This window comes from Copidosoma floridanum, unplaced genomic scaffold, assembly GCF_036245765.1.
Source record: "Copidosoma floridanum isolate Cflo_tuat_1 unplaced genomic scaffold, Cflo_Japanese_pri ptg000002l, whole genome shotgun sequence".
NCBI lineage: Eukaryota > Metazoa > Arthropoda > Insecta > Hymenoptera > Encyrtidae > Copidosoma > Copidosoma floridanum.
In genome coordinates, this window is record NW_028321879.1 from 3,248,723 (window position 1) to 3,320,811 (window position 72,089).

The 72,089-nt window shown below is 38.3% G+C and overlaps 1 protein-coding gene across 1 annotated transcript; it reads left to right on the plus strand.

Annotated features, from left to right (window-relative positions):
- Positions 1–39,600: 39,600 nt before the first annotated feature.
- LOC149375959 (uncharacterized) lies at positions 39,601–44,825 on the plus strand. Its single transcript, XM_089595169.1, has 3 exons — positions 39,601–40,624; positions 41,260–42,058; positions 42,107–44,825. The coding sequence occupies exons 1-3, from the start codon at positions 39,601–39,603 to the stop codon at positions 44,823–44,825; spliced, it is 4,542 nt and encodes a 1,513-aa protein (XP_089451295.1).
- The last annotated feature ends 27,264 nt before the right edge of the window (positions 44,826–72,089 follow it).

Genomic DNA, 72,089 nt, shown 5'->3' on the forward strand with positions numbered 1-72,089 from the left:
TTGGGCTCGAAAGTAATTTATATAACCCCCACTGCAATAAAAGCCATCCACCCTAGCAGGCGTCTTTGAAGAAGGTATTAACTAAATTTAAAATTAACAAATAAATTAAAATTTATTAATTTATTTATGTATAGAAAAGTTGCATCGGAAAAATATTGTTCCTAAGTTTTGAAAAATTTTTGTAATTTAGTAAATAATTCATTAACGTCTAAAATTTATCAAATTTTTAGAAATAAATTAATTAACAAACAGTGAACGAAGTTTTAAATTAAAAATAAGTTACGAACTATAATATAAATGCAGTAAAAGACAACTTCCTATCTGAGATTGCATGTAGCTAAGTGGAAACAGTTCTGGGCTCATGTGCACGAGGGGGTGACTTTAATCCTGATAAAACGTGTTTCGCCTCTGGAGAGTTTCGAGTGCCAAACTACGAGCTGTGGCGTTCACACTCTTGGCACAGTACACTTTACCTAGCACTGAACTGTAGTATTATCGATTTCGAGGTGAGAGATACGACTGTCAGAAGAACACAATTTTCTTTATTACAAATAAAATCTTCACAAAAAAAGTTCTTACACTTACTCCAAATTTTATTACCTTGTATATTCTCTGATATTAAAAACCATGCAAAAAATTTTCTTTATTGATAAGGAAGCATGCAAGTACTAGTTTTTTGAAAAATATTATCAATCTGTGAATCTTACTCGATTAAATCCATGGCAATCGCAAAATCTTTGAATGTTTTATATTTTACATCCTTACGTGTTTTTAAATCTTAAAATGAAGTTGCTGTATTTATTTGTTCAATATTAATAAAAAAAGAGTGGTTTATAATCTTTTGATGATACTGTATTTAATCTATCTATTGCAGTATTTGTTATTTTTCTTTTTTTTTTTACCCAAATTTTAGTTGATTATTAAAAATACAGTTTTTTGAGGTATGAAGATCCTTCAAAGATTTTGCAAAATTATCAATTTTATTTAATTCAAACTAAGCTGTGAAATGCGTTTGCTATTTCTTTATTATCTTCCCAATTTTGTTTTCTTCGAAAATTAATTTTTGTTAATTCTCAAGGTGCTTAGCAAGATTTACAACCTTGTGACTCCTACCATAAATTGGATTTTCTTGCAATTTTCATGCTGCTTCCATGAGACTAAGATATCCACCATCAACATAGTTTCTTATTTCATCAAGAATTTTATCATCAGAATTATTAAATCATCAATTTCAATAAAAGCTCTATCACTACCTTTAAGAATGTAGTCATGAATGTATTTTATTCTTTGAATAGATATACAATATTCAACGTTTATGTGGCATGAATAATTTATCAACAAAATTTTATTACACGGTACTACCATTCTCAACTGCAATTTTATGTTTATTTTCCGCCCTCGGGTGGTTTTGGGAGGCTGGTACTTCGTCGGGTGAAAAAGCAGTTTTCCGGAACTCGTTCGAAAAGTCTCCTTTACGAACCTCGTTACGTCCCTCGCCTTCGGCTCGGTCCGCAAACCTCTCGGTTCGCAAACAGAGACTTTTCAAACTCGTAGGAAAACTACCATTTTAGTCTTATATACGTGATTATCCAATGATACATTACGTCACTAGGGCATAAAGTACAAACATGAGCACCCGAAGGGCGCGCTTGTTGTAGGTTGACTCCCAAGTCATGTATAATGTTTTTCTTACCGAAGGCGCAAAGTGCATTTTTGGGCCCGTGGAAACACTTTGCACCCAGTAAATCACTTTTGGCCCAGAGGGCGTAAAAACTTTTCTGCCCGTGGGCCCAAACTGATTACAAGGGCGCAAAGCGGCAGTTGCACTTTAAGTCCATGGTAAGAAATAGTAATTTTCATCAGATAAGTGCTGTTGTCTCCACGGATATTTTGCGGCCCGTAAGGTAGCCGCGGAGCGATGGCACTTATGTGGTGAATCCTATTTTTCCTACTGAGGGCACACCCGATCCTCAAAAACTCCCGAGGTCGGGAAATGGTAGTTTTCCTACGAGTTTGAAAAGTCTCTGTTTGCGAACCGAGAGGTTTGCGGCCCGAGCTGAAGGCGAGGGACGTAACGACGTTCGTAAAGGAGACTTTTTGAACGAGTTCCAGAAAACTGCTTTTTCGCCCGAGGAAGTACCAGCCTCCCAAAACCACCCGAGGGCGGAAAATATTATTTTTTCTGATATGTTTGGAATAACCATTTTTTAACGATGTTATGTTAGCAAATGGTTTAGGAAAATTTTTATACATTTGTTATTGGATGTATTTAAAAATGGGCTTCTCTAGGTGTGAAGACCGTAAAGCATGTGTTTAATAACTAATTTGGCAAGCTTCTTATTATTTAAAGGTATTTTAGGTGATAAAATTTCATCAATATGTTCAGATAAAATTATTTTATTGTTAGGTTGTAGTGTTACTAAAAAATGTGCATGTAGCAAACCACGTTTTTTAAATTCTACAGTATATTTATAGTCTATTACTTTTTCGAAAAGAATAATTATTTTAAATCCCAAATAATTATTTTAATAAAGAAATAAATAAGTCTATTCACCTCTTTACATTCGCGTATCGCTCTGAAATTTCAGAGAATGAAAGGTGAGCGCATCAAATACAATGTCTTTAAACTTAACTATGATCTGGTAATGGAGAGTCAACGCACGAAACACACAGGAGGGTGAAAAAAGTATATTTTTTATGATTTTAAATCTGCTTAGCTCACTCTAAGTCAGTTTTACTTTTTTTATCAGTTTCATTTAACAAAATTAAAATGAGTTCATTAATCTTGTAACACGTTAGTCGGGGATTGCGACTAACGTGTGTGGTGATTATTACTTTACCTTTAATGCTTTTATTTACGTTATACCATGCAACGTTTAGTTGACGGGATTGGGAAAGGACCAAGTATAGTCAGCATTGTGCGGCACCGAGTGCAGCAATAGGTAGTGCCGTATAGCACTCGCAATTGGATAGCCCTTTTATTTTCTTTAGAGGCACTAATTTATTGTGTACTAAGGCACCACTTTATCTCAGCTGCTCTCGGCGCCGCTCAAAACAAGCCACGACAACACGACACACTTGACTATTAACTGCTTATTTATTTCTATCGATAACTGTTATGAAAATTACGCCAACTCTATATATATTCACATACCAGAATATTGCTCCAGTAGAGTACTTGGTGATGCTCCGAGCGATGCGACGAGCGTCGAGGGCACCGGGGAACCCGGGTGACCGTGTGAGGGCTGGCTCGTGTATGTGTGTGTGTGTATGGCACTGGGGTCACGATTTCACGACGTCACAGTAACTCGGCAGGCAAGAGTCTGCTGAAGGCGCGCCGTGATGCTCTGGTGCCAGCCTCGCAGCGAGCTCAAGTGTCTGTCCTTGGCTTGCCGCGCAGGTGCACCGTATACTATGCGGCCCAACACACACTATCAGCCAACACAGCACTACATCCACTCCCAGGACACCGACACACCGATAGCTGCCGTTCACAGATACATTCTCTTACCATAGCACACACACAGGCTCTGGGATGTGTTTGGATGTATCTCCAATTCACCATGTCACAACCTTTAAATAAATAAGTGGCAACACAAGCACCTCTAACTAAGCAACTTACTGCTGATACTATATTATTACTCTGTTAATGGGGGGTTGGCGGGCAGTGCGCGCAGAGCGGCGAAGCCCCACTAGTATATACATATGTATTTGCGAAGATGAAGTAGTCAAACTATTTTTAACGTATTCGCTATGATTTTTCACATTGTGGGTACAAAACTGAGAGACATTAGCAAAAAAAAGTCATGTGCTCGAACCATGTGCATTTTGGCACTTTTCTCAATCGAGGGAATCTCTAGACATCAGCTCCGCGAACACTGCCTTTTTTTATTTGGCTAGACCATTACTAGAAAAATCAGATCTGGGCAGGATGTTGATTAGATAAACCGAAGATACAGCAAAGAAATTGAACATGGCAACTGTATAGTGGTTAGCTTAAAAAAAATCTCTTCACTGCGTCCAGTGGAGTGTCGCAAGTCTATGTCTGACCGAAGTTTGAAATAGCGGGAAAGCGTCCCCGGGTTTTGGTGGGAAATCATATTATCATGTACTCACGCCTACGCTCCGGAGTAAGCCAACGAAGCTTAAGACGATGAGGTAAGATATGGGCATCATATGGGATATTACCAACTACAAAACGCACGCAGGCGTTAAAGAGCCTATACATCTTTAATTCACGTGTGTCGCTCAAAGGATGGTAGACTGATGCCGAGTAATTAAAGAATGGAAATATTAAAATTTCAACAAGGTGCTTACGAAGCTGAGTGAAAAGTCAATGGCGGTGGTTTTGCAACGTTCGAAGAGAACGGAAAACCTGAGCAGAAACACGATGAACGTGTACAGACCAGGAAAAATCATGACTCAGCCACACCCATAAGCTTTTTATTTTTGTTTCAAAATCTACATTTTGGCGTAAAACTTTGATTGGTTGTAGTTCATGGAGATTCAGCCGCGAAACAAAGATATGGCTCCCTATAACTATTGCCTTAATCTTACCAGCGTGAATTTACATGCCATCATCCACAGCCCGATGTTCTATGCCTACTATATCCTCTTTGGCCGGATCAATAGTTTTTTGTACACAACTACAAGGACGGGTAATGGAGATTTAGAAATAATCAGCAAACAGTATATGCTTGCAGTGTTTCAAAGATTTGGACAGAATCCTTAATGAAAATAGAGAAAAGCGTTGGGCCGAGAATGCTTCCTTGCAGGGAACACACCTCCAAGTTGACCTTGTAGACGAGGCGAACGTTGTTCTTTTCAAAAACCAGATTGATATGGATCGAGAAAACCGGTGTCATCCAAAAACAGGGACAGCTGAGAAGCCACACAACGCTCACAGATCTTGGAAAGTTCAGAAGTCTGGGCAATAGGTCGAGTATCTGAGAGGGACGTTGGTGATCTCGATTCAGCTATAGCTATAATCAAAACAGATTTCCAAGCCTTAGGATATTGAGCCGTAAGAAAAGAGCGATTTACAAAATATTGTAGAGGACGGACAATTTTCGGAGTGAGCATCTTGACCATGTTAGTGCTAAGGCAATCCACCCCTGCTGACCTAGAGGTAGATTTGGTAAGTGCAGATAGAATACTTTGTTCAGTCACAGGATTAAGCAAAAAAATTTGTTGTAGTCCTCTGGAAGAGATATAGAGAGAGCATTTTCTAAGTCAGCAGCCGTGAAAGAAAGTACATTTGTTACAGCAGAAATATAGAAATCATTTAGTTTGTTGACAGAGAAAAACTCAGCTAGGGATGGTTAAGTCTTACCTGAAATACGCATTCGGTGTTAAACTCGCCAACGGTTATTGGAGTCGTGTGAGTTTTGAAGCTGTCAAGAGAAATAATTATTTTTAGCGCTTTCGAGAGCAGATCTCACTACAGATTTCAAAATACGAAATTTGGATAAAAATACATTGAGATTAGACTGACAATAGTCTCTGTAAGCTCTATCTCTTGCTTTCATTTGGCTGCGAATAGTATCACTCGTTTATGGCTTACGTGGCTTTGAAAATGTGACTGGATGCTCGGGAGCGTAACGGTCAAAAGCATCTGTTATGGCATTCGTTAGCAAATTTATTTGGTCGTCAAGAGATAGATTCGGCAATGGGTTGTCAAACAATTTATCAATATTTTCAGTAAAAAGGCTGATGAGGTCTGTCTGATTTACCTTGGATAGTGAACGTACGAGTCTGATTGTTGTCGGGGTTCTTATTGAGGAGTAATTTAATAGGGCCTCAGTCCAGTCATGACCATCTGCAAACGGAATATAAGACTTAAAGTAATTTACTACATACGAGAGGTCACTAATAAGTGTGAGGTCTATCCATGTGTGTACCAAATTACCACGATAAATTGCATGGTGAATAGGCTCAGATGGGATCAGATGTAAGTTGCAAGAATCGACGGTGTTCACTAGATACTTAGTTGCGTGGGAGTTGCTAGAGAAGTCAATATTAAAATCACCGACTACTATTGCGAGAACGTATGTGGCTAAGTGTTCCATGAGAATGTTGAAGAAAATGATCGGGTAAGCCGATTTAGGACGTCTGTATACTGTAGAAAATAGTAATTTGTGTGTACCATGAGAAAGCTCGAGTATTAAGAATTTCGGTTTATTGTCATAGGTAGGATCGGAGTGAGATAAGACTTTAACTTTCATGTCAGCATTATTATATGTGGCTACACCTCCACCATCTTTGCCCTTCCTGTCATTAAGATTAATTGAGCAGCTATCAACAGAAACCACGGTGCTATGGTCAAGATAGTTTGAGAATGTTTCAAAAACACCAAAAGCAGTAAAATTTTTATGAAGAAGTTCGTCTTCTAAGATAGAGAAATTCGATTTTAGTCTATTGATGTTAACATGACCGATCACTGTATTTGATAAATTATCTGAAGAGGCTGGACGAGACATTGAATTTCATTATAGCGGTGTTATGTGTGTATAAGTAGAAAGATTCGGTAGTTTAGACTTAGTGGGTATACGAATGAGTGGTGAATTCTTTGTCTGGTGCATGTAAACCTGATAGTCCCGGACTATTAGACGCGCAAAGTCAAGGTTTCTAGCGGTCGTTATGGCCTCCGAAAAGAGATCATGTAACGGTTTGGGCCAGAAGGGTTGTATATATATAGTTTCTCCTCACCGCCGCTCAGTGCTGTGAAACGGACTTTTTTGTACATAAATCAAATAGTGCCAGCTACTGTAGACCGATCAACATGATTTTTTTTTTAAATTGTAGGTGAATGCACTAGGAATATCAGAAAAATGGTCCTGACCCGAAAAAAAGGTGTGAAGAGGGTTAAAATTACCCTTAAAAATTGAAAAAAAAGGTAGAAATGACACATAGTTTCGTTTAACTTACTTAATTAAGACTTCACAATAATTAAATATAAACATTTATACATAAGATAGCAAGATTTTCATAAATTACATTGAAACCGGTTATTATAGGTCTCATGGGGGTTAAAATACTGTAAAACTACCCCTAAAATTTGAATTTTCGTACGGTCAAAAATAAATTAATAATAACTCTGTACTTTGGTCAATGATTTATTTTATATTTCATGAATTTACCAGTTACGTTATCAGCAAGAGCTAGAAAAAGTACGGCTTAGCGTTACAAGGGTTCAAACATTTTGAAACTTACCCCAAAATTGCAATTTTTAGTGATATTTGTGTCAAATAAATAACATTTTCCGACTTTGTAAAAATTATTATAGACTTTACTGAGAAGGAATAAACCATCAATTCGGTATAATAAAAAATAATTGGGTGATATTATGGTGTAAAGGCCAGAAAATTTAGCAAAACAACTCCTACAAGAGTTAATTTAGATTTAATTTAGAAAACAACCCCTACAAGAGTTTTTAAAGTCAAGTGAAGTATGTTTCTTAAGTTTGATGTATATTACTTCTAATAACTAATTGACCTATTCTTTGTAACGAAAAGTGCGATAACACCACTGCAAGGATACACAGGGGTTGAATTAACCAAAAACTACCCCTACAATTGATATACATGCATATGTTTTTTTTGCACTATTATACTTTTGCTGAGATCGTCATTAATTGTTTGTAAGATGATTGAAAACGAATTTATTACTACCATTGTCGTGCAATTCATCATGAAATAAATATAAAGCTGTGCAAGGATTGAAACAATACATAACTACCCCTAACATTGGAATTTTTGTGCTGTCAAAAATAAATTAATAAGAATTCTGTAATTTAGTCTGTAATTTATATTATATTTCACGAATTCACGAGTTATGTTGTGACCAAGGGCTGAAAAAAGTACTGTTTAGCGTTACAAGGGTTGAAAAATTTTAAAAATTACCGTGAAATTGCAATTTTTAGTATTTTTTTTCGAAAAATAAATGATTTTTTTTTCGACTTTGTATAAAATTATTATGGACTTTACTGAGAAGGAATAAACCCCAAATTTGATTAAAAAAAACGGTCGGGTAATATTATGGCGCAAAGGGTTAAAATTTAACAAAACAACCTCTAAATGGCTATTGAATGTACGACAGAGATAAAATAAATAATGCTCCTCTAAGCTTTCATCACGTTACTGTCGAAAACGATTTGACGTGCAGTTTATAACATAAATTCTAAGAAAATTTCTATAAGGCTATACATGGGTTGACATGATACACAGCTACCCCTACAATTAATGTTTTCTTATAATGTATGTTGCACCTTATATACCTTCAAGTTTGTATGTATTTGCCCTTATGATTACTGAAAATCAATTCATAAGTAATGCAAGTATAAAATACATTGTCAAATATTTATATTAAGCTACACAGGCTTTTTCACATCACAAAACGACCCCTAAATTAAAATATTTTCGTATCACTTGGAACGAAAGAATAACGTTTTGATAATTTTGTCTAAAAATGTGTTTAATTACGCTTAGGACTAATCAGTCAATGATTTTGTGACCAAATACTGCAGAAAAGTATCATTAAGCTTAGTACGGGGCTAAAGTAAGCTATACTTGACCCTTATATAGAAAAGATTTTTGTTTTTGAAACAAACATATAACATTAAAACATAGAAATTTCGCAAGTAACACAAATTAAAAGTTTTTTTACGTTGCTAAAACAAGATTATCTAGTTATTGGGTCGAATGTACATAAAAAATATATTTAAAAATAATCTCACGTAAACAAAACTCAATTGACTATCAGCTACTTTAAATGCTTGTGATATTGTAAATAGGGACGTTAAAATTATTGTAAAAAAACTTCAAGGAATCATAATAACTAGACATTCAAAATATGAAAAGAGTTTGATTCAATTGTATTAGTGTTTACTTAACCTCTTTATAGCATAATGATACACCTTCTCATTCTTTTTGTCACAAAATCACTGATGTATTTGTCCTTATTAACGTTGAAAATAATTTATAGACGTACTTGAAAGAATGTAATAAATGCAACAAGAATTTTGCATAAAAAATGTTTATGCTGATTTTCGTTTTGTATTTTTTGTCCCCTGTAGCACTTACTATTAATTTAAGTGACCTGCTCTTACAAAGACACTTATTAATCTGTTCTTAAAAACAACATGATACAATCTTAGGAAATATTGATCTTTCAATAAGAATGTCAAAAAAAATTTTAATTGCAGAAGAAATTTTGTTATACTTTAACTTTTTTGTAGCTCCATATTTTTTTTTTTTTAGTTTGTCGTCAAGAAATTACTCGTGAATTTGTCTTCAGTGACTTCATAAATATGTATAAACCAACTTAAAGATAAATTGCAAATTTATTTTGAATAATCTCTAAAACTGCAATGTTAGGGATAACTTTAGTATACTCTAACCCCGATAAGGCATAATATTACTTCTCTGCAATATTTAGTCTCAAAATTATTGATCAATTTGTCATACCCTAAACTATAAATAATTATAGACTAACCGTAAGCAATACTATTCTTTTGCGTGAAGCATTACCTTCTCATTCTTTTCGTCACAAAAACTCTTCAGTTCAGGGGTATTTTTTTGATATTACGAAGCCTGTATAGCTTAATGTAAACATTCGACACTGTGTTATACATTTGCTTTACTAATATGTTGATCTTCAATAATCATCAATTACATACGAACTTGCACGAATATCAAGTGCCATATACTTTATGAGGAAATATTACTGATAGGGGTAGTTTTTTATCATATTAACCCATGTGTAGCTTTATAGTAGTTTTCATAAAAATTTTGTCACGAAGGAAGCTTAAATCGTTTTTGACAGTAACGTAGGAACAATATTTATGTTACGTGTATAATAGGTAAAATAGCCTATTTATACGTTGTTTTACGATATTTTTCCCCTGTATAGTGAAGAAGTACGATTTCGCTTTTTATCACACCTAATTCCTGGTAAATTTGTTAGTGAGTGTACTCCCTTAAAAACAAATACAGATAAACAAAGAAAATTAGAAGTAATGCGCTTAAAATTATCCCAAGAATATTTAAGATAAGGGAAATTTTGTATTATTTCAACCCTTTCACAGCTCAAAAATAATTTTATGATAAACTGCACGACAATGGTACTATTAAATTCGTTTCCAGTTATCTTACAAACAGTTAATGACGATCTGAGCAAAAGTATAATAGTGCGAAAAAAACATATGCATGTATATCAGTTGTGGGGGTAGTTCTTGGTTAATTCAACCCCGTTGTATCCTTGCAGTAGTATTATCGCACTTTTTGTTACAAAAAATAGGTCAATTAATTATTAGAAGTAATATATTTCAAACTTTAAGAAACATACTTCACTTGACCTTAAAAACACGTAAATAAACTCTTGTAGGGGTTGTTTTGTTGAATTTTTCACCCTTTACACCATAATATCACCATATGAGCTAGCGTTTGTGTAAGTCCAGCATTATCTACCAAAGTTTTTTCTACCGTTCCTAGACCCTGAAGAACCCCAGTTATGTCTTCTTCGGCCAATGTGATACGGTAATCAAGAGACTTGTACATCTCTTTACGCTCTTTTATGTCAGCAGCATAGGTGGATCTATTTAATTACCAGTCATGTAGCCTGAGAAGGGGCAGCTTGAGCTGCGATTGTCCTCTTGTTCGACGAATGACAATGGGTCTGTACGGGCCTCTTTCTTGACTTGTGTAGACGGTGGAGATAGTGGAAATCGAATCCACTTGCCTAGCGGGGTGGTAAAAGATAGAGCAGAGTCAGAACCTTCAAGACAGAGGGGTAATGTGTTGGTCTGTATAGGGCAATGCTTTGAACAACCTAGAAAAGAACTGTAAAGAGAAGGAGCGAGCAGGGCAGAGAGTTTGAGTTTGAGTTTTTATTTGGCACTAAAAAATCAGGGATCCTGTTAAGTGCTTGACAAGATAAATGACAGCAGATACGTTGTGGTACAAGTGTAGAAAGTGTAAGACAGGTATCATTGCAAGGCTCAAAAAAAATATCATACAAAACAAAAAGAGAGAAAAATAAAAAATAAATAAATAAGAATATCCATGATAACATCACTAATGTAATAAAAATAAAACATAAAAACACTAAAAGTCAAGTTAAGTATTACAAATAAAAAAAAAACATAAATAAAGTAAGCAATTGAAGTTGACAGTCAACATAGATTGACTACTGCATGATTATAAGTAAAAACCACAGCCTTAAAAGGCACATTGAATACAACACACCTGAATAAAAAAACACTTTAAAAGTACACATTTCATTAACATCCACGAATCACAGGAACCAAAAAGTGTTAGTCCCATAACGTTAAATAATGATAGGGTCATCAGTCCTGGTTGAAGTTCATTGAAGCATATGAACAGCTGTCATCAGCCAGCGAGGCAGCTACTGGGTCGAGCCACCATGAAAGAGGTGCTCTCGAAGACAAGTCCTGAAGTGAGAACCATAGGCCAGCTCCCTAATCGCCATAGATAAATTATTCCATGTCCTGGAGGCATAATTTATAAACGAGTTTTTGTAACACTCGGTTCTTGTCTGAGAGATAAGCAGGTACACATTAGAATGCCTCAAGGATCCAAGTCCACAAGCAGGTCGATAGGACAGTAGTTTCCAAAGATAGCCCCGTTCACCGCGATGAAGCACACCAGCAAGCAGACAGAGACATAAGTAGTCACGCCGCTTCTTGTAACTGTGCACTCCAAGCCACCTATAGGCTGGGGTTATACGCTCAAATATTCTAATGCCTGTGACTTAACGCAGTGCCACATTCTTGCAACGATGCAGCCTCAACCTTAGCTAGAGCGACGGATCCAGAAACAGGCTAGGGCAGTAGTCCAAGTAAGGGAAAATCAAGACTTTTTACAAGCAGAAGTCTCGTAAAAGCAGGCAAGAAATCACCGCACTTTTTTAAACGAATAAAAGCACCAAAGCATCGCCTCACAGTGGCAATTGTTTGCTGAGTACCTGACAAAGTGCTGTCTATATACAGTCCCAGTATTTTCACACCATCTTAGAACCGCACGGCATCACCGCTAACCCGAAGGTCCAGCAATAAGTCCGTCTGAAGCCATCCCATAAAATTACGCGTCACAATCCATGGAGCCTAGGTCTTATCGGGCTCCACTCGCAAGTAACTCAGACACACTTATCCCCGCAGCGCCTCGAGGTCCACATTTATCTCACTAACAATGCGGGTCACCTCACCGATGGGGCCACTCCTCTAAATGGTAAAGTCATCAGCATACATGTGATGAGCCCAATGCTGCAAAACTGAAGGGGCGTCGTTTATGAAAAGGGCTAAGAGCAGAGGACTCAGCAAACATCCCTGCAGCACGCCAGCAGTCCTGACCACAGAACGAGAACGAATGCCCTCAGGAGAGACCACTATCCCGACGAAAATGATCGGACCCATTCCTCAGCCAACGGGAAAACCAAGGCCGCGGAGCTTATGTACGAGAAGTTCGATATTTACGAGATCAAATGCTCTGGCAAAGTCGACACAGACCACTAGAGTAATTTTCTTATTATAGATCGCTCGACGCGCGCTATCAACCATCTGGATCAGTGCAGAGTAAGCGCTATAGCCTCGGCGGAAACCCGATTGAAATAGATCGAGTAAGCCCCTCTGCGGCACGTACTCCTCGATTAGACGGAGAGCAACGAATTCAAGCAGTTTAGACAGGGTGTAAGTTATGCTGATTGGTCATCTATCCTTGAGCTCACGGAGTGGACAGTGTGTAGGAATCGGCCTTACTATCGCGCGCTTCCACTCCAAGGGAAGCGACGCGCATCATCAGATCCACAAGCGTTCGATTTGATGCTACTAATGGCATCGACGACGTTCTCCGGAGTAACATGGCGGAAATAAAATCCATCGCACAAACGATCAGCCAGTAGAAGCAGCACCTAACGTGGAGGCACTGTGACTCCCGGGTCACAAGCAAAGTGCATACTCAACGGCTCAACATCCATCTCAAACCCATCAGCCCCACTCGATCCACCGTGCACGCTCAGCTAATCCACCTAACGACAGAGATCTTTAGCGTCTCGGCAGTCAGAGAATCACTCACGATAACAGAAGCACTTGGCACTTCTCACCTTGACTTTTACAAGATTGCGAAGCTGCTTAAGCGCAGAGTGATGCTCATGATGACCAGTGCGTCTATAGTCTGCCCATACTCGGTTACGCCTCGAAATCAGAGTTTTGAGTTCAGGGTCAAATCACGGCGTTGCTCGGCCCCTGCGCCTTAACGCCTTGAAAGGGCATGGTGATCGTAGAGCCCAGTCAGCTCATCGGTGAGGTATTTGAATGAGGAGAAGTCACGGCGTCGTATGATCCTCACCATTGGCGCAGGCACCCGGAGATTAAGTCTCGCCAACAGAACGTCATGCTGTATTGCTGGCACTTGAAGTCACTCAAATACTGTAACAATGGTCGCATCACTGACGCAGATATAATCGATGGTGGAGTGCGAGGACTGCGTATGATGTGTCGGGTTGAAGGGCAGGGGGTGCAGGCCGCGTGCGTCCAAGAAGTTGGCGAGTATTCGTCGCGGTGTAGAGACCGCAGCTTAGTGAATGTTAAAGTCACTCATCAACAAGAGAACGTCGAAAGTGCGGCAGCAATTCAGCAGCGCCTCCTCAACATCAGATCAGTATCCGCTCTTTGAGGAGGCTGTATACTACACCAAAGATTACCCAAAGGTTGCCAATCTTGAGCTTAAGGAACATAAACTCTGGTCTAACGGGGCCATCAGGGCTATACAAGAAGTCAGCCACCAACTCACCACGACAGTTGTTACTCACGAAAGTGGCCATACCTCCTTGCACTCTCCTGGACCTATCTACTCGAAAAAGCAGGTAACCATCTATGTTAACACAGTTAGAGTGCCCCTCAGGTCTTAGCCAAGGCTCACTAATAGCAAGGACATGCAGTCCACGGCAGACCACGATCTGCTTTACGTCAAGGTAATAGGGTTCAAGCGGTTGAGCATTCAATTGGTCGATCATAAACGAAGAAGCATCACAGCGATCCATAGTCTATCATTGAGATGATACGCTCCAGCCATCTACGCAGCAGAGGGCGCCTTCCCTTATCCATGGCTGTATGTGAGGTGGCTAAAAGTTTTCTCGCAACACAGTTTGTACAGCACGTAGCATTTTTGACAGTACAACATCTTGACTTATGGTCACCCACGCAGCGGCCGCATCGGGGGGCACTGCTACAGTTCTTCGCTATATATCCAAATTGACAACATTTATAACACTGAATGAGCGATACGTGGTCCTCAAAGCGACATGACAGCCAACCAATACTAATTCCAGCCCGCTGACGGAGAGCCACTATGACCGCCGGCTTAACCTCGAGCACACATGATCTACATTTGTTTCCTTCGCGTATTGGGTATAAGTATACCAATTTAATATCGTCTGGCGTGTTGTTATTAAGGTTTTGGTCAAATATTGAGCTGACTATTTCTTCACCATTTAATTCCTTAGGAATATCGTGGATCAATATGCGTGGGTTCAATTTAAGAACCAGCTTAATCTCAAGGCCAGCAGCGGCAAGAGACGCACTGTCCGCAAGCAGCGTTGCATTCAACGAGTTGCTCTCTATTTTTATCGAACTATCAGGCCCATAAAGCACACGTTGTACGTCAACTTTCAAACTCCTACGGTTGATCACTCGGAGGATGGTCTCCTTAGTATCCCAAGAAAACGGGAAATCTTGTCAACGGCTCTCCATCGGGCCGATAGCAAGCCGTCCAACGCGCCTAACCACGATTGCTCGCCGGAGGCCAATCATACCTTCTGCGGTGTGCCCGCAGAGCTGACAGATCGCGAGGCGACATCGGCAAACTTAGGGCCGCACGAATCAGGCCGAAACGCGGCCACCTGCTCCATACTTTGGCAAGCAGCCTTGATAACTACGTTACACATGTCCATCGATTTTTCTTCTTGCAGTTTGCACGGATACGCACTGGAAATCATTAATTATGCATAACTAAAGAAGCTGATAGCATCATGGATCGCCTTTTTCGTACCAGTTTCTTTCTCGTTGTTAAGGCAATAAAGCAGGATATCGCGCCCAAGAGTCAGTTTGCTTACATCATTGGCCGATAAGAGCCGAGGCCGCAAATCATCAACATCATATTAGTAACATGAAGAAGACATTGATTATTGAGTCAATCACTACGCATGACACAACACAGAAAATTTAGCAAAAAAACTCGATCACAGATCACAAACGAAACGTCAGAGGGCACACAAACAACTAGCAACCGACAAACAACCACGAAGCCGTCGTTGGCACGTCCTGCTCCAACCATGGCCGAAGTCGAGAGTAGAGTAGAGTAGAGTGTATTTATTTAAGCTAAGGACCTACGGTCCGTATTAGCCTAGGCTCAAGTTTTTACAGAACTGCTCAAAGCAGTTTATACAAGGTTAGTGACACGCAGGTTACAATAGTACAAGATATATCACAGATAAATTAATAACAACATAGTTATTTAAGATAAAATGTTAGTTAATAGTTAAAATACTTTAAAATAAATTATATAGTAAAAATCAAATATAATAAAATCTGCTGATGGTTACAGTATTCTTAAAGTTTTTAAATATAGGCTAACCTAATTGCACATATAACAACATATAAAATAATATATAACTTCATTACTTAAGTCTAAAATCTTCACTAATAATATATTTAAATAATCTGCTTTCAAACAATGCTGAAGTTTGGATGGATCGTAGTTTAGCAGGCAGTGCATTCCATTCAAGATTAACACATGTCACTAGTAACTCTGCAGTATTCGAATTTCTGAGGTTGATTACATTTGGTGAGGCAGATTTGAAAGTAAATAGTTCAGCAATATATGCAGGCCTTTGTGCTGTAAGGATTCCCTGCAGAAGGCACAGTATAACATATATTCTTCTGTTAGAATATGACATAATACCATACTTTTTATAAGTTAGTGTTATATGATCAAATTTTCGAATATCATTAATGAGGCGAAGGGCAGCATTCAAGCAACGAGTCATCTTAAGCTCCAATTCCGATGATAAGCCATAAAAGAGAGACACACAGTAATCCAAGTGTGGAAATATAAGTGTACGTACCAAGAGAAGTCTAGTGCTACTCGAGAGACTGTCCTTAAAGTGCCTAATCTGTGCTAATGCAGAGTAACATTTGTTTGCAACTATCGTACAATGTGGTCTCCATGTCAATGTACTATCGAGTATGACTCCCAGCAGCTTAACTTTTTCAGTCGGTTCAATAATTACTCCATTAAATAATAAATTAGGTAATGAGTTATTTGCATATAGACGACTATTTATACCTCTAGTACCAAACCAAGTCACTTTTATTTTTTTATCATTAGCAATAAGGCCATTTACATCCAACCGCATTGAGACATCTTCTAGAATCTTATTCGCCTTCTGTATAATATTTCTGGCCTCTTGGACCTTACTTTGTATTTAAAAACCAAAGTCATCAGCATAAATATGATATTTACAATCTCTACAATTAACTCAAATATCATTGAAAAAAATTGAGAAAAGCAGTGGCCCAAGTAAACTTCCCTGAGGCACACCCGAGCCACGAAAGAGTGTCTGAGAAAGTTCACCAGTGGGTGCACGAACTATCTGCGATCTCTCAGTCAAGTAAGATCCGATCCACGATGCCACAACATCAGAGAAGCCAATGGTTAAAAGTTTGGCAACAAGTAAGTCAATATTGACCACATCAAGGATCGTGACTGATTAAGGCTTATCATCAGTGTAACACAGTTCCTGTCCGTAGCTTCCCTAATGTCGTCGACTATTCGGATTAGTGCAGTGTGGCAGCTGTGCTGTCTTCGGAAACCAGACTGAAAACAATCGAGTATATCATTCTCATCAAGATAACTCATTATTTATTTCAATGCAATTGCCTCCAAAATCTTGCCCCAAGTACATAATATGCTGATTGGCCTGAAGTCGCCTGCCAGAGTGGGATTACTCTTTTTGGGCATTGGAAAGACTAGTGCTCGCTTTCATGCGTCTGGAAAAACCCCAGACTGAAGTGATGAGTTAACTGTATCAATCAAAACTGGAAAAATAACCGGCAGGCATATTTTGAGAAATCTTAGGTTTAGTCCATCAGTTTCGGTTGCATTAGAATGTGTAGAGCTGAAGGCCTTTAATATATCCGGTAATTCAATATGACCAAAGTAAAAGCGATGGTCTGGTGAGATTCTCGGTCCTTGGGGCGATGATAGTGATCGGGACTCTTGCGGTTCAATAAAGTGCTTGTTAAGTTCTGTAGGAGGTATAGGAAAATCTGTAGTGGATTCATTGCGTCTAATTAAACCCAATGACCTAATAGTGTTCCAAGTATGTGTAGCTGTTTTGCATTCAGAAAAAATACGTCAATAATATGCCTGCATGGCATTCTTTACATTAACTTTGACTTCATTGCGCAGTTGTTTTTAGGCAGTGTGAAACTCATCAGTCCTATAACGTTGATAATCTCGCCATACCCGATTACGCCTCCTGATCAACTCCCTAATGTCAGATGAAAGCCGGGGGTGGGCCTACTCTTAATGGTTGCTGTTCGAAAGGGCGCATGGTGGTCAAGTATTCTGGTTAATTCTTGTGTAAGAAGACTCACTTTGTCCTCAAGATCTACATTTTGCAAAGAACTCCAATCAACCTCACTCAAATCATTAAGCACTTTACCTTTATCAATACATGTGTACGACCGATATTTCTTAACCCTTGGAGGTACTCTAGATGCTGAAATATCCAACTCAACTATGATAACATCATGTGCAGAGATCCATGGCTGTCTCAGTTGCTTACAAGTTTTTACATAGTGAACTTTATTCAAGCAGATGTAATCAATTTTAGAATCCGACTCCGCACCATGATGAGTGTGATCAAAAGGCAACCTCTCCAGGCCCATGGAACTCAGAGAACACTTGAGAATATTTTTATTAGTAGAATTGACATTCCACTCAATGTTAAAATCACCCATTATAACTTGATCATACGCTCAAGCACTATCCATTACTGCGGTCTCAACATCAACCCAGAATCCAGATTTAGGCGGGCTATACACTAGGACACAGAGTACGGTGAAAGACTTGCTTTTGATTTCCGCAATTAGGAATTCTGGATGTTTAACATACATAAGTGGGGTGTCAGATACCTTAACTATCCTGCATTTGAGTGAATCGTGAACATAAACAGCCACACCTCCAGCACCCTTGGTAATCCGATCATGTCTAATTAAACGATATCCTGGTATATGAAACTAAATTGCTTAGTGTACTAGGCTTGAGAAATGTTTTACTAATACCAAACACGGCCATGTTGTAGTCTTTGACGAGTCCTTTAAGGTCATGCAAATGAGCTGGTATAGATTGTGCATTTACGTGTCCTATAACAAATCTACTAGTGTTCACATTTATGGTGTTATTCGCCATAGTTTATAGTATGGAATTTGCGTTGTATACCAGCACGAAGTGTAGGACACTTAATCTTGTCAAATGCACAATGCTTTGTGTTGTGGAGCTTATTATTTTTGCAATTAATACAACATTCAGATGATCTAGATGTACAATCCTTAGTACTATGTGAGTCAGCACAAGAACCACAAACCACCTCATCACTGCAATTTGTAGCGATATGACCCAGCTTTTGACATCTGTAGCACTGCACTAGAGATACATGATCATCGAACCTGCATTAGACCAAACCAAGGCTTATTCTATCTTGAAGGAATTATTTTTTACGATGTTCAGGCGGTAATTCAATCACACATGATCTGTGTTTTTTGTCACGTGCTGAGTATAGATAGATTATTTTTATTTCCTCTTGTTTACATTCACGAAAATTTTGTGCTATAAGGCTACTGTGAATTTCATCCTTAGCGTACTCAACAGGTATATCATGCATGATGATGCGTGGCTGTAACTTTTGCGTAGGTTTAACTTCAAGTTCCAATTTCACTAAATTAAGGCATTTTATCAAATTTTGTAACGCCTCACCCTCAACAACTACTGATTTGTTATAGGTCAATGTAACTCGCCCAACTTTCAGACCCAGATCAGCTGCAGAGATAGATTTTAACGCATTTTTAGTGTCTAAAGCTGTTTTGTATTCTTTAGCATGTTCATCAAGAGGACCTATCCTTACTCAAGTCTCATTCCTTACTGGGATCAATTTACCATTGCCAAGTACTACATTACTATATGCGCCTCGTCCCACAACATCAGCAAATGTTTTAGCTTTACCTGTAGCTGATCCAGCGGATGTCCGATTTTTTGCGACAGTCAAAGGTAATCTGTCAATTATCTGTTGCAATTTAAGTTCGCTGTTATAACGTTCCTCTTCAACTGCAAGATTAGCCAAAAATGCAGAAGATATGCTGATCAACGCAGAATTAAGAGAGTTTATAGCAGTTTGCAGTGCTGACTTGACTGACTTTTCTCTTTCATTACCCAATCGCTGTAACAAAACATCAACATCATGTTTGGTACGTTTGAGCAGCAGACGAACCTTAGAAGCAGACAGCATGGCGTCATCTTCGTCATCCGTATTGTCTGCACTCGAAACATTGCTATCCCTCTCCTCCTTTCTTCCGTCTCCCTCATCCTCACTCATATCAACAGCTGTGGGAATCGGCCTTCCGAAACTACGGCGTAATAGCCCATCCAGGTATTCCACGCTTGCACAGTTGAGTAATCCAAAAGAGATAGAAGAAACATGTCAGCTCTGTCCTCGTAGCCTCTTAAAAAAACAACACGGAGCAAAGTCGATGACACCTTGCAGGCTGTGTACAGACTGCTAAGATAACAGTTACACAACAAACCTGCATAATATAGCGTGCAGTTCACCTGAAATCAAAGTGCCCGTAGGCAACAGACAGCCGGAGACAGATCTACAGTGAAGAAGCACTATCAAAACAGACCGTTACTGTACTCATCGCGAGAGATAAGAGAGAGAGAGAGAATATAGTAGTGTGTGGAATTGGCGATGGAGTGTAAGTATGTGTCAGAAGCCTCTCCTGGTCCAGGACGAGCAGAACGTAGTGGACATGCGCTTGCGGCTCACGTGGTGCGAGGCGGAGTCGCCGCAGCACAGTCTAGAGGACAATGTGAAGCGTGGTGGCGTGTATTGTATAAGGAGATACTGTGTTTTATTGTTAAGTGGCTGAATAAAAGAAATAGTTAAAGGTATTTGTTTGTGATAGTTTAATAGTTCTCCTCGTAGAACGGGAGAACTCACGCACAAATCAATCCCCCTTTTTCAGGAGAAGAAACCCGAGGTGTAAGAGGGAGAAAGGTGACGTACGTGATCATGATTTTTCAACTTTGCATGGTGTCTTTTTTTGTTTTCAGGTAAAGAAGCAGTGTTACAAAATTGAATGAATACTTTAATACTAAATAAATAATTTATTCTTTGAACATGTTACTATTAAAGCTTTTTAAATGTTTTTTGGTAGTACCTATATTGCTACAATTTATATCGTATACTTTACTGTATGATCCTAAAAAACATCTAGCATTTAATAATGAAATACCCGTACTATTAGCTTTTTCATCTTTTAGTACATTCACAACGGAAAAAAATCTTTCTGATTCAGCATTCGATAAAGGTACAGAAAATATTTTTTCTATTAAGGGTTTTAACGCAGGGAAAATACATTCTCCTGCTTCATTTCTTAAGTCCATAATTTTGTTCCAAAATTGCTCTGTAACACGATTAGTTGAATTTTTTTTTTCGTCCGCGTCAAAACGTATGCATAAAGTACGCCACTCAAAAGCTATTAAACCTGAATTTAAAAATAGGAGGTATTTTTTTATGACAGTATTTAAATCTGGAAATTGTTTTCTGCTCAATTCATCTAAAGCTATCCAGGGATCAAGAATATCTAAATTCATGAAAAAGTTGTCGGTTTGAAGTAAATGTTCACTAATATCTATAAATGCGGATACGTAGAATTTCTGACAATTAATTAAAACTTTTTTAACTTCCAAGTACGTTTCATTTAAAGGCAATAGACTCGCGTTGAAACAAGGCAAAAAAATGTTTCCAAGGGATTGTCTATTAATAAAATTCATCGAAATATTTTTTAACAAATTCTGTACCATTTTTTAATCTGATCGGTTTAAAGATTCTTATATAAAATTTTACATCAAATAAATTAAAATAATTAAGATTAAATTAAGGAAAGTATAAGTAAGCTTTAATCGCAGAATCTTGCAATAAGTTAAATGTTTTTTCTGCATTCGATTCTAATTTGTCTTCACATTGCAATGAGCTTGTTTTCTTAAAAACTACTACAGTAGAAAAATCTATAAGCGCAGACCATATGCTCAAAAGACGATCAAAACATCTGTAAGCTTCAAGCCATCTTGTTTGGAACAACTTCAGGGTTTTATTATTAGGCAAATCTATATACTTTAAATTTTCAAAAAGTTCCTTGGTGCGCGTTGAACTACACGAAAGATAAAAATAAACGCTGCGAGCAAGATTTTCCGTTTTTTTTAAAATTAAATTACAACAATTTTGCGCAACTATTGCGGCAGTGTAGCAAACGCAATTTGAAAGACGTAATTTGTGTTAACAGACGTAACATCACAGAATACGGTAGTACATGCTGGATTGCAAACTCTCTAACTTGCCTCGTCGCGCTCCCACGCAACTTGATATACAGCTACATACGTAGGCAATAGACACAATGTTGTAAATTAATATCTGTTTGTAAGCGAGTCAAAATATAGGTGATCAGCAGCTAAGAATATGATTCAAATAAGAAAATAAGCGCAACAATTAATTAAAATTAAATTCCAAGATGCTAAGCCCAATGACCCAGCCCAGTTACTTCCAGTACTCTTATTAACTTATTAAAATTCAATCCCGAAAACCTAATTCCCAATGACACAGCACGCTTACAGCCAGCGTGCTGATTCATTAAATAAAATTGAATTCCGAGCAGCTAAGCCCATAGACCCAGGGTGCTTACTGCCAGTGTGCTTATTAACTTATTCAAATAAAATCCCGGATGGCTAAACCCAATGACCTGACGAACTTTCTGCTAGTGCTTTTATTAATTTATTAATATTAAATCCCAAGCAGCTTATCCCCAATAATCCAGCACGCTAACTACCAGCACGCTCATAATTTATTAAAACTACATCTTGAGCTGCTTACCCACAATGACCCACCACGCTTACGGCCAGTGCGCTTATTAATTTATTAAAATAAAATCCTGAGCAGCTATACCAAATGAACCAGAGCGCTTACTGCCAGCGCGCTTATTAATTTATTAAAGTTGAATCCCAAGAAACTAAACCCAATGGCCCAACAAGATGCTCGATACCAAAAACCAGGGTTCATCCGTGTCAGTCTCCGTGGCTGGACCAAGCTTTCGCCCATCCAACAAATTCGACTTAAAACCAAAAATTACTTATAATAATAAAACGGTAATCACTTAAGTCTATGTGATTAGAAATTTGAAAAATAATTTACTTGGCCAACCAGAAATTGAAAAGCTCGATTTAATTCGAAAAAATTTTGTAAACAAAATCAAATGCGTACAGAAAGCGGAATGGTTAGGAAAATACAGTGATGTATTAAACGGTTTCGGCTGATTCGAACGTGTATTGAAAATACACTTGCACGACGATGCGGAACCCTTCTTTCAGCCTACCCCCCACTCTGCCGCGATTCCATTATTACCAAAACTCCGTGCGGAAATTGACAGGCTGACGAACGTTGGTGTGATAGAGCCGGCGAACCAACCAACCGACTGGTGCAGTCCAATCACAGTTGTCCCAAAGAAAGGCTCTAACGAAATCAGGCTGTGCGTCGACTTTACACAGCTCAATAAAAGCGCCAGACACACCGTTCACCCATTATCTAAAATAGACGTGCTACTGGCTTCTTTGAACGGAAATAAAATTTTCTTAAAATTAGATGCTAAATCCGGTTACCACAAACTTAGAGATAATTTAATGGTATACCGCGATTTTTGACTGTACAACTCGAGACTCGTAATTCCACCTACTTTACAATTAAAATTGTTGTATTAAAATATATGCCGGGCACCTCGGTATAAGAAAATGCCGCGAAAGAGTAAAATAATAAATTTTGTGGTTTGGCATGAGCCGTCAGCTACGTAACTTCGTGGAAAATTTCCCATCATGCGTAGAAAAAAGACAAAACCAACGCGAACCTTTTGTTGTAGAAGAATTCCCAAGTTGCCCGTGGCAAAAGGTCGGCATGGACCTATTTTACGTAAAGCAGCGTTGGTATTTACTAGTAACTGACTATTACTTTCGATTCTTTGAAGCCTGCGCCTTAAATTCTTTAAGGGAAGATAACATAATTGATCAATACAAAACTGTATTTGGCAGATTTGGCATACCCGAGATCGTTTGAACCGACTGCGGAACGCAATTCTCATCTCGCTTTGCGCAGTTCGCAAAAAACTATGACTTCGAACACATCACGAGTTCGCCTAAATTTTCTCAGAGTAATGGCACCGCCGAAGCCGTGGTTAAAATTGCAAAAAAAATAATCAAAAATGCGACGACATTAATTCGGGCCTTCTAGCGTACAGAATTACCACCTTTGAAAACGGCTAATCACCAGCCAAGCTTATGTTTTCGAGAAAGATTAGATCAAATTTGCCCGTTCTCCCAGAAAATTTAGGCACGTCTAAAAGTTATTCTGACGTTTCTAACAAAGAAAATGAGAGAAAACAGAAACAAGAAAAAAATGTACAACAAAAGGCACTGCTCGTCTAAGCTTCGTGATTTAAAAGTTGGCGAAAGCGTTTGAATCATTGACAAGCAGTGTAATGGCAAGGTTGATAAATTGAGCGATAAGCCAAACTCATTCGTTGTAAAAACGGAAAAGAGTGGCGTCATACGTCGAAACCGCTTTCACCTCGTCCCGGATCCCTACAAAGGATACGCTTCACAGGTGAGTCAAGGCTGACGTATCTACTCGGGTTGTTGCCCATAGATCTCCTGTTACTTTAAATTCTCTCACGTTTTTATTGGAAAATCTCTCTGAGGTATTGCAATTGTTGCAGATACCCCGACTCCTGCTGGCTCGGGCTCTTGAGGGCAAATAGCAGGCTCTCTATTTTTGAGCCGGGGAAAGTGTTAATGCCATTTTCGTCGATCAAATATATTCGTCGATTACTGCTGTCATAAAGCCGGCATTATTCAGATTATATCCTGTCCACATTGCTTCGACCTCCAATCATCTGGCTGATCGTTTTCTGTGTTTATTTTTGGTGCACAAAAATCATTCAACCGAAGTGACATCGATCATCAGTATATGTGTAAGTGTTTTTGAATTTGCGAAGCGTGATAACCGAGATTGACTATCACAATTCTAGACTTCTTCACTATCGAACTGTTGAGTGGAGGCTAATCGTGTTAATCCTGTAATAGTATAGACGAATCTTTATTAATTTTTAATTTTTTTAGTGATGAAATGCAGTCTATTCGTTTGATTTAGTATTAGAGTCCTACAATATTTTACTTCACTTAACAGTTATATACATTTTTTTCATAACATTTTTATTTCCCGTATTTATGTTGCCTTAGTTATTTATACTGTCCATACTTTATGTCAAAACTTTGTATTTTTTATTTTAATTTGCCCATTAGGGTACTTTATGTTTTTAATCTCTAGTTCTGCGTATTTATTACTTTACTTCATGTATACGTGTTCTACTTGTATATCTATAATGTGTTATGTTTATTGGTCTTGTTATGGATTTCTATTGATTTCCTTTACGTGTGTTTAATGTCAACTTATGAATCGTAAATTGTGTATCTCTTGTAGGCGTACTGACTATTCTTACAAAGAAAGTCGTACGTGTGTGCGGTGCACTGTATGTCTCGAACCGTATCACTTAAAGTGCTCTGATAAACGCTGGTTTGTTTATATCTCCTTGTCCAGATTTGTTTGTTGTTCCCTACCGTCGTATGCATATATACCTTATACGCTAAGTTCGTCTCTGGCCTCTCTCTCTCTATTCCACTCGCAACTCGCCTAAGCATCCATTATTATCACCCCTTACTATTTACGGTAATGAGCCGAAGCTGCCTTGATTGGTGCTTCTTCTGACCCTCTTGAAGACTTGACCAACAATATAGGAACTCACAACAACGAGTCCACCCCTGCTTATTTTTAAAAATTCGTTACGGATTATACTCTAGCCCAAAGTAGCCTAAGAACTGAGCTTATAACAGCCCAGAGTAGGTTGAAAGCGGAACTGATAAGTGCTTGTAGTAAGATCTATAGTGACACTAAGAGAATTAATTCCTTCATTATCGCACTTTCTGATTCTCTCAACGAACAAATGAGCCTTATCGAGACTACGGTTAAAACACGGTCGATCCCTCCCACGCGAACGATCAGAGCGATACCAATAAGCAAACGAGAAACAGCACGAATGTAAGCTTGCTAGGCCATGTCAACAGTGATATAAGTGGTGATGAAGCTCCTAACGTCGCGTCACAGGCGACGCGAACGACAAACAGCGTAACGGAACCATTGTAAACGGCAGCGCCGTCAGCGCAAAAGATATGACACCCACAAGCGACGCTAATCAAGGCCTACGACAAACTACACGGCAAATAAAGCCACCCGAGCGATACGGTGAATGAAGCAAGTGTACTGTTGTAACACCTTTCATATATGTACACTATAAATAATATACATGTCTCAATTAAAAAGAGAAAGGTGTTGTGAGAGAGCACCCTTGTGGCAAAGCACCAAAGCCTTTCAGTTAGAGCTCTGAAAGCTCAGAAGCAGAGAGAACACTCACGCAAACAAGCGCCATAGCAGTTCTTTCGCCACATGTTATCATAACTACAAGTAACGCGTCTACATTATTTTCCTGGGCGTCCCAATACACCAACAGGTGTAGCTGCTTAAGATTTAGTTTTAATAAATAAATAAGCATACTAGAAGAAGGGCCTATGTCATTGGGTAGAGATGTTTGAGATTTAATTTAAATAAAATGATAAGCGCGTTGGCAGTAAGCACCCCGGGTCATTGAGTTTTGCTGCTCGGTATCTAATAATAATAAATGAATAAGCACACTGGCAGGGGTCGCGCTGGGTCATCAAGTTCAGCTGCTCAGAATTAAAAATGAATAAATATCCAAGCGGGCTGCATAATTGTGTTTAGCTGCTTGGGATTTAATTTTAATAAATTAATAAGCGTGCTGGCAGTAAGCGCCACATGTTGTTGGGTTTAGCTGCCCTAAATTTAATTTAAATAAGCAAATAAGCACGCCGATAGTAAGCGAGCCAGGTTATAAGGTTTAGCTGCTCAAGATATATTTTTCATTACATAATAAGCGCATTGGCAGAAAGCGTGCTAGGTCATAGAGTTTAGCTGCTCTCATAAAATGTTGAAAAATAATAATCACGCTTGCAGTAAGCGCTCTAGGTTATTGTGTTTAGCGGCTCGGAATTCAATTTAAATGAATTCATAAGTCATTAAGTTCAGCTGCTCAAGATTTAAAATTAATAAATATCTTAGCACGATGGAAGTTAGCGTGCTCGGTCATTGTGGTAAGCTTCTCAGGATTCTATTTTAATAAAAAATTAGTGCGCTAGCAGTAGCACCCCAGGTCATTGGGTTCAGCTGCTCAAGATTTAATTTAAATGACCAATTAAGCAGTATGGCAGTAAGCTAGTCAGGTTATTAGGTTTCTTGTTCAGAATATTTTTTTAATAAATTAATAAGCAAATTAGCAGAAACGCGCTATATCATTGGGTCTAGTTATCCGAAATTTAATTTTGATAAATTGCTAAATGTGATGGCAGTAAGTGCGGCTGGTCATTAGGTTTATCTGCTCAGGATTCAATTCTAATAACATAATAAGTACGCCAGTTCATTGGGTATAGCTGTTCAAGATTTAATTTTAATTAATTTATAAGCGCGCTGGAAGTAAGCGTCTCGAGTCGACAGGTATAGCTGTTCGGATTGGACTTCAATAAATTTAAAAGTTCGCTGGCAACAAGTGCTTTAGGTGATTGGGTTTAGCTGCTCAAGATATAATTCTAATAAATAAAAAAGCGCACAGGGTAAAGCGCCCCAGGTCATTGCGTTTAACGGTTTAGAGTTTAATTTGAAAAAAATAAAAAGCGTGCTGAGTCATTAAGTGTAGCTGCATGGCATGTAATATTACTAAATAAATAAGCGCGCTGGCAGCAAGCGTGCTGTATCATTAAATTTGGCTGCTCGAGATTAAATTTAATAAACTAATGAGCGTGCAGGTAGTATCGGCTCCAGGACATTAAGTGTAGCAGCTCAAAAATTAATTTTAATGGATTAATAAGCACGCTGGAGGCAGCGCCCGGGTCATTGGGTTTAGCTGCTCAGAATAAAATTGTAATAAATAACGAAGCACACTGGGAGAAGGGCCCCAGGACATTTTGCTTAGCTATTTGGAAGTCAATTTGGATAAAATAATAAGCGCGCTGGCAGAAAAGGCTCTAGGTAATTATATTCAGCTGCTTAAGATATATTTATAATAAATTAATAACTGCACCGGTAAAAAGTGCCCCAAGTTTAGGTCATGGGGTTTAGCTGCTTAAGATTTAATTTAAACAAACAAATAAGCACGCTGGCAGTAATCGCACAGGTTCATTAGATTCAGCTTCTTGGAATTTAATTTTAATAGATTAATAATGTTGCTGGCAGAAAGCGCTCCCGGTCATTGGATTTATCTGCTCGGGATTTATTTTTTAAAAATATATGAACGCGCTGGCAGTAAGCGCGCTAAGTATTGGAAGATTAGCTGTTCGGAATTTAAGTTAAATAAATTAATAAGCACGCTTGTAATAAGCGCGGTAGGTCATCAGGGATAAGCAACTTAAGACTTAATTGAAATCAATACATAAGTGCACTGGCAGCTAGCTCGCTCAGTTATTAGGCTAAGCTGCTCTGGTTTCAATTTTAATACATAATAAGCATGCTGCCAGTAAGCACTTTCGATCATTAAGTTAAGCTGCTTAAGATTAAATTTTAATTAATTAATAAGCAAGCTGGCATAAAGCGTGCTTGGTCGTTAAGTTGAGCTGCTCGTAATGTAACTTTAAAAGTTAATCAGCGCCTTAAAAATAAGCGCCTAAGGTTATTGGATTTAGCTGCTTGAAAATCAATTTTTATAAATTAATAAGTGTGCTGGAAGTAAGCACCTCGGGTCGTTAGGTGAATAAATTAATAAGAGCGCTGGCAGTAGGCACCTTGGGTCATTGGGTCAGCTTCCTAGGATTCAATTTTAATAAATAAATAAACGTACTGGCAGTAAGCGTGCCTGGTCATTGGGCTTAGCTGCTCAAGATTAACTTTTCATAAATATATAAGCAGGCTGGCTGTAATCTTTTTGGGTCATTGGGCTTAGTTGCTCAGGATTAAATATTAGTAAATAAATAACCACGACGGGGAAAGCGTTCCAGGTCATAAGCCTAAGCTGTTCTTGTTTTAATTTTAATACATAATATGCATGCTGGCAGTAAACGCTATCGATCATTAAGTTTAGCTGCTTAAAATTAAATTTTAAATAATTTATTTAAATAGTGAAAAATAGATACATTAGCTGCACAGAATTTGATTTGATTAAATAAATAAGCGTGCAGTAAATCCCCTGGGTTATTGCGTTGAGATGCTCAAAATTTAATAAAACGAAATAAATAAGCACGCTGCAGTAAGCCCGCTTAGTTATTGAGTTTAGCATCTTGAGATTTAACTTTATTATGTTAATAAGCGCGCTTGCAGTAAGCGCCATGGGTCGTTGGGTTTGGCTTCTTGGAACTTAATTGTAGTAAATTAATAAGCGCGATGGCAGTAAGCACCCTGAGCCACTGAGTTTAGTTGCTCGTAATGTAAACTTAAAAAATTACTAAGCACGCTGAGAGAAAGCATCCTAGGTTATTAGAGTTAGCTGCTGGAACGTCATTTTAATAAATTAATAAGGGCAATGACAATAAACGCCCTGTGTCATTTGGTTAAGCTGCTCGAGAATTACTGTTAGTAAATTAATAAGCCCACTGGCAATTAGCGCTTCGGGTAATTGGGTTCGGCCGCCAGAGAATCTTATCAAACGAATGAATAAGCACGCTGGCAGTAAACTACCTGGGTCGTTTAATTCTGATTTTTGGAATTTTTTTTTAATGAACTAATAAACAAACTGGCAGTAAGCGCATCGAGTCGATGAATTTAGCTGCTCCTAATGTTAATTAAATAAATAAATAAGCCCGCTGGGAGAAAGCGCCCCGGGTCATTGCGTTTAACTGCTCAGGATCAACTTTATTAAATGAAAAAGTGAGACGGCAGTATTAAATTCCTCTTCTTGAGATTTAATTTTGTTAAATTAATGAGCACGCTAAAAAGTAAGCGCCCCAGGTCATTGCGTTCAGCTCCTCAGTATTTGATTTGTAATACATTAATAACTGCGATTGCAGTTAGAATGCCTGGTCATTGAATTAAGCTTCTTGGAATTGAATATTAATAATTATTAAGCGCACTGGCAGTAAGTAAAATCACGGGGTCATTGGGTTTAGCTGCTCGAGATTTGATTCAATACAATGAAAAAGCACGCTATCAGTGAGCGCCGAGTCATTGAATTCAGCTTTTTGGGATTTAATTAGAATAGATTAACAAGCGGGCTGGCCATAAGCTTCTATGTTCATTGGGTTAAGTTGCTCAGAATTGAAAATTAATAAATAAATAAGCTTGCTGAGAAAGGCACCCTGAGTAATTGGGTTTAATTGGCCAATTAAAATTTAACAAATTACTAAGCGCGCTGAGAGTAGGCACTCCAGGTTATTAGATAAAACTGCGCAAGAAAAAATTTTATAAAATTGATAAGTGCAATGACAGTAAGTGTGGAGGTCATTAAATTTAGCTTGTTGGGATTAAGTTATAATAAGTTAATAAGCGCGCTAGCATTAGGCATCCTGGGTCATTAGGATTAGCTTTTTGGGATTCGATTTTTTTACTAATATTTAAAGCAAAGTCACTAAAACCGTTGTAATCGCTAACAGCAAAAACTAATGAACAATTTTGCTGAAAATTTGCATACCGATTCTTGACACTTCCTAAATGGCTTTAGAATTGTTTTTATCTTGAAGAATTCAACAGCAATACCACTAAATAAGCTCAAAGTTTTGTCAAAATACGCCAGCTTATAGCTTTAGTTCAGTAGGATCTGCTAGGTGGCGTTGACATAAAATCGAAGCTACCTGCAACAGAATTAAATAAGTGTACTTATAACAGGCTGAAGCGTCTCGATAATTTCTATATTCGTCTACCGGCAGATCATCGAGCTGCATCGCTAATGTACATGATGTAGCTGGGTATCCCGGTTATCGATGACACTCTTCTCCAACGGACAAGTGACCTAAGTCTGCTTCCGCCCTAATCCTCCAGAATTGACGAGTGCTACCAATAAAAAATTAATCATACCAATAACGTCTTCGGTGGATCACCTGGAGACATGTCTAGCCAGAGCATAATCTGCTCCAACACTTCAGAGTAGTGTGGCCGTTTCACCATCTGGCCTGGTGCCGTCAGAAAATTTTTTACTTCAAATGCAGGCTAGGGAAGACAGCCCTGAGGAGCACGGGCAGCCACAACGGCTTCTTTCTCAGTCGTCCTAACGTTATACCCACAGAGAAGGTATTCTGTAGGCTAACTTTCCCGACTAACGATGAGCGGTTGGTTATCTGGGGAACGACCCGAAGGTGAGATATTCTTTGGTCAGCGGCGTACCTCCCTCCATTGCAGACTCCGTACACAGAGACTTTAACGGCAAAAGTCAAGCTACCTGCAGCCAGCTCTTCATCATCAAGAATAATAATTAGGACAGCTGGAAGTTTCACCACTGGCCCTTTTCAGGGCCATTATAAGTATTTACGTTTTCTACTTAACCATCAATCTATTCGGTTCTTTTAAGGGCCACATGAGTTTAAACTGTCTTGCCGACGAATACATTTTTACTATCATTTCCGGGAGCGTTTTGTCGACTAAAAGACTATGTTAACTAAAAACGGCCACTATTAAACCAAGTCAGTCATTCACTGGCAGTCGTCACGAGAGGAGTTATTCTTTGCAAGGCTGGAAACCCCAGTGACCAACGACTTTATATTATTACCCTCTCGATACTAAGCATTCAACCAGGAATCACCGATCCTCTCCAAGGTCTGCACTGGGCGAATCTAACAGCTATTAAGGGAAAAAAAACTTGAGCCAACAGGACAGTCTCCAACGGGCAAGCCTCACGAACCAATCTCCCCACCTTAGTTACCAAAACAACTGCACGGAGAGATCTCTGGTACTACGGTAGTATGTATAGCTGCGTGCAACAGTAGTATAGTGCGTCGTATACGACTGTAGCGCCCGAGCGCCACAACGAAAGTATATGGCTTTTGCTACCGTAGTATACAGGCCTCCGTGCAACTGTAGTGCGTGAACTATACTACCGTTGCTTCTGCCTTATACTACAGTTGCAACGCTGATATACTGAATTGGTATATTACCCCGCTTACCAACTTTGCTCGGGAGCCATACTGAATCGGTATTGACCCCAAGCAAATGTGCACACACACACACACACACATAAGTGTATATATATATATGTATATGTACGTCGTTTGGGTACATATACATATACATACACATAAAAATAAGGTTCATGCTGATACCCTCTGTTTCGCAAAAAAGGACTCGTATTGTATTAGGCAAATGAATAAAAGATAATCATAATGAAAAACATGTATTTTAACAATAAATCATTTGAAAATTATTTTTATTTACAAATAGCAACGTATATATTTTAACTATTTATTTTTGTCAATTACAATGAAATTAATCTCGTACAAATAGCAGTACGTATTTTGCAATCATTTGTAAAAAAAATATATGTATACATATACATTCCAACGAGCGGGAAACACGAGGTTATCTTACTAATATATAAAGCAAAGTCGCTAAAACCGTTGTAATCGCTAACCGCGAAAACTACTGAACCGATTTTGCTGAAATTTTGCACACTGATTCATGATACTTCCTAGATGGTTTTAGTATAGTTTTTATCTTAAAAAATTTAGTAACAATAGCAATAAATGAGCTCAAAGTTTTGCAAAAATACGCCAGCTTTTCACTTTAGTTCAGTAAAATCCGCTAGGTGGCGTCGACATAAAATCGAAGCTACCTGCAACATAAATAAATAAGTGTGGTTATAATAGGCCGGAGCGTGTCGTTAGCTGTATAGTCGAACTTCGGCAGCTCATCAAGCTGTTCAGAGAATGCTGGTGATAGTCCTGCAGCTGGGTATCCCGGTTACGGACGACACTCTTCTCTAAGGGGGAAGGAACCCAAGTGTCCCTTCACCCTGAATCTCGACGAGTGCGATCAAAGAAAAATAAATTAATTCCAACCGATGCCGTCTCTGCCAGATTACCAGGAGACATATCTAGCCAGAGCACAATCTGCACCAACTCTTCAGAGTTGGGTGGTAGTCCCACCATCCCACCTGGTGTAGTTAAAGAATTTGTGGCTACAAATGTAAGCAAGGAAAAACAGCTCTGATGGGCACGGGAAGCCACAACGGCTACCTTCTTGGTAGTCGCGTCCCCAACGCTCTTACCCATATGTTCCCGTCTAAAGATGAGCAATTGAGCAGTTGGTTATCCGGGGAACGACCCGAGACGAGATATTCTTTGGTCAGCGGCGTACCTCCCTCCATCACAGTCTCCGTACATCGAGACTCCCAGGGTAAGAATCAAGCAACCCGTAGTCAGCTCTTCATCATCAGGAATAATAATAAAGAATAGCCTGGAAGTTTCACCACTGGCGCTTTTTAGGGCCATTATAAGTATTTACGTTCCCTACTTAACCATCAATTTCATCGGTTCTTTTTAGGGGCCACCTAAGTGTAAACTACCTTGCCAACAAATACATTTTTATTACCATTTCCGGAAGCGATTCGTCAACTAAAAGACTATATTAACTAAAGACGGGCACTATTAAACCAAGTCAGCTATTCACTGGCAGACGTCACCTGCGGAGTTGTTCTTCGCAAGGCTGGGAAACCCGGTGACCGACGACTCTATATTACCCTCTCGACTCTAAGCATTTAACCAGGAATTATTGATCCCCTCCAAGGTCTGCGCTGGGCAAACCTATAACAGCTATAAAGGAAAAAAAAACTTGAGCCAACGGGACAGCCTCCACTGGACAAGTATCACTAACCAATCTCCCCATCTAAGATCATCAAAACAACTAAATCTGCAAAATAAAAAAAGGTGCTTTAGACACCAACGTCTTTGACGTTATACCGGGAGACGTTGGGAAAGAGCACTACAACTAGCCCCAAAGCTTCGGACTTTGTAATTTTTCTCCCAATCAGTCTGGGTCTTCAACAGTAAGCCAGAGAACATCACCCTTAGGTATGCAAGCAGTCACAATTGCTGTTAACTTCAGTCAAGAAAGAATATACTTAAGAAGCTCACCGGTCTTTTTTAGGGTCATCGGACGTCGAACTACCTTGCCAACAAATATACTAGAACTTAACAAAGTTGACAGAAAACAGCTTTTAGGGATCGCAAAAGTCTGAATCATGCTGAAAGTTGCAAGAGGGTGAATTGGAAGGAAAACTTTAAATGTATCTAATGAATACAATTTCAGGCGTCAAGAAACTGACGAAGAAAATTTATCGAGATTGGAACAGCACCGTCAAAATCGACTAATAAAGAATCCACCACGTGAGAGATGAGCTTTTTATTGTACCCTCACAGTAATCTCTTAAATCTTTTAGATTTTTAAGTAAGTAGAAAATGTTTTTGTATTTTTGTGATGATAAAAAATATAGATATTAAGCTCCAGGACTTTGTTCCTCTGGTAATAAAGTTGTGAGATAAAAGAAAAAAAAAATTTTATTAATGTATATTTTTTGGGAGTTTCAAATCTTAACAGCTTTAAAAAATAGCTTTTTTCGTAAAATATACAAGAGAAACTGCAAATTAACGGTCCCTTATCGCCAACACTTATTTTATGGTATAAGGAACGCACGGTACTTTTCAGCATAATTATATTTTTTTAATTTTTACAGCTTATTATTTTACTAAATAAACTGTATGGATTTCGAACAAACATGTTTTAAATAGCAAGATTTTTATTCTTAGAAGTTTCAGGGATAGATGTAAAATTTCTAACTGAAAACATTTCACATTACATGTCGACACACTACGATGTTCCATTTAGTAAGTCTCGGGCGAAGCCGAGACGGGGGGCCGCTAGTAATGAATAAATTAATAAGTGCGGTGGCAGTAAGTTTTTACGGTCATTAAATTAAGCTTCTTGGGATTGAGTTTTAATGAATTAATAAGCGCGCTGGCAGTAAGATCCATGGCTCATGAAGTTTAGCTTCTCGAGATTCAATTCAATTAAACGAAAAAGCACGCTGGCAGTAAGCGCTTCAAGTTATTGGATTCAGCTTTTTGGGGTTTAATTTTCAGAAATTAATAAGTGGGCTGGCTGTTATCTTTTCTGGTTATGAGAATCAGCTACTCAAACTTAAATATTAATAAATAAGCACGATAAAAAAGCACCCTGGGTCATTGGGTTTGGCAGTTTGAGAAGTAAATTTAACAAATTACTAAGCATCTTTGAGTAAGCGCTCCAGGTTATTAGATGTAACTGCTATAGAATTTATTTTAATAAAATAACAAGTGCGATGGCAGTAATCGCCCTGGGACGTTAGGTTAATCTGCTTGAAATTAACTTTTAATAAATTATTAAGCTCGCTGGAAGTAATTGGTCCGGGTCATTACGTTCCACTGTATGGGATTAACTTTACTAAATCATGAAGCGAGATGGCAGTAAACCCCTTAAGTCATTAAGTTAAGCTCCTCGGTTTTTGATTTGTAATAAATCAGTAAGCACGCTGGCAGTATAATTTCTGGGTCATTGGGTTCGGCTGCCCGGGACTCAATTTCAACGAATGAGCAAGCACCCTAGTAGAAAGCGCACTGTGTCATTGAATGCAGCTTCTTGAGATTTAATTTTAATAAATAAATTTTGGCTGGTAGTAAGCGCCCTAGGTCTTATGGAGTAAGCGGCTGAGTATTTAAATTTTATCAATTAATAAACGCGCCAGCAGTAGGAGCTGTAGTTCTTCGGAAATAAGCTGCTTAAAATTCAATTTGTGTTAATTAATAAGAGCGCTGGCAGTTAGGGCGCTGAGTTATCAGTCTTAGATTCTCGGATTTGAATTTTAATAAATTAGTGAGAACGTCGGAGTAAGCACTCCGGGTCTTAGTCTAAGTTTAGCTGCTCGTGATTTACTTTTAGAAAATTAATACGGTGCTGGCAGTGAGCTTCTCGGCTCATTGGGTGTAGGTGCTCTGGATTGAACATAAGTAGATAAGAAAACACGGTAGTAAAAGCGCTTTGGGTTATGCAGTTTAGCTGCTCAAGACTTACTCTTAATAAATTAATAAGAGCGCTAACAGTACTTTAAATTCACCGTGCGAACGACCCCAAGTCGTTAGGTTTAGTTGCTCAAACTGTAATTTTGATAATTTAATAAGTTTGCTGGAAGTAAGCGCTCCAGGTCATTAGGTTAAGCTGCCCTCGATGAATTTTGTAAATAAATCAGTGCAATAGCAGTAAGCGCCCTGGGTCATCGGGTTTAGCTGCAGAGTAATTGATTTGTAATAAACTAATTAGCACGCTGGTAGTAAGATCCCTGGGTCTTCGAGATTAGCTGCTTGAGATTCAATTCAAAAAAATAGATAAGGACGCTGGCAGTTAGCACGCCAAGTCATAGAATTCAGCTTCTTGGGATTTAATTTTAAAAAATTAATAAGCGTATTGGCAGGAAGCATGCCTGGTCATTGGGTTTAGGTTCTAAGAATTGAATTTATATGAATTAATAAGCGGGCTGGCTCTGAGCTTCTCTGGTCATTAGGCTTAGCTGCTCAGAAATAAATATTAATAATGAAATAAGGACACTGAGGAATGCACCGCGGGTCTATTGGTTTAGCTGTTTGAAATGTAAATTTTACAAATTTATAAGTGCACTTGCAGTGAGATCCCTTGTTTAATAGGTTTATCTGTTTGAAACTTAATTTAATCAAACAAAAAAGCATGCTAGCAGTGAGTTCTTCGAGTTATTGGATTCAGCTTTTTGGGGTTTTATTTTAATAATTAAATTAATAAGCGGGCTAGTTTGAAGCTTCTCTGGTCATTAGGTTTAGCTGCTAAGAACTAAATATTAAAAAATAAATACGCACGCTAAAGAAAGCACCCTGGGTCTATGGGTTTAGCTGTTTAAAATGATAAGTTAACAAATTAATAACCGCAATCGCAGTAAATGCCCTGGGTTATTCAGTTTAGCTGCTCATAATCGAAACTCAACAAATTACTAAGTGTGCTGAGAGTAGGCGCTCTTGGTTATTGGATGTCACTGCTAGAGAATTGATTTTAGTAATGTAATAAGTGCGATGGCAGTAATCGCTCTGGGTTATTTGGTTAATCTGCTTAAGATTTGTTTTTAATAAATCAATCCACACGCTGGCAGTAGGCACCCACGATCATTGGATTTAGCTGCTCCTAATGTTAATTTAATTTATTCATAAGCGCGCAGGCAGTAAGCGTTTAAGGTTCTTGGATTTAGGTGCTGGAGTTCAATTCTAATAAATTGATAAGCACTCTGACAGTAAGAGCATCAGGTCATTGATTTCAGCAGCTTGAAATTTACTTTAAATGAGTTCGCAAGCACGCTAGTAGTAAGATTTCTGGGTATTGAAATGAGGCTGCTCCAGATTCAATTTCATGCGTAAATAAGCACGCTGGCAGTAAGCGCGCCTAGTCATTGGATTAAGTTACTTGGGATTTGATTGTATTAAATAAATAATCCAGCTTAAAGTAAGCACCTTGTGTCATTGTGTTAAGCTGCTCAAAATTGACTTTTAATTAACATATGTGCACTCTTGCAGTAAATGCTCTAAGTTTTGGGGATCAGCTACTTGAAATTTATTTTTGATAAATCAATAAGCGCACTCGCAGCAGGCGGCACAGGTTATTAAAGTTAAGTAGCTTAAAATTTAATTTAAATTGATAAATAAGCGCGCTGGAAGCTAGCACGCTGGATTATTGGGCTTCACTGCTTGTGTTCTAATTTCAATACATAATAAGTATGCGGGCAGTGAGCACCGGATCATTGGATTTAGCTGCTTGGTGTTAAATTTGTAATAACTCGTCAATCGCTGTGGTAGTAGGCACTTTGGGTCAGTAGGTTTTGCCGCTCGGGTATTAGTTTTATCAAAAAAGTAAGCGAGCTTGCAGTAAGCGCCCCGTATCATTAAGTTTAGCTGCTTAAGATTCAAGATGAATAAATGAATAAGCGCGCTGGCAGTAAGCCCACTGGGTCATAGTCTTCAGCTGCTCAAAATGTTATTTAAACAAACAAATGAAGACTGGCAGTAAATGCAGCGGATCATTGGGTTCAGCTGCTCGTAATATAAATTTAATAAATTAATAAGCCCGCTGAGAGTAAGCACCCTGGGTTATTGAGTTTAGCTGCTCAGAATTAATTTTACTAAATAAAAAAGCGAGATGGCAGTCAGCGCGCTGGGTCATTGAATTTACCTTCTTGGGATTTAATTTTAATCAATTAATAAGCTCGCTGAAAGTAAGCGCCCCGGGTCATTGGGTTTAGCTGCTTCGTATTTGATTTGCAATAAATTAATAAGCACGATGGTAGTATGCAAGCCTGGTCGTTAAATTTAGTTTCTTCGAATTGAATTTTTATAAATTAATTAACGCGCTAGCCGTAAGATCCCGGGGTCGTTAGGTTAATCTGCTCGAGATTTAGTTCAATCTAACGAAAAAGCATGCTAGCAGTTAGTGCGCCGAATCATTGGAATCAGCTAGTGAAAAATTTTAATTAATAAATAAGTGGGCTAACAGTAACAGCCTCGGGTCATTGGATTTAACTGCTCCTAATGTCAATTTACTAACATAATAAGCGCACAGGCAGTAATAATGCTCTGGATATAATTTTAATAATTCAATAAGTGCGCTGGCAGCAAGCGGCCCAAGTCATTGGGTTTCGCTGTACGGAACTAACTTTAATCAATAAAAAGCTAGATGGTGGTAAGCACCCTAAGTCATTGTGTTAAGCTGCTCGGTATTTAATTTAAAAATAAATCAATAAGCACACTAGCAGTATTGTTCGTGTTAACTTTGTTTGTGGTGGTTTGGACGGGGGCATGCGATACTCGCGACGACGCGGACGCTTTTGTTGTAGTCGGGGTGTCTGGAGGGGGGCCTACGCGAACGCACAAGCCAAATTTACTTATGCCTTCATAGATTTCAAGTATGTTGTACGCGTTGTATGGCTGTGTGCGGGGCCCCGCTCTCGGCGCCTCTTCGAAGCGAGAGCTCGAGCTCCTCTCGAGCTCACCTCTCTGCCGACTCCTCGGTTAGCAGCGGGCCTGAGCGAGTTTTCACTTAGGCTAAGTTACGCCGGAGTCAGAGCACCTCCTCAGCCTTCAGCTGGCAGATTGCAAGGCCTTTTGCAGCCATTTTGCCTCGCCTCGTTCGAGTTCGCCAGCCTCAGTCCAATCTACTTAAGTTTTGCTAAGTATCGATTTGTCTTTTAGTTTGAGACTTCAAGCTCGTCAAATAAATCGACTTGAGTCTACAGTTTCAAAGAAAATTCCTTCATTTGTTTTAGTTCAAATTTCTTTCAACTCCGTCAATTGAATTGTTATCGTGACGCGGTTACTTTCTAGCGGCAGCGATCATATTCATTGTACGAATTTCGTTTTTGTTTTGAATAAATCCAATATCTTGGTATTTAAAGAGACTTGGTTGTTGTTTTTGGTGTGAAAGAAAATAAGTAGAATAATAATTTTTCTCCAATTTCCATAGAGGTCGATTCACGACCTACAAATTAAATAGAATTTGCAAACTGATTCGAGGCTTGATTAGCCCACATTTTGCCGATCGAGCGAATCAAAGCAAAATATTCATTGGTAGCAGAGCGTGGTTGGAAATTGAAAAACAAATTCTTATTATTCTCCAATTTCAAGGCCATTCGACGTCAACAAACATACGCCCTTGTTCGTCGAAAAGCGTAGAAGGAAGAAGAGACCTATAGTCATCAAGCAAGTACGCGGTCATCAATCTTCTCTTTGTGCGGAGCTTCGTAGCCTCGTAGACGGGATCGACGGTGTCAGCGTACCAACGCTCTCCTTCATCGCCCCGCAGCCTTACTCTTGAATTTACTGTCCTTGGCCTAGGAGGTAAAGAGCGCGGGGAGGGCAGGTACTTACTACTGCGCGCATGGTAAGCGTTTAGCGTTACATTGTTTGTATTAGTCACTCTTCTTATCTATTGCTTTCGAGTCCAAGACCAAATTATCATTGCTGTGTCGCTTGCCACATCTGTATATATTGTATATAGTGTAAATATCAAGGACGTTTTATCTTAGTTGGGGCTCGATTTGGTTATTTTAATTTTTTAATCGTTGCTTTCGAAATGGAAAAGATACTTAAGGCTCAGTTGAAACTATGTTCCAACATAGAGAATTTCTACACAAATTCAACTAGTAAAGTGAAAGCCGAATCCCAAACGATTCATCATTTTGAGACGCGATTAAGTATCCTGGATAATTATTGGAAGACTTTTACTAGTCGTCATGATGATTTAATTGATTATGAGGATAAGATCGTGGATGATGATTATTTTGAAAAGGACGTATATACCTCGATTGAGATGGCTTATTCCGAAGCCAGATCGCTGATACTCGGTAAAATTGCGGCTCTAAAAACGAATACACCTCCACACCCTATGCCTCAACCTACTGGAAATCTAACAGTAGAGGTTCAAGCTTCCCTCCCTCCGTTACAGCTTCCCACCTTTTCGGGAAAGCAGGAGGAGTGGGAAAGCTTCAAGCAGCGATTCTCTTCTTTGGTTAAAGACAAGACGAACATTTCTAATGTTGCAAAGTTGCAACACTTAATGAGCGCGTTACAAGGCTCCGCTGCGCAACGACTAAAAGGCATTGAAATTACCGACGCGAATTTTCAAGTTGCTTGGGACAAACTCATTCGCCGGTATGATAATGTACGCATTCGACTGTTCAATAGCATTGAGAATCTTATTCAATTGCCGCCGGTAAAAGCTCGAAATGTACATGAATTAAATGAGATAATGGATCGCGCGGAAGAAGCTGTACGCGCTCTTAAAGATCTCGGATGCCCAATTGATCAAACAAATTATTTTGTGGTACATTGTGTCATTCGTAAACTTGACTTGAATTCACGAGAATCCTGGGAAATTTCACAAGAGGCTACTGATGGATTTCCGACTTATATCGATCTCACGCGTTTTATTGAACGTCGCGTTCATGCGCTTGAACAAGCCCATACTGGCACTGATACACCTAGTTCGCGTAATAAGCAATCGTCTACTCATATGCCGCAAAATCAAGCAAAACGCGTGTCTGTTCATACTGCTCAATCCGAAGTTAGTACAGATAAGTTATCTGGTTGTCTTTTATGTAAAGGAAATCACATACTAGGTCGTTGTATGAAATTCAAATCTATGTCTCTGGCTCAGCGTCTTGAATATTGTAAAAATGAAAAGCTTTGTCTCAATTGTTTAAAGACTTCTCATTTCGCAGACAAATGCCCTTCGCCAAATCGTTGTTTTTATTGCCAAGGTAATCATCACTCGAAGTTGCATTTTGAGAAAAATACCGGAAAAGCTCAACAGAGCAACCAAATCAATTGGCGTTCTTCGGCAAATACTGATTCTAACGAGAAATCGGCATCTAACTCGCATGAGCAGGGAGTTGTGAACGTTCACAGCGTTCGTGTGGGTCATGCTGTATTATTGGCGACTGCGCGCATATGTATTAAAGGTCCCAACGGAAATTTATTTTCAATCCGCGCTCTTATTGACCCTGCCGCCGAACGCTCTTTCATAGCGCGACATGTAGTATCTGAACTTAGCCTTACTTGTAAACAAATTGATATTAAAGTAGTAGGCGTAGGTGCAGAGGAATCGTCTAGGGCTCGCGAAGAGGTCATGTTACAATTAGTATCCCCGAAGTTAGAGAATTTTAGGTTGAGTATATTCGCCTTGGTTCTACCCAAACTTACTCAATTCAATCGAATTGGTCGCACATTAAAGATCTTGATCTTGCTGATCCTGATTTTGCAGAGCCTCACAAGATTGACTGTATCTTGGGTGCTGATGCTTATTCGTCAATAATGCTCAGTGGCCTTATAAGAGGGCCTAAGGACACTCCAGTAGCTCAAAATTCAGTCTTTGGTTGGATTTTAACTGGCCCAACGTTAAGCCAAACTTGCTGCTGTAATACAGCATTAGTTCAAGCTTTTCACACGTACACGGATCAGTCGCTTTCTGAAAATCTTCAAAGATTTTGGGAAATCGAGGAGGTGCCTCGCAGATCGCTGCTAACCGAGGACGAGCGATACTGTGACGAGCATTTCGCTCAGACACATACACGCTCTCCAGATGGTCGTTTTATCGTCAGATTGCCTCTTCGAAGCAATCCTGACTTCGTAAGCACTCGTGATATTGCCGTTGCCTGCCTATTACGCTCTGAAAAACGCTTACGTAACAATCTCGAACTTTCAAACTCTTACTGCACTTTCATGCAGGAGTACCTTGACATGCATCACATGGAGCTCGTCCCCCCCGACAAACTTGATCGACCAAGTTTCTATCTCCCACATCATGCTGTCATTCGTCCTGAGAACCCGAGCAAAGTGCGCATCGTATTTAATGCGTCTCAACGGGATTCAAAGGGTCGTTCTCTGAATGATATGCTGCTGCCGGGACCCAAACTTCAAGCCGATGTGCTTCAAGTGCTAACACAGTGGCGTTTTTCTAAGTTTGTTTTTACCACAGATGTCGTTAAGATGTTTCGGCAGATATTGGTACATCCGAACGATGCTGACTGGCAGTGAGTACTGTGGCGCCCAACGACCGATCAGCCCATTCGTGACTATAGGTGTATCACAGTCACCTATGGCACCTCATCAGCCCCGTACTTGACCCTGAAGGTCATGCAAAAGCTTGCAGAGGACAACGAGGAATCCCATCCTCATGCAGCCGAAATTCTGAAAAGAAAGCTCTACGTTGACGACTTCTTCGCTGGAGCTGATACAGTTGAAACTGCACGGGAACGTCGAGATCAACTCATACAAGTTCTTGCATCGGCAGGTATGACGCTAGCCAAGTGGGCCACGAATGACAATGGGCTTCTTCAAGGCTTGTCATCAGTTTCAGCCAAGGAAGTTGAGTTAAAACTCGATGAGGTAATATCCACCTTAGGTCTTAAGTGGCTACCCAGCATTGATGCCTTTACTTTTAGTGTAAAAGACCTTGGAGTAAACTATGAGTTTACGAAACGCACAATTTTGTCCGAAATCGCTCGTTTATTTGATCGTTTAGGATGGCTAGCTCCGATAATGATCATTGCCAAAATAATATTACAGGATCTTTGGCTGAACGATCTGGACTGGGACTCTTCAGTGCCCGATGCACTGAGTCAACGCTGGGTGCTTTTTCGTAATGAGCTGAAAGAAGTCTCGCTCATACGAATACCACGCTGGCTTGGAGGAAAAGAGAGAGAAGTGTGGCATTTGCATGGATTCGCGGATGCATCTAAGCGAGCCTATGCTGCCGTACTCTACGCAGTGACACCTGGTCAGACTGCAAGCCTTCTTCTTGCCAAGACCAAGCTAGCTCCAACCAAAGTGCAAACTCTCCCAAGGCTTGAGTTATGTGGTTGCGCTCTTTTGGTACGTCTCACCAAGCACCTTCTGAGCAGCTCAGCGATTCAACCAGCCAGTATTCACTGCTGGACCGATTCCAAGGTTGTCCTGGAATGGTTGAAGAGCCATCCATCTCGTTGGCCAACATTTGTGGCTAATAGAACCAGTGAGATTCTCACTGAACTTCCTTCAGCAACATGGCATCATGTCAGATCAGCTGACAACCCAGCAGACGGTGCGACACGAGGCTTCTCGCCTGCCGTCCTGGCAAAGCTCGATTTGTGGTGGCATGGACCGAGTTGGCTGTTACAGGACGAGTCTGCCTGGCCGTCTCTGACTCCGTCGGAGCCTCTAACACCAGCCCATCTCCAAGTTTTTGCTATTCAAGCTCAGCAGCGTGAAAAATCAAAGCAGGTCGTGTCACCTGAATGCTTGCCAACGTTACAAAAGTTTTCGGCATTTTCTAAAATAATTAGAATTCTCTCTTACTGCTACCGCTGGCGTACGCGTGCTGCACAAAAGTGCATTGAGCGTGCGAAAATTTTGATGCTTGGAACTGAGTACCGTATGGAAAAAGTTTACTGTTACAGAGCCATTCAAGCGCAGCACTTTCCAGCCGAAAAAATGTGTTTGTCTGCTGGTGAACCTCTCACAAAACACAGCGCTCTACGTCGACTCAGCCCATTTCTGGATGAACAAGGCCTTATTCGAGTTGGAGGGCGACTTGACCATTCTTTACTGCCTTACAACGAAAGGCACCCAATCATTTTACCAGGCGGCTGCCAATTCGTCAGACGTTTAGTGGAAGAGACGCATTTACTCACTATGCACGGAGGAGTGCAATTGATGATGTCACATCTACGCCGATCGCTGTGGGTCACCAGAGACCAAAGAGTCGCCGCTGGAGTGCTTCACCGTTGCGTTATTTGTACGCGACATGCTGCCAGAAGCTCCGAGCAACAGTTGGGTCAACTTCCAGCTGCTCGCATTACTCCGGCGCGGCCCTTCACACATACAGGCGTCGATTACGCTGGGCCATTTCCGATCCTATTCTCAAGGGGTCGTGGAGCAAAATCAACCAAGGGCTACATTGCCATTTTTGTTTGTTTGGTTTCACGTGCCATGCACGTGGAGGTAGTATCCGACCTAACGTCTGCCTCGTTTCTTGCAGCATACTCACGGTTTTGTGCTCGTCGTGGAGTCTGTGCTGTTCTGTATTCCGACAACGCCACCAACTTTAGAGGAGCTGCGTCCGAACTAAGACGGATGTTTCATAGTTCATCGGAGTTTCTTGTCACTGTCATTGATACTATAGCGCGTCAAGGTACAGACTGGTCCTCTATTCCGCCACGCGCCCCTCACATGGGAGGCTTATGGGAAGCTGCTGTACGCAGCGTAAAGTATCATCTCATTCGTGTGGTTGGAGATTCAAAGTTGACGTTCGAGGAGCTGACTACGTTGTGCAGCAAAGTCGAAGCATGCCTCAACTCCAGGCCACTGTGCCCCTTGAGCAGCGAAGCCTCTGGTGATCTCGCTCTTACACCCGCCCATTTTCTCGTCGGCTCTGCTTTGCTGTCTCATCCCGAGCCTTACGATGAGGGGCAACAATTCTCCCCACAGACAGATCGCTGGAAGTTGCTAACTGACATGCGTAACTCCTTTTGGGCCAACTGGCGTAGAGAAGTGCTACATCAACACCTACGACGAAACAAGTGGTTAAAGCCTCAACCTAATATTGTTCAGGGTGATGTCGTCCTCATCAAGGACGAGCTCACTCCTCCTACAAAGTGGCCTTTGGGATTGGTCACTGCCACTCATCCTGGAGCTGATGGGCTCGTACGAGTGGTTACCATCAAAACAGCCGAATCATCGTTCGTGCGACCCATCGCCAAGGTCATCAAGTTACTTAGCGAGCCAGAACTTGACAAATGCGTGGAGACTCATAAAATTTAGTGAAGTTTCAGTTGATTTTGTTAATTAATGATCTGACAATTTAATTTTGCCTATAATTATGATTTACATTAACTATTGTGAATTTAATTGAAAATTAGCTTCCACGAGTAGATTAGATTTACTTTGTTCAATGTTATTAAACTTATTTCAATATGTTTTGTTATCTAAAATGTAATACTACTTGACAACCAAGTAGTTTAGGGTCAGCTTTGGTAGATTCTCATCCGACATCAGGCTTTCCTATCTCGTTTTATTAAATAATTTTTGACGACATTTCGTCAAGGCGGGCTGAAATGTTCGTGTTAACTTTGTTTGTGGTGGTTTGGACGGGGGCATGCGATACTCGCGACGACGCGGACGCTTTTGTTGTAGTCGGGGTGTCTGGAGGGGGGCCTACGCGAACGCACAAGCCAAATTTACTTATGCCTTCATAGATTTCAAGTATGTTGTACGCGTTGTATGGCTGTGTGCGGGGCCCCGCTCTCGGCGCCTCTTCGAAACGAGAGCTCGAGCTCCTCTCGAGCTCACCTCTCTGCCGACTCCTCGGTTAGCAGCGGGCCTGAGCGAGTTTTCACTTAGGCTAAGTTACGCCGGAGTCAGAGCACCTCCTCAGCCTTCAGCTGGCAGATTGCAAGGCCTTTTGCAGCCATTTTGCCTCGCCTCGTTCGAGTTCGCCAGCCTCAGTCCAATCTACTTGAGTTTTGCTAAGTATCGATTTGTCTTTTAGTTTGAGACTTCAAGCTCGTCAAATAAATCGACTTGAGTCTACAGTTCCAAAGAAAATTCCTTCATTTGTTTTAGTTCAAATTTCTTTCAACTCCGTCAATTGAATTGTTATCGTGACGCGGTTACTTTCTAGCGGCAGCGATCATATTCATTGTACGAATTTCGTTTTTGTTTTGAATAAATCCAATATCTTGGTATTTAAAGAGACTTGGTTGTTGTTTTTGGTGTGAAAGAAAATAAGTAGAATAATAATTTTTCTCCAATTTCCATAGAGGTCGATTCACGACCTACAAATTAAATAGAATTTGCAAACTGATTCGAGGCTTGATTAGCCCACATTTTGCCGATCGAGCGAATCAAAGCAAAATATTCAAGTATGATTCCTGGGTCATTAGGTTTGATTGCCAAGGACTCAATCTACACGAAAAAATAAGCATGCTAGCAGTAAGCGCACTGTGTCATTGGATTCAGCTTTTTGGAATTTAATTTTAATAAATAAGTTAGCGCGCTGGTAGTAAGCGCCCCGGATCATTGGACTAAGCTGCTCCTAATGTCATATTACTAACATAATAAGCGCACAGGCAGTAAGCACCTTAGGTTATTGAGTTTAGCTGCACCGGATTTAATACTAATAGATTATTAAGCACGATGGTAAAAGCGCCCTGGGTCATTGAATTTAGCTGCATGGAATTTCATTTCGATAAACTAATAAGCACACTGGCAGTAAGAGAACCAGGTCATTGAGTTCAGCTGCTCAAGATTTATATTTAATGCATGAGTAAGTGTAATGGCAGAGATCGCCCTGGATCATTGAATTGTGGTGCTCGTTATCTAACGTTAACAAATTACTAAGCACGCTGAGGGTAAGTGCTCCAGGTAATAGGATGTAACTGATGAGAATTAAATTTAATAATTTGATAAGTGTGATGGCAGTTATCGCCCTGGGTCGCTGAGTTAAGGTGCTCAAAATTTACTTTTAATAAATTAAAAAGCGCGCTGGCAGTAAGCGGCCCAGGTCATTGGGTTTCGCTGTACGGGATTAACTTTACTAAATAAAAAAGCGAAAAGGCAGTAAGTCATAGGGTTACGATTAGCACGCTGTCAGTATGATACCTCGATCATTGGGTTAAGCTGTCTGGGACTCAATTTAATCAAATAAATAAAGACGCTAGCAGTAAACGCACTGTGTCATTGGATTCAGCATCTTGGGATTTTATATTAATAAATAAATAAGCGCGCTAGCAGTAAGCGCCCTAATTCATTGGATTTAGCTGTTCCTTATGTCAATTTAACAACATAGAAAGCGCGCAAGCAGTAAGCACCCCAGGTTATTGGGCTTAGCTGCTCCAGATTTAATACTTGTAGATAAATAAACACAATGGTAAAAGCGCCCTGGGATTTAGCTGCTCGGGTTTTCATTTTAATAAATTAATAAGCATGTTAGCAGTAAGAAAATCACGTTATTAAGTTCAGCCGCTCAAGATTTACTTTTGATAAATTAGTAAGCGCAATGGCAGTAAGCGCCCTAAGTTGTTGTGATGAGGTGCTCTTAATGTAATCTTATCAAAATACTAAGCGCGCTGAGGGTAAGCGCTGCAGGTTATTGATTGAAACTGATGCGAATTGATTTCAATAATTTAATAAGTGTGATAGCAGTAATTGGCTTGGGTCGTTGGGTTAAGCTTCTTGAAAGTTTTTTTGAGTAAGTTAATAAACACGCTGGCAGTAAGTGTGACAATTATTGAATTTAGCTTCTTGGGATTTAATTTTAATAAGTTAATGAGCGCGCTGGCATTAAACGCCCTAGGTCATTGGGTTTAGCTTTTTAGAATAACATTTTAATTAATAAAGAAGCACATTGGAAGTAAGTAGGCCTGGTTATTGGGTTTATATTCTTAAAAATTAATTTTAATAAATTAATAAGCGCGCTGGCAGTAAGATCCCTGAGTCATTGTGTTTAGCTGCTTGAGATTTAATTTAATCTAACAAAATGCACGCTAGCATTGAGCGTACCGAGTCATTGGATTTAGCTTTTTGAAATTTAATTTTAATAGATTAGTAAGCAGGCTGGCTGTAAGCTTCTCCAATCTCCGGATTTAGCTGGTCGAAATGTAAATTTAACAAATTACGAAGGGTGCTAAGAGTAAGCCTCCTGGGTCATTAGATTGAGCTGCTCGGTATTTGATTTCTGATAAATTAATATGTGCGCTGGCAGTGAGCGCCCCAGGTCATTAGGTTTAGCGTCATAAAATTTAATTATAATAAATCAACAAACGGGCTGGCTGTTAGCTTCTCTACACATTAGGTTTAGCCACTCAGAATTAATTATTAATACATAAATATGCACGCTGAGGGAAGCATCCTGGATCAATAAGAGCTCTGGCAGTTAGGGTGCTGAGTTATTAGTCTTAGATTCTCGGACTTGAATTTCAATTAATGAATGAGAACGTCAGAGTAAGCGCTCCGGGTCTTTAAGTTTAGATGCTTGTGATTTACTTTTAGAAAATTAGTACGGTGCTGGCAATAAGCTTCTCGGGTCATTGGCTTTAGGTGCTCTGGATTGAACATAAGTAGATAAGAAAACACGCTAGTAAAAGCGCTTCGGGTCATTGAGTTTAGCTACTCATGACTTACTCCTAATAAATTAATAAGAGCGCTAGCAGTAAGTTTCTTAGGTCATTGAGTTTAGCCGCTCAGGACGTAATATGAAATAATCTTTAACTACGCTGTGCGAACCGCCCCAAGTCGTTAGGTTTAGCTTCTCAAAATGTAATTTTAATAATTTAATAAGTGTGCTGGTAGTAAGCGCCCCAGGCCATTGGGTTAAGCTGCCCTAGAATAATTTTCTAAATAAATGAGCCCAATGGCAGTGAGCGCCTTGGGTCTGCTTGTAATCAAAACTTTACAAATTGCTCAGCGCGCTGAGAGTACGCGCTTTATGTAATTGGATGTAACTGCTAGAGAATTAATTTTAATAATTCAATAAGTTCGGTGGCAGTAATTACCCTGGGTCATTTGGTTAATGCACTCGAGATTAACTTCCAATAAATTGATAAGCGCTAGGCAGTAAACTTCTCGGGTCATTGGGTTTAGCTGCTTAGGATGTTATTTTTACTGATTTACTAACGGCGCTAGTAGTAAGGGGCCCGAGTCATTCGCTTTAGCTTTACGGGGTTAACTTTACTTTATAAAAAAGCGAGATGGCAGTAAGCGTCCTGGGTCATTGAGTTCAGCTGCTCGGTATTTAATTTTAATGAATAAATAAGCACGCTAGCAGTAAAATTCTTGATTTGTTGGGTTGGGCTGCCCGCGACTCAATTCGAACTAATTAATAAGCAGGCTAGCAGTAAGCGCACTGTGTCATTGGACTCAGTTTCGTGGGATTGAATTTTAATAGATATCTAAGCGCCCTGGGTTATTGGATTCAGCTGCTCCTAATGTAAATTAAATTTATTCATAAGCGCGCAGGTAGTAAGTGTACTAGGTTTAGCTGCTCCAGATTGAATAATAACAGATGAATAAACACGATGGTTCAAGCGCCCTGGATCATAAAATTTAGCTGCTTGGGTTTTAATTCTAATAAAGTAATAAGCTTGCTGGCAGTAAGAGCTCCAGGTCATTTCAGGTCAAGATTTTCTATTAAAGAATTACTAAGCGGGCTGGCAGTAAGACTTCTGGGTCTCTGAATCAGGCTGCTCCATACTCAATCAAATAAATAAATAAGCACGTTTGCTCAAAGCGCGCCGAGTTATTGGATTCAGCTTCTTGGGATTTAATTTCAATAAATAAATCAGCGGGCTTGCAGTAAGTGCCTCGTGTCATTGTATTTAGCTGCTCAAGATTCACTTTTAATAAATATATAAGCGCTCTGGCAGTAAACGAGCTGAGTTTTGGGGGATCAGCTGCTTTGAATTGATTTTTAGTAAATTAATAAGCTCGCTTGCAGTAAGCGCAGTAGGTCATTCGAGTTTAGTAGACATAACTGCTTGGGTTCTAATAAAAATATACAATGAGCATGCTGGCAGTGAGCACTTCAGGTGATCAAGTTCAGCTGCTTCAAAATAAATTTTAATTAATTAATAAGTTTGCTGGCAGTAAGCGCGCAGGGTCATGAAGAATTAGCCACTCAGGATTTGATGTTAATTAATTAATAAGCATCCCGTTAGTATAGCGCTGGGACACAGGGAGTTTGCGGCTAAGGATTTAATTTCTATAAACTTATAAGCAGGCTGGCATTAGGCGCACTTGGGTTTGACAGATAAGCTGAGCTGAATTTAACGTTATTTATTACATAAGCGCGCTTGCAGTAAGCGCCCCACGGTGCGTTGAAACGGACTTGTTTGTACATAAATAAAATAGTGCTGACTGCTGTGGACCGCTCGACATGATTTTTTTTGAAAATTGTAGGTGAATGTACAAGGAATACCAGAAAAATTGTCCCGACCCGAAAAAAAGGTGCAGAGGGGGTTAAAACTACCCTTAAAAATTAAAAAAATGGTAGAAATGACAATAGTTTCGTCTAACTTATTTAATTACGACTTAACAATAATTAAATATAAACATTTATTCATAAGATAGCAAGATTTTAACAAATTACATTGAAATGGGTTATTATAGGCCGCACTTGCACGAATATCAAGTGCCATACACTTTACGAGAAAATATTACTGATAGGGGTAAATTTTTATTATATTAACCCATGTGTAGCTTTATAGTGATTTTCATAAAATTTTTGTCACGAAGAACAGGTTAAATCGTTTTCGACAGTGACGTAAAAAAAGGGTAGAGGAACAATATTTATATTACCTGTATAATAGGTAAAAAAGCCTATTTATAGGATGTTTTACGATATTTTTTCCTTGTATAGTGGAGAAGTACGATTTCGCTTTTTATCACACCTAATTCATAGTCAATTTGTTATGAGTGCACTCCCTTAAAAACAAATACAAATAAACAAAGATAAATAGAAGTAATGCGCTTAAAATTATCCCAACAATATTTAAGATAGGGGAAGTTTTGTATTATTTCAACCTGTTCACAGCTCAACAATTATTTTATGACAAACTGCACGACAATGGTACTAATAAATTCGTTTTCAGTTTTCTTACAAACATTTAATCACAATCGGAGCAGAAGTATAATAGGGCGAAAAAGAGCATATGCATGTAGATCAATTATAGGGGTGGTTTTTCGTCAATTCAACCCCTGTGTATCCTTGCAGTGGTGTTATCGCACTTTTCGTTACAAAGAATAGGTCCATTACTTATTAAAAGTAATATATTTCAAACTTTAAGAAACATACTTCACTTGACTTTAAAAACTCTTGTAGGGGTTTTTTTCTATAAATTAAATCTAAATTAACTCTTGTAGGGGTTGTTTGGTTAAATTTTCCGGCCTTTATACCATACTATCACCCAAAATCATTTTTTATTATACCGAATTGGTGGTTCATTCCTTCTCAGTAAAGTCTATAATAATTTTTTACAAAATCGAAAAAATTTTATTTATTTGACACAAAAATTGCAATTTTGGGGTAAGTTTCAAAATTTTTCAACCCTTGTAAGGCTAAGCGGTACTTTTTCTAGCACTTGCTGACAACGTAACTAGTAAATTCATGAAATATAAAATAAATCATAGACCAAAGTACAGAATTATTAATAATTTATTTTTGACAGTACGAAAATTCAATTTTTAGGATAGTTTTGTACTATTTCAACCCTCATGAAACCTATAATAACCCGTTTCAATGTAATTTGTAAAAATCTTGCTATTGTATTTAAAAATAATTATATTTAATTATTCTGAAGTCTTAATTAAGTAAGTTAGACGAAACTATGTGTCATTTCTACCTTTTTCTTCAATTTTTAAGTGTAATTTCAACCCCTTCCACAACTTTTTTTGGGTCGGGACCAATTTTCTGGTATTCCTTGTACATTCACCTACAATTTTCAAAAAAATTATATAAATCGATCCACAGCAGCTGACGCTATTTTATTTATGTACAAACAAGTCCATTTCGACGCACTGTACGCCTTACATCATTGAGTTTAGCTGCTCATAATGTAACTTGACAAGTTCATAAGCGCGCTGAAAATAAGCGTGCCAGGTTATTAGACTTAGCTGCTTGAGAATTAAGTTTAATAACCCATCGACTGAGCTTTGCCACGTTCTACCCAGCTGCGCACCTTCGATATACTTCTCGCAAATTTGCACCATGTTCTTCGTTTACAACGAAGCTGAAATATTGGTGGTAACTAGCTGTGTAGACCTCCAAAACCTGCCAGTCAGACACCCATGCCGCCATTTGTGACGACGCTAGTGTAAGGTCGATGATTGTGCCCCGGTTTCCGGGTTGCCTGAACGTTGCTGAGCTATTAGAGTTCATAACGATGAGATCTAGCCTTGCGGCCATCTCTAGCACCGTTTGCCCTCTAAATTCGGTTCTCGGCTCTCCCCAAGCGATGACCTTCAAGTCGCCAGCCGTTGAAGTTGAAGTCACCGGCCATGATCACGTCACCAATCTCCCCACACACGCGAATACCGTCCTCGAGTACAGCGAGCCGCTCTCTAAAGACGCCAATCGGCCTTATATGATCCGTCTTATCGAGGATTAAAGCCGCCGTTGCAGGTGCCTCAACGTAAGCAACCCGATTTCCCCTGACAGTGCCAGCTGACAGCCATACAGCCATATCAGGGGCTGTTTTTTTACCAAAGTAGCCCCTTAGAGCGACCTCAACGTCTTCCCTGGTCACCATAGGATCGACATTCCTGATCTCCCAAGTCAGGGTCAGGGCTAGCGTCCGCAGTCAGCTGTAGTGTTTCTCAGCTCGACGAGAACAATACCTGTTCTCATCTCCCTGATTGACCCCATACCCGCCCCAAGCCCAGCCACGTCGACCTTCTTCATCAGGGCCAGGACCTCGGCATACTTTTTGCCTTCTGCTGGCTTAACTACGATCGTCTTGGTCCTGGCCCTCTGGCGTCTTTCCTCAGTGACCTTATGGGATTTATCTTTTTCCCCTGGGGGTTTGGTCTCTTCCACTTTTTCTTTTTTCTTCCTTTTTTGGACCTTCGTCCATTCCCCTACTTCATCCTCATGGTGTGATGTGACAGCCGCACCATTCTCTGCATGCAGCTGAAGGCCGGGCCTTGTCGCCTTTTTTGTGGCCTTCTCTGGCGTCACCTTTGGACTCGGGGTCTCTCCTCCCCCGATCCTGTTTTCTCTTTATTTTTACCTTTGTTGCGGCACCTAGAGACGTGAAATGTGGAGGGAAGTCATCACTCTCCTCGAGCCTCGACTGGAAGCGCCTATAGCAACCGCCGCCACCTCGACATTTTCCTTTATAGGCTTTACCGTGTTGGTGTGCTTAGCCACAAGCCTCCTCAGCTGCGACACCGCTTCAACGAGAGTGTCGAGCGCTGCGTCAGTATTCTCGCAAAGTTGGGCCTCTCAAGTGGGTATGCCCACACCAGCAATCCCACCAACCTAAGCCAGCGCCCACCAAGCGGAGCAAGCGCAAAAGCCAGGCAAGAACTGCCCCACCCTCACACCAGCCTAGCCCAACAGGCCCCTACCGAGCCTGTGAGACCGCAGCAGCGGCGCGACCAGCCAGCCCCTAGCCCAGGTCCTTCCCAGTGTTAGCCGATTGACCGGACCTGGTTAGGGATCCAGCCTCCCGTCTTCCAGTCAGCAGGAGCCAAAGACAGCTGGGGTCACTTCAGCAAATTAATAAGCGCGATGTTAGTAAGCACCCAGGTCCTGGGGTTAAGCTGCTCCAAATTTAATATGAATAAATAAATAAACGCACTGGAAGTAAGCATACCGGGTCATTAGGTTCAGCTGCACAAAATTTAATTTTATTAAATACACAAGCATGCTCGCACAAGTGCCCTAGGCCATTAAGATTAGCTGCTTGTAATGTAAACAAATTATTAGGCACGCTAAAAGACAGCACTCCAATTCGTTTGATTAAGCTGCTTTAGAATTTATTTTAATAAACTAATAAGCAAGCTAGCAGCAAGCGCCCCGGGTCATTAAGTTAAGCTGCTCGGTATTTGATTTGTAATTAATTAATAAGCGCTCTGACGGTAAGCACCCCGAGTCATTGGCTTTAGCTGCTGGAGATATAATTTTAATAAACCAATAAGGGCAATTACAGTTATCGCTTCATGTCATTAGGTTAAGCCACTCAAAACTCAATATTAGTAAAAGAATAAGCGTGCTGGCAGTAAGCGTCCTGGGTCATTGGGCTTAGCTTAATGGGATTTAATTATAAACGATTAATTAAGCGCACTGGTGGTGAGTGTTTCGGGGCATTGGGTTTAGCTGAACAGAATTTAACTTTATCAAATACGCAAGCGTGCTGGCAGTAACCACCCTAGATCATTAAGTTTAGCTGCTCGATATTTGATTGGTAAAAAATGAATCATCGCGCTTGCAGTAAGCACCCCAGGTCCTTGGGTTTAGCTGCTCAGTATTAAATTTATAATGAGATAATAAACGCGATAGCAGTAAGCGCCCTGGATTTTTGGGTTTAGCTGCTCGGTATTTGATTTATAATACGTTCATTCGCACGCTGGCAGTAGGCTCTTCGAGTCAGTAGGTTAAGGAGCGTACGATTTAACTTTCATAAAGTAAGCGGGCTTGCAGTGAGCGCCCCGTGTCAATGGTTTTAGCTGCTAAAGATTTACTTTTAATTAATATAAAAGCGCACTGGCTGTGAGCTTCTTAGGTCATTTGGTTTAGCTGCTCAGGATTGAATATTAATAAATAAATGAGATTGCTATAGAAAGCAATCCGGGTCGTTAAGTTGAGCTACTTAAAATGTAAATTTAACAAATTCATGAGCTTGCTGGCAGTATGCACCCTAGGTCATTAAGTTAAGCTACTGGGTATTTAATTTGTAACAAATCAATAAGCGCGCTGGCCTTAAGCGCCCCTTGTCATAGGGTTCAGCTGCTTAAGATAAACTTTCAATAAATATATAAGACGACTGGCTGTAAGCTTCTCGGGTCATTTGGTTTAGCTGCTCAGGATTGAATATTATTAAATAAATAAACATGCTGGTAAAAGCGCCTTAAGGTCATTAAATTTAGCTGGTCGAGATGTAAATTTAACAAATTAGTAATCTGGATGGCAGTCATTACCCCAAGTTATTAGGTTTAGCTGCTCAAGATTTATTTTCAATAAATATATAAGCACGCTTACTGTAAGCTCCTTGTGTCATTGGGTTAAGCTGCTCAGGATTAAATAATAACAAATAAGTAAGCATGCTGGAAAATCCCCCCGAGTCATTGGGCTTAGCTGCTCGGTATTTGATTTGAAATAAATTAATAAGCGCGCTGGCAGTAAGCGACCCAGGTCATTGGGTTAAGATTCTTGGGATATAATTTTAAAAACTATACAAGGGCTCTGGCAGTAGGCTTGCCTAGTTTTTGGGATTAGCTTCTTTGAATTTAGTTTTAATAAGTAAGTGACTGCGCTGGCTGTAGACGCTTCGAATGAGTAGATTTAGTCGCTCGGGATTTGATTTTGATAAAGAAATAAGTGCGCTGGAAGTAAGTAACCCAGGTCCTTGGACTTTGTAGCTCAGTATTATATTTGTAACTAATTAATGAGCGCACTGGTAGTAAGTGCCCTGGGTCATTGGGTTTAGATTCTTAAGATTAAATTTCAATAACTAAATAAGCGCACTAGCAGAAAGCGTGCCTGATCATTGAGTTTAGCTTCTTGGGATTTAATTTTAATAAGTTAATAAGCGCGTTGGCAGTAGGTGCTTTGGGTCAGTAGATTTAGACGTTCAGGATTTAATTTTAATTAAGAAAGAAACCGGCTTGCAGTAAGCTCCCCTTATCATTGGGTTCAGCTGCTTAAGATTTACTTTTAATAAATATATAAGCGCACTGGCTGTAAGCTTTTCGGGTCATTTGGTTGAGCTGCTCCGGATTAAATATTAATAAATGAATAAGCTGGCTAGGAAAAGGGCCCCAAAAAATTGGGTTCAGCTACTCAGTGTTAAATTAATAAAAAATTAATAAGAGTGCTGACAGTAATCGCCTTGGGTTATTGGAAGTTCAAGGCTAAGGTTTTTATTTTAAAAAAATAAATAAGCATGCTGGCTGTTTACAAACTAGGTCATTGAGTATAGCTGCATGGGATTAACTTTACTCAATAAAAAATCGCAATAGCAGTAAACGCCCTGGGTCATTAGGTTCGGTTGCTCGGTATTTGATTTGTAATAAATTAATAAGTACGCTAGCAGTAAGATCCCTGGGTTATTAGTTTCAGCTGCCCAAGATTTAATTCATACTTATGAATAAGCGCACTGGCAGTAAGCGTCTTCAGTCTTTGGGTTAAGCTGCTCAGAATTAACATTACTAATTAAATAAGCGCGATGGCAGTACCACCTTGGGTCATTAAGTTAAGCTTCTGGTGATTTAATTTCAATAGTATAATAAGTGCGCTGGCAGTAAGCGCTCCGAGTATTCGGGTTCAGCTGCTTGAAATGAAAATAGAATAACATAATAAGCGCGCTGAGAGTAAGCGGCTTAGCTTATTGGAATCAGCTTTGTGGAATTTAACTTTGTAAATTAATTTGCGCGCTGGCAGTTAGTGCCCTAGGTCCTTGGATTTAGTTGCTCGGAATGTATATTCAATAAGTTAATAAGTGCTATGGCAGTAAGCGCCTTGATTATATCCTTTAGCTGCGTGGTATTTTATTTGTAATAAATTAATAAGCGCGCCGGCAGTAAGCTTTTCTGGCCATTAGTTTTAGCAGATCTGGATTTATAATTAATAAATAATTAAGCACGATGTAAAAAGCGGACTGGGTCATTGGAGTTAGCTGCTTAGAATAAAATATTAATAAATAAATAAGCACGCTGGGACAAGCACCCCGGGTCATTTGGTTAAGCTGCTCGAGATGTAAATTTAACAATTAAATAAGCGAGCACCCTGGGTCATTGGGCTTAGCTAAATAGTAATTCGTTTGTAATAAATCAATAAGCAAGCTTGCAGTAAGCGACCCGTATCATTGAGTTAAGCTGCTTAGAATTTACTTTTAATAAATATATAAGTGCGCTGGCTCTAAGCTTTTCGGGTCATTGGGTTTATCTGCTTAGGATTGAATATTAGTAAATGAATAAACACGCTCCAGAAAGCATCCTAGGTCATTGAGATTAGCTGTTCGGAATGTTTATTTGAAAAATCAATAAGCGCGCTAGCTGTGAGCTTCTCGGATCATTATGTTTCGCTGCTCAGGATTAAAAATTAATATACGCATAAAAACGCTGAGAAAAAAATCCTAGGTCATTGAGTGTAGCTGTTTGGACTGTAAATTTGACAAATTACAAATTAATAAGTTAAATGGCAGTAAGTGCCCTAGGTCATTGGGTTTAGCTGCTAAAGAAATCATTTAAACAAATAAATAAGCATGCTGGCAGTAAGCTCACCTAGTAGTTAAGTTCAACTTTTTGAGATTTAACTTCAACTAGATAATAAGCGCGCTCGTACTAAGCGCCCTGGGTCATTAAGTTTAGCTGCTCGTAATGTACACTTAACCAATTAATAAGCGCGCTGAAAGTAAGCGCCTTAGGTTATCGGGCTTAGCTGCTCAGGATTAAATATTAATAAATAAATAAGCACGCCGAGAGAAGCATTCCGGTTTATTAGGTTTAGCTATTTAAAATGTAAATTTAAAAAATTACTAATCCCACTGAGAGTAAGCTCTCCAGGTTATTGGATTTAACTGCTTGAGATTTAATTTTAATTAATTAATAAGTTCGATAGCAGTAAGCGCCCTTGGTTGTTAGGTTAGGCTGCACGAGATTTACTGGTAACAAATTAATAAGCGCGCTGGCAGTAAGCTTATCAGGTCATTAGATTTAGCTGCTCGAGATGTATTTTTAATAATTCAATAAGCTTTCTAAATAAGTAGTAAGCTTCCCGGGTTATGGTGTTGTGCTGTACAGGATTAACTTTACTAAATAAAAAAGTGTTATGGCAGTTAGCGCTCTGGGTCATTGGGTTTAGCTGCTCGGAATGTAATTTTAGTAATTCAATAAGCGTACTGTCAGTAAGCGTCCCGGGTCATTAGGTTCAGCTGTACGGGATTAACTTTACTTAATAACTAAGCGTGATTCCCATACTATGATTATGCTGCGTGCCTGTTTCTTGGTCTGTCGTCAGAGCTATTGGTAAAGATGCAGCGTTCTATAAATGTGGCTGTTTGACTTGTTACGGGACTCAAGAAATATGAACACATCACTCCTGAGTGCATTCGCCTCAATTTCATACCCTACACCGTTCGTCGGGACTATATGTGTATCGGCTTGCTGTGTAGTATTCTAAAATCTGGTGAGCCGAAGTATACTTCTGAGGTAATAGTTTTCCGCCCACCTGATGCTGTGGGCTCTAAGAAAACAAGTACCTTGGACTTGGTTATCCTGTGGACGAGAACTGAATTCTACAATGACTCATTTCATGTGTGCGCTGCTCAACTCTGAAATCGTTAACCTATTGATATTTGTGTGCAGTTTGACCAACCCTGCTTCAAGATAAGACTAGCTGAATTTATGCGGCATGACCACTTTCATAGTTCTTAGTAAATTTGTGAATTTTGTGTATTTTTAGTGTGTACATGAGCATCGTATCCAAAGACTTGTTTCCTGCCTATTTAATTTTACCTTTTTTTACTCATTTATTTATTCGTTTATTTACTATAATTTTTTTTATTGTTGACTTTATTATTTTTTTATTTTTAAAATTATTATTATTATTTCTATTTTTTTAATCGTTTCCTGATTGTGGATACCTATGACACCAGCGTAAATTTGTGATTAATTAGATACTCTTACTTGCACTAATGATTGTAAAGAGCCGATTTATTAATAAATAAATAAGCGCACTGGTAGTAAGCGCTCTAGGTGAGTAGGATAAGCCGCTCGGGATCTAATTTTAATGAATGTATAAGCGGGCTTGCAGTTAGCGCCCCGTGTCAATGAAGTTAGCTGCTCAATATGTACTTTTTATAAATATTAAAGCGTGCTGGCAGTAATTTCGCTTAGTCTTGGAGGATAAGATGCTTGGGATTTAATTTTGATAAATTAATAAGCGCGCTGGCAGTAAGCACGATAGGTCAGTAGGGATTAGCTGCTTGGAATTCAATTTGAATTAATAAATAAGCGCGCTCGCAGCTAGCATGCTTGGTTATTAGGCTTTGCTGCGCCGGATCAACTTTACTAAATAAATAAGCACAGTGGCAGTAAGCACCCTGGGTCATTAGGTTCAGCTCTCGGTATCTAATTTGTAATAATTCAATAAGTGCGCTGGCAGTAAGAGCCCTAAGTCATTGGGTTCAGCTGCCCGAGACAGAGCTGCATAGCAAATTATTCCCGATGTCCCAATCGAACTGAATTGGCACTATCGATAGTAAGCAGCATGGTTCAGCACGGTCGGGACATACAAGTACGATTGCTCGTTTTCACCGCGAGGCAGCGTTGTCAACGTTAACTCTCCTTCGCGTCGTCTGCAACCTTTACCAAATACCAACATCATTTCAGTTGTCAGTGATGGTTATGTTTGTCCATTATCATCACACATTTTACTACATGGTTAACAAAACTGAATTGTAACAATAAATACTTGTAACATTTAAGGAAGCATAACAAGTTGTCAATGCAATTTCGTGTTGAAAAAAGTTATCATTTCATGGTGAAATATGAATGTTATTCCTGTGCTGTGAGAAATGTCTGTATACTAAGAGTTATTGGGCTTATAACTATTGCTCTTTTAGGCTGTGAACCATGCGCCAACTGGTAAGTACATGATAGTATATTAATAAGATTAAATTGTCCAGTACTAAATTTATGTCAACATATTTTTAGGAATCATGAACAATGTACGTCATAAATTGAAGAGATGAAGAGCCACATCAAGTTATGTTGTTACTACCATCATTATCATTAGTGGACCGCGTTGAGTCAACTTCGACAATTCTCAATAACAATAGCACCAAGTTACGACACGCAAATCGGAGCAGGGTTAAACTACGTCCTAGTAGCGCTGAAGAAAGTGGCGGAGGAAGAGGTAGCAACAACGTCTTCCTCGACGTTGAGGAGGAAACTTGCTGTTTTTACCGGGAGAAAAGTGGAAGCAACGAAGCAGTGAAAGCGACGACGAGAAGACAGTCGGCAACCCATCAGAAAAGCGGTGGAGGGCAATTTGTGCTCAGCAAAGAAATCTTCAAACCTGTTTGAAGGAACGCTAGGACTGCAGTCCTTTTAGGCGAACTCAACGAGTGGTCATGGTATCAAAGATAAGGCACCAGATGTGGCTACCAGTTGGAACATTGAAGTCTTTGTGAAAGCTGTTACGGAAGTCGTGAGTGGTTTTGTATTATATTTTAACAACAGTGTCATTTTTAAACTTTTTAAAAAATCTTCAACATTTTTTCGTAAGAATACAATTGTGCACGATTTTTAATTGAATCTGTGATTATTTTTCGTTTCCGCACAGAACTCAGCGATCTCATGGCCAGAAGTAATCGCCAAACTTGACCATCCAGTGGCCCATGCAACACTTCCCGGATGTACTTGTGCTTGCTTTACTACAGAGTAACGCCCCTATCGCAGGCTTCAGGTCAGTTTACTTAAAGTTAATACATGACCAATTTATAAAAATACTATTTTTTACTTTGACAATTTTTATCTTATTTTATGAAGTATATACATATTTTTTTTTTTTTTTCTTCCATTCAAAGTTGTTATCAGCCGTAATGCCAATATTTCTGGGCAACCATCCCAACAGTGCAGTAACACTGTAACGTGGCTATCAAGGATGACGTTAGTGTTCCCAAAGCTAGCCAATTGCCAACAAAAACACTGACATCGATATTACCTTGTCTGCAGACTTGTTTTGGGTGAGTTCTTCCTTCTTCTCTTCTTCCTTCCAACAACGCATTCATTAATTTTTTTTTTTTTTTCGTAAAAAAATCAATTTACTGACGCAATATTATCCATGGTATAAAATTGCAGTCTAATGCTAAGCAAACAGGGAGCTATTGGCAGGCTACCACCACCTATCATGAGACATAGAGACATCGACACTTTCAGTTCGTTGGGTGGACAGGTAAATAAAAAAATTAAAAGAAACCAAAACACTAACGAATCCAATAATATATAATGAACCAATTTCTATTTTTTACAGTTTTTTCCAACAAAGCAAGTCGACTCTCTGTCAAATCTAAACTCCAACTTAGCGTCAATAAGCCTGAACTCAAACCTTGGTCCACCTAGAAATTTTGCCTTCAACCTTACAGCAACGTTAGATCCTCTGGTATCAACTCCAGGCTCACCGTCACGCCTGATCGACCTCGACGCCATTTCCAGTGATGCCACTGCCACCGCAGTTGCACTCAGGCCCGGTGGGTACTCAAGGTTCCTCGGCTGTGATTCCAGGCCACGTTACCGCTATCGGTGGATTGAACATGCTAGCCCAACGGTTATCTAGAAGTCACGCATGCAAGAAACTGAGATTTGTTCTAGAGGCACTGCGCAAACCAGAAGGCAATGCAATGCACTACTTTGGCATTGCCGCCCTTGATCGCTTCAAGACCCGACTTAAAGAGTACATGACGTATTGCAAGCACGTCTGCAGTATACCACACTTCAACGAGCTCCCACCTCACTTAATGGAGTACGTGAAATATGGTCTGAATGGCCAAGAGCCTCCGTCACGGCCTCTGGGTCTGGTGATTTTAAAATCGCTGAACACCATGCTTGCGCCCGTCACAACGCTTTACAAGACTGTTACGATTACCATGACTACGACCCAGTCCGAGCCATCGACCACGCCAACGAGCTTCATAGCTACGGCGTGACCATCGATCGCCAACGCCACGAATACCGATACTTTACTGGTTGCATCTTATAATTAGGAAAATATTACATCACCTCCTGCAACTATGCAGGAAAAAACAGATTTTATCTTTAACAATCAAAGCCAGCTGAATTTGCAACAAAAGTACGACAAAATCAAAGACCTGGTTGCTGAGGAATACTGGCCCTGGATGGCACAATAGTTGGTCATGAAGTGTGCCAGCATAGAATTGAACTTTCATGCTCTCTATTCAAACTTTTTGAATATCTGTGGGTGTGATCATAAATATGAATAATGCAATCCCACACCAACGACACGTTTTGTAAAATATATCAGTTGTAAAATATATTTTATAGCAATAAAGCAGTCAAGGCTATTCAAACTACATTTTTACATGACATACGTGTGTGTTTCCCTAAGTACTAAATTTACATTGTATAATCACATCAGATGACAATTTTGAATTTAAAAACTAGAGAATTCGAATGAAAAATTATTTTACGTGATGATCTTTTCTTCGTTACTTAGCAACAGTTCTACAGTTGACTGTCAAATGTCATCAGTAAAATTATTAGTCTGACAAATTTTACACATATCTTTGTCAGCGAGCGGATCCAACGTAAACTTGAAGATAAAAATGGGTGATAAAAATCATAGTAAGTTTATTAAGACATTTATTAATTATGAGTTATATATATATAAATATGTGTGTACAATTACTAATATTAAGTATAACTATTTTATATTTAATCTTTAGATAATTTCAACATGGATGAGCTAGAGGTTCAGTTAAATCTTCCACCTTTAGCATCGTTGAACCAACGCAAGCAGCAATAACAGCTACAGCAGCAGCAACAGTTACAGCCAAAACAACAGCTACAGCAGCAACAGTTACATCCGCAACAACAGCAGCCGCAACCACCTCTACCACCGCAGCCCAATCTAGGTATGTTTTGAATTAATGTTATGTTATATTTCATCCACACTGGCCCTTCAATGTTAACTACACTGTGTACTGGCGACAGTTTAATTTGTTAAGCGGTAATTTCAACTTTTAATTTCTATTGGCCAATTTCATGACATAACCTCTCTCATTGGTAGATTTGTCAAATAATAGCTATTCATAATTGTTAATAATAGATTATTTGTATAGCATTATATTTCATATCAGACGAAAAAAAGATAATGAATGATAAAAAAAAATAAATTTTAATGGTTACGGTTGCACCGTTTTCGATCTCGCGAAAAAAAAAATTAATTAATATTAAGTATCAGAAAGTTTTAATAATAACTTGTAACAGACAATTGTAAATAATAATTCTTATTACTTGTCTCAAATCTAGAGGTAAAGAGCTGTTATTATTTTTTATATTTGCTACTAATTTTTAAAAATACTAATTACTAACTTTTTAAACAAAATTATTTCCGCATGGGATATTTGACAATTAGTATAGAAATATTTAATTAACGAACACCTCATACCATATAAAACAGTACGCTTTGAACGCTATATTTTTCATTTATAATTTAAATAATAAGTGCTTTAAGTTATATAATTAACCTAGTGTGATTGTGGCCTTCGAATTGAAAAATAATAATTAAATTTAATAATTTATTTACAGATTTTTAATACATGGTACGATAGAGACGTTATGTTTTTAATAAATAATATTATTAATAAATTACCAAGCACCCTAATTAAGATAACTTAGTAGAATTAGACATTTTGCTTTTAATTTATGTTTTTAATTATTTTTTTACAAATAATCTTATAATAAATGTAATTTTTCATTTATATGCATCTAATAACGACGGAAGTATAGTTTTTCTGCAAGGATAAGGTGTTTCTTAGTTGAATTTAAAATGCGTATACAACACTGAGTGAAAAACAATTTTTTTTTGCTTAATATTTTTGTAATTATTTATTTACATGCATCTTTATATGAAGTTGTTGCTTTTATTTTAGAGGATATTTTACTTTTAGTTCTCTTTTTAATGCGTATGTATCCTAAAATAGAAATTAAAAGTAAGAAAATAAAAGGCTAAAAGTATCTTAAACCTAACGTTTACGATATTATTTAAATCTTTATTAGTTAATAAAGTGCTCGCTAAGCACCCCGAGTCACACGGTGATACACATGTGTTACTAATTAATGTTTTAATGATGAATTAAGTGGCTAGTAAGCGCCCCGTATCACCTGGTGATAGGTGCTTGGGTTATTAAAGTTTTATTATTTAATAAAGTGACCAGTCAATGAAAAAAAAAAAATGTATATTTTCTTCTGTTCCCAGGCAGAGATCTACAGCCTGTGGCTGGAGCTGTTGCATCTCATGGTGGAGAAATGCAGCAGCAGCAGCAGCAGCAGCAGGCCGCGGTCGGAGGAAGAAGGGGGAAAGGCGTAAATGGTGGGCAGCCGATGGTTGGAGATGGACATCCTAGCATGATTTTATTTAGTATTATTAAGATTGTAACGTACACTAGTATACCCATTACAGGGTGTGTTTACGTATCCTAAGTCCCTAATCTCTACCTTTTTGTTTAAATTTGATACCGTAATTACTATCCATTTTTCCGAAGTATGCAAGTCTTTGTATCACCCTTACACGATTTCATTTATATTAAAATTATTTTCGACTTTTTTTTTTCAAGAAAATTTGTATCATCCGTATAGAGGGAATCAAGCTGAGAAAGCTGTCCAAGCTCGAAGAAATATGGACAATGTTTTTAGGATGATGTTATCTTTGTCAAGGGCTGCCAATTATGTGCCTAACTACAAAAAAAAATAAATAAGTTTGTTACAATATATATGTAGTAATTGATGTTACTTAAAATAAAACATATTTTCGAGTATAAATTTTTAACTTGATGGTCTCATTTTTTAAAACGTCGTCATCGTCGTTGTCGTTGTTGTTGTCGTTATTGTCGTTGTCGTTGTTGTTGTTGTCGTTGCTGTCGTTGTCGTTTTCTTTGTTGTCGTTGTCGTTGTTGTCGTTGTCGTTGTCGTTGTTGTCGTTGTCGTTGTCGTTGTTGTCGTTGTCATTGTCGTTGTCGTTGTTGTCGTTGCTGTTGTCATTGTCATTGTCGTTTTTATCGTTGTCGTTGTCATTGTCATTTCGTTGTCGTTGTCGTTATTGTTGTCGTTGTCGTTGTCGTTGTTGTCGTCGTTGAATGCATTTAAAAATAAAGGTGATTTTTTTAAAACACAAATAACAGATTTATAAAACATTAATTATAATCCGTCTGATTTTCATCGGTTTCTATTTCAAGGTTCCAGAAACCTGTAAAAATTATAATGATAAATCTAAAAATAAATTACCGTATAATATAGATAGTTACATACTCTCTGGTGTTGCATAATGAGGATTAAATTTCCCTCTATGCTTCGAGCAATTATTGAGCCTGGATTTTCTCTCGTCTTCTGGTAAGTGAACAAGACGAAATGTGGCTTTAAATTTGTAGAAAAATATAGGTCTTAAAATATTTCTTTCGAGTAAGATGCACGTCAATGTCAATTAGCTTTTTTATTATTTTTGAAGTTGTACTTCTATAGGCGCGTTATGCGTGAGAGTAAATCTACGGTTTCAGATTGGTGGCCTTGGGAAAAATTGTGACGAAAGTGGATTTTGTATGTTACTCCCCCTTCACCCCACCCCCTTTGATGTACTTCCGGTACCATCGGCACCATGCAGCGGCTTAGCACCACAGCACGCCGCACTGCTACAGCACAACACACAGTTTGAATTTTATTTCTTTTTCTTTTACCAATTCTAAAAAAAAAAAAAAAAACGTTTCCTAATGGATTTGCACCTCCAATCCCCTGCACACTGGGCAAAGCCTTTACCAGCCTTTACCAACTCTACTATGTGCGGGCCCTATAGTAAAAATTTAATTACTTTTTATGGTGTGGTTCGTAATTTATTTTTAGTGTATTTTTGATTTTTTGAATTTTTGATTACTGTTTATTAAGTCATTTTGTTTGATTATGAATTTTATTAATAAATAAATAATTTATTTAATTAACTAACTTTTTTTGAAAAATGCTTTCAAAAACTTAAAAATTAGTATATTTTATAAGAACAAGTTTTTTGTGTTTTTGAAAATATTTATTTTTTTTTTTTTTTTTTTTATATCGGGTTACCGCGACAGCCTATTGACCCAGTCGCCGGGGCCACCCACTCACCACCTATGTGTGGGGGTGTATTGCCACACCCATTAAATCCTCTCTTTTTAATTTATACCATACAAATCACACCATGGGCACAGTGGAAGTATCTCCGGTGTAACACACCTTGTCAGTTAAGCTGACACTCTCTGCACCGGGGGGAAGTGCATCGGGTCAACTCGCCACTGTGTAGCCTGGGTCCGAAGCATCGGATCCAGGCTAATTATCATCCCCGGAGAAGCCCCATGTTTCAGGGGCCACTCCTCGCCGGTAAGGCCGGCGATCCCTGCCTGGCATCGGGCCAGCTAATCCCTACCTATTAGGCCCTAACACTGTTTCGCATTCACCCAGGCCCGAAGACCTGTGGAGCAAGGAAAAAACCCTGGAATTACTCTGAAGGAAAATTCCACGGAAAAACCCGCCCCGAAACAGCCGGGGTTACATAGGAACTTTTTCCGGTGAAAACAGTTTTTTGAAAAAATCTGCACTCACCGGGAATCGAACGCACGACCCCTAGAACAGCGTTGTATCAGTAGCAAGCACGCTTACCACTGAGCCAACGCCGCTCTCTTTGAAAATATTTATTAATTTATTATTAATTTATGACTTTCGCAATAAACAAATAATAAATTGTTCAATTTTTTGATATTTTTTCAACATTTTTAAAAATTAAAAAAAAATTTGTGTACTCTATAAATACAATAATTGATTATTATTGCATTTTATTCTTTCACAATTTTTATTTTTTGATTGAGGTTATTTTGTGACTTAAGGACGTACAACTCATATTTATTGAGAGAAAAGATAGAAGAGATGAGAGGAGCGCAAATATATGCAGCAACACTGGCAATTATTTTTCTCATATGGATGTACTAACATACACGTTATTCGACGCATATTTGATTCTTTTTTGCTTGTGTTAAAAAAAAAAAAAAAAAAAAAAAGACATAAAAAAAGGACTCAGTTACACGAGCTGCAATTTTTTGAGGGTATTTTTTAGGTTATTTCGAATTACGTTTGATGTTTGAATAGTATCTATTAAAAAATCTATGTGTGACGAACGTCCTGAAGGGACATTTACCAGCATGTAATACTACCCTATTGAAGAAAATCGATACTACTGGGTGGTTTTTCTTAACTTTATAGATAAAATTATACTTTGGGCAATAAATATGGAATAGGAATAAGTGTGTGTGTGTGCGTAAATGACAGACGTGTACGTGACATTAGAGATGTAATTAGCGTAGGCAATAGAAAGTTGTTTAGAAATCATCGGAAGATTCGAGGCAAGCGCACAGTCTTGTACTGGCCAGCCTATATATTGTTTATATTGTATTGTGCCGTAATGTATTGATTAAAATCGTTAGTTTAATAAATATTAAAATACTAATTAGAACCATACCTAATCAACGAAGTTATACTTATTCCCACGATAACTGTACCACATTTGTACACAATATTGTTTTATAGAAATTATTTTTATCCTCATAATTATATTATTTGCCAAATATTTTATAGAAGTATAACTTCATACTTTGGTACACAAGCACCCACTGTCCTCTGGTTTTTAAATAACTCAAATTTTCTTTTATATTTTTCCAAGAGAAAAAACATTTTGAAAAAATAAAAAGTTTCTATAAATTATTTAATAAACGAACAATTAAGTTTTGCGATTATGGTCAATTAATAAAGAGATGAATTGTTGTTAAGATTATAACAGATGAAGATACGTAATTATTTCGTCGCTTGGGAGGACGAAGGCTATTTAGCTTTATCAGAATGCTAAGAAAGGGCCTATAGACTCCGTATATAAAAAGATCTCAGCGCCAACTTGTGGCTGAATGGTTAGTCCACTTGGTTACGAGAATACATGGAGTAGCATGGTTGTCTAAAGTCAAATATTTTTTTTTATTAATTTTCTAATAGTCTGATCATCTCCATTAGAATCTCTGATTCGTTACCTTTATAATAATATTTTTTTCATACTAAGATTTTGATTCAGTTGTAAAAAAGATTTATACCCCTTTGTTGCTTGTACGTGTGAGCTATAATGCATGTCCAGTACTATGAAGTATGCTCTATCTCTTTCATTATTTTTATATAATATATATTTTATAACTGAGTAAATGTATAAGTTTTACCTTTTTACAGTTTTTACAAGACTACCCTGACATTAATAATTTTTCCGCTTTACTCCGAATCAGCGTTTCTTTGTAGGTGTACGTTAACCGATCTTTATTTGGCGGTATTCTGTTGAGGTCATCTTTTTTAATTTATAATACGGTTTTATAAATGCGTGTTTAAGGAGGTTTAATGGTTTCGGGAGATGGTGGTAAGTGAGGCGTGAGGCTTACAATATAAACTCTATGTTAATAAAAATTATTACTATCTAATCTGGTCCAAAAACATCCGCCCTCTATACTACGAAGAATACATGTGTAGTGAATTCTTTAATGGATATTACTTAATGAAAAATTACAAAATAATTTTAAAGATATTTTTTTTCGTACGGTCACAGTCAAATAGTGTGAATATTTTCTTTTTAAGAGAAAATAAAAGTTTTTAAAATAAAACTCACGTTGTGAAAAATATGTCAAATTAAAAAAAATAAATTGTATTAAGCAATTAACATTTTTTATTCTAAATAGTCATTTTTAAAATGTTTACTGTTTTATCTTTATTTTACCCAATTAATCAGGGTGACAGAGCATTAGAGGGTGGCGGTCCTTTATAACAATACGATATTCAGCTTAAAATTTGAAGAAAAATACGTAGAATAACACCCTAAATCGTTGACTTCGACAGAGATACACGTCATTGTTTTTTTATTGTAAAATAAGTTGAAAATTGGCTTTGGTCTTAGAGAAAAATGTTAAATATAAAAGTTTTTTATCCAATGTTTTTTCACAAGGATTGGGTGCTAAAAAAAATTTTAAAAATTTTTCCACTGCTTAAACAAGCAAGAAAGCCGAAAAACGCAAAAAAATTAAAATGCATGAAAATACATGTTGCACTATTCAAAATTGAATGAAAATTTAATGTTTTATAGACATTAGTATGGTTTTTATTGTATGCCAAGTCCGGTCGCGAAATTTCAAAATGGTGGCCTATTGTAATATTGTTAATTAAAAATTTCAATTGTGTTTAAAGTGTGTCACGGGCATGGGATCAACATCTAACTTTTTGGAATCAGTGAGAAAAACATTATCTTTATCACCTTAAAAATTAGATTTTTTAAATGAACCAATAAAAAAGTTATTAACAAAAAACCGAAAATACAAGGCCGTATTTTCTCTATTTTTAAACTTAGACGAAATCAACTTGGTGCAAACGATTTAGGGTGTTATTTTACGTATTTTTCTTCAAATTTTAAGCTAAATATCCTATTGTTATAAAGGACCACCACTTTTCCCTGTTTAAACTGCTGTGGTGCCCTGATTAAAAACAATTGAACATTCTTAATCAATAAATAATTACCTCTCGAAATTAGCTGATGATATTTTTGATTTTTTCGCATCATCATTAAGTTTTTTATTTTTCTGTAACAATAAATATTCTTTTCATTTGTTTTGCTTCAATATTGTATTAATGAATTCAAATGTAAAATATTTAATAAACTTACAGATTGATGGGTCTCATATATCTTATGTATTTTTCTTTTTGGTATTAAAATAGAGGGACTTTTTTTTTCCTCTTCTTCTGTTAATACCTCTTTAGGTGGCGTTTTTTCTCTGACAAGATTTTCATTGACTCTTTTATTTTTCTACAACCATAAAAATCTATATTTTATCGTTTGCTGTAATATTATATGAACGGAGTCACATGAGAAATATTCATTAAATTTACAGATTGATGGGTCTCATATTTTCTATGAACATTTCTGCTCGTTATTAAAATAGAGGGACTCTTTTCTTCCTCTTCTTTTGTTAATATCTGTCTAGGTGGCGTTTCTTGTCTGACAGTTATTGAGTTATCGTTAATATCGAATTCTTTGCAAATTCTCAGTTTGATATTTTCTGCAAGAAGCTCTGCAAATAAACAAGCGAAAAAGTCAAAAAACAAAAAAAAAAAAAAAATGCGTCAAAATAAAGCTTAATTATTTGAAATTTGCTGGAAATTGGATATGTTATAACATTGTACGCCTTATAACAAGTTCGATCACTAAATTTCAAAATGGTGACTTATTGCAAAATTGTTAATTAAAAATTTCGATTCCTCGTACAATTGGCAAAAAGGGATGAATAGTGTTCTTCTTTTTATAATCAAATAATGTAGTACTAATAAAGTCTTTTATCTCTTTACAATTCAGGTTTTCAAGTAAATAAACAAGAAAGTAATTTAATGGACACTCGTGATAATGGATAGAACTTCCGTAAATTATTTTTTATTTGTGTGGAGTGAGGTTAGTAGACTTTACTAGACTTTATTTCAGTGCATATATAGTTGAAATACAAACACTTATCTATGAAATAAATGTGGTATGCTTGACTAATATAGATAATACAATGCTTACTTTCATACTCGAGGTACACTTCTCCCAATGAACGAGAAAAAAATTTGTGCATTTTTTCTTTTCCCTTTTCATACTCTTCGTAGTATCTCTCTTTTGCGTCACTTTTCAGTTCTGATGTAAACTTATAGTCTGGTTTTAATTCTGGCTGATGCCACGACATACTATTTTAACAAAAATTTTATCCAAAATATACAAGAACTCGGTATAACCATTATTATTATTACGCACACGTATGAATTACAATTTAATGTCATATCATTTGGTTAATGAAAACAAAGGAAGGTGTTAAACAAAACTGTCAAAGAAAACATAATAACTAAGAAAAATACGTTTTAATTAATAATCTTTTTTTTAATATAACTTGTTTTTGAAAGTCGATATCACATTTGATCGAAAATTTAATTGAAAGTACTACGAGTTTCACTTTAACTGTTCTTATATATGTAACAGTTAATCAAAATGAACAATCAAAATGAAAGTTACACGTGATTTTAAGGAGTTATTTCTCTGGATGTATAAACACTAAGTGACTAAGCCCTGCACTTCTAGTACATGCAAATATTTAAAAAAGTTTAAATTTTTATTAGGTCAGAAAATAACAATTTAAAAATTACCAATACCTTTTATAAATAACCAAAAACGGTATTGGTTCAGTATTGAAGCAACACCGGTCTAGGGTCGTGGATTTGATTCCTGTTAAATGGAGATTCTTTCGAAGGAATTTTTTCAAAGACTGTAATTATGGCTATAATTACCTACAGTTAGTTATAACTATATTAAACTTCAAATTTGAGCTATTTACAAATGCTATTTACGGATGGTAATATGAAAACTAGGGGGTTCAAGAACGTTTGAACAATTTAAAAAATGTTTTTTTTTTCATACTTGCTAAAAAGTAAGTGAAGCCCTCCATTTCGGAATTATCATACGGATGGTATGATCACAATTTCATCTGATAAACTTACAAAAAATATACTTCGTAGCTTAATACAGATATAATTGTTGGTGATAATAGCTATTATTCATAACTATAATGGGAATGTTTGCTTGTAAGCTTTGCCACCAGCGGTGCTGCTGCAGAGGAGCCATCATGGCAACACTGATAAAAAAAATCAATTGATTAGTTAGCTGATTAATCAGCTGATTTCTGATGCCAAATAGTTAGCTGAATTTTGGAATGTAGAAATTTTTTCTATTCCCAGTGATGATGTAATTATAATTCAAGTAAAAAATGCGAAAAAATGTGAAATGCGTATGTTTCGGAGGATATTAAGCTGATTAAAACTTAAGTTGTAATTTAAAAAGTTATCAGTTCATTGATATTACAATATTATAAGTTTTCGGAATCTAACAAGTTTCGGCAGCGCAAAAAAATACAAATCATGACTGCAAAAAATAAAAATACTTGAATCTTAAATGTTTGCAACTTGTAGAATTTTTAGTTGATTAAAAGAGTCCAAAACAGTAATTTTCTTTTTGTCTTATGAATATACTAAGCTCTGTTCGAGCGGAAAAATACAATTCCTAGCAGTGTGAAAAAATACAAGTGTCAACCAGCAGAAATCAAAATTTTTTACTGTGAATTGAGTGCGTTTCGGCGAATTTCAAGGTGATTGTATACTGAGAGAGGAATAAAGTTGTATTTTCGGCGGAGGTATAAGAAAAAAAATTATTTCTATTCTGGTGATAATATTGTCCGTCCTATTTATACATACAATAGTTTAGAAAAGGAAAATTTATAATTTTACGGAGAAATACTTAATAAATATGCGTTGCTACACATAAAATATTATTTTTCATTTTTTGGTATTTAATCCTTTATTACTTTGTTAAGAAACGTCATTTTGACATTCAAATAGCCTTCCGAACAACTTTACATCATTTTCTGCCGATTCGCGCGTTTGACAGCCCAACACTGGCTCTCAGCCCTAGATATTCATGAGGGAAACACTGGGGACTTGTAGAGCAACTCACTAGCAACAAAA

What these genes read in the sequence shown, in the direction of transcription:
- LOC149375959 (XM_089595169.1), top strand. Translation starts at nt 39,601, where the DNA reads ATGGAAAAGATACTTAAGGCTCAGTTGAAACTATGTTCCAACATAGAG. An exon ending in GTTATCTGGTTGTCTTTTAT is followed by an intron (nt 40,625 to 41,259) that starts GTAAAGGAAATC and finishes CGCACATTAAAG; the next exon opens with ATCTTGATCTTGCTGATCCT. An exon ending in CCGAACGATGCTGACTGGCA is followed by an intron (nt 42,059 to 42,106) that starts GTGAGTACTGTG and finishes TCGTGACTATAG; the next exon opens with GTGTATCACAGTCACCTATG.